This window comes from Bombina bombina, chromosome 6 (genome assembly GCF_027579735.1).
Source record: "Bombina bombina isolate aBomBom1 chromosome 6, aBomBom1.pri, whole genome shotgun sequence".
Classification (NCBI taxonomy): Eukaryota; Metazoa; Chordata; class Amphibia; order Anura; family Bombinatoridae; genus Bombina; species Bombina bombina.
The window spans coordinates 61,538,934-61,611,022 of record NC_069504.1 but is presented as its reverse complement, the minus strand read 5'-3'; the positions used below and the strand labels follow the sequence as shown (position 1 = coordinate 61,611,022).

General features: G+C 37.2%; 2 protein-coding genes across 4 annotated transcripts; one reads left to right on the top strand and one right to left on the bottom strand.

Annotated features, from left to right (window-relative positions):
* Positions 1 to 35,015: 35,015 nt before the first annotated feature.
* Positions 35,016 to 49,683, bottom strand: ATP5F1C (ATP synthase F1 subunit gamma). Of its 3 annotated transcripts, XM_053716432.1 has the most exons (10): positions 49,562 to 49,683; positions 46,586 to 46,620; positions 46,334 to 46,465; positions 45,230 to 45,434; positions 41,924 to 42,067; positions 41,788 to 41,852; positions 39,604 to 39,759; positions 39,177 to 39,273; positions 35,923 to 35,958; positions 35,016 to 35,130 (listed from the first exon to the last, which is right to left on the bottom strand). In XM_053716432.1, the coding sequence occupies exons 1-9, from the start codon at positions 49,639 to 49,641 to the stop codon at positions 35,952 to 35,954; spliced, it is 921 nt and encodes a 306-aa protein (XP_053572407.1). In that variant the 5' UTR covers positions 49,642 to 49,683; the 3' UTR covers positions 35,016 to 35,130; positions 35,923 to 35,951. The 3 variants fall into 3 exon arrangements, with proteins under 3 accessions (XP_053572407.1, XP_053572408.1, XP_053572409.1); XM_053716433.1 differs by lacking the exon at positions 35,923 to 35,958; XM_053716434.1 differs by lacking the exons at positions 35,016 to 35,130; positions 35,923 to 35,958 and having other exon boundaries at positions 39,173 to 39,273.
* A 36-nt stretch (positions 49,684 to 49,719) lies between these two features.
* Positions 49,720 to 54,455, top strand: LOC128662608 (ADP-ribosylation factor 1-like 2). The gene is made up of 2 exons (XM_053716435.1): positions 49,720 to 49,794; positions 53,368 to 54,455. The coding sequence occupies exon 2, from the start codon at positions 53,425 to 53,427 to the stop codon at positions 53,989 to 53,991; it is 567 nt and encodes a 188-aa protein (XP_053572410.1). The 5' UTR covers positions 49,720 to 49,794; positions 53,368 to 53,424; the 3' UTR covers positions 53,992 to 54,455.
* Positions 54,456 to 72,089: the final 17,634 nt, after the last annotated feature.

Sequence of the window (72,089 nt, the reverse complement as noted above, 5' to 3'; positions counted from 1 at the left end):
AAAAACTGAGCTAAATTTAAAATAACTTTAACAGGCAAAGTAAATCTGATAAAGATGTTAATATTCCCAAAACTCCTTTATTTAATGCAGAACATACCGATCTTGATAAAACATGAAGATTTAAAATTATTTAAACAGGGATGCCTTCAGTTCTTCTGGTTAGATAAGCAAAGAGCTATTGCCTTTAAAACGTTATCATTATTTAGGACCGAGGGCGGTCTGGCTTTGCCAGATATAGCGATATATAACTTAACAGTGATTTCAAAGATAGCATTAGACTGGATAACCGGAGCTGACTATTATACAATACAAGCGTTGGAAGAAAACCTGGTTCATCCATACTCACTTACAGCTCTCCTTTATTGTCCATACGGAAAATGCCCCCCCTAAAATTAGGCAAATACCGGCCATTTACAATGTCATTATCGCCTGGCAAAAAATATTGAAAATAATAGACGTTAAATTTGGCTTTTCGGAATACCTAACTATTGTGGGTAACCCTAGTTTTATCCCGGCATTAAATTCCAAAATTTTTAGAGAATGGGCAATAAAGGGTTTAAGGTAATATGGCAACTTAAAGAATCAAATACAGGGAGAAGTAAGCCATTTTCGGAACTGAAAAATGAATTTGGGCTCACAAATAGAGAATTGTACGCATTTCTACAAGCTCGGCATTATACTCAGACACTTGTTTCTGACGGGCATGAAGAAGACACATGGGTATTCTGAAGCCAGTACTTAATCTATTTAAAATAGTCAAATACTCTATTTCATTATTATATAAAACAATTTTGTCTTTACTTGGCCAACAAAAGTACTAAAGATTGCTCAGGCCTGGCAAGTTACAACATAGACGGTGCAGAAAAGTTAGTAGATTCTGCAATTATCTCGTCTTCATGGAGAGAATCACATACTAAGTTGATAAATAGAATTGATATCACCTCCAAGATTAAAGCCCGCTGGGATGAGGCAGGTTCATACTGCCATAAATATAAGGTAATAGAGGCAGATATACGTCACTGTTTTTGGAGTTGCCCTAAAATAAAGAAATTCTGGTTCAAAATACATTACTGGATAAATAAAGCAAATCGTAATCAACTTAAAATACTAGAGAATCATATTTTCTTCTTGATAGATGGTCAAAAAGAAACTCACTACCGAAATACTCGTCAGTTTAATGCCATTATAATGGTAGGTAGATTATTGATTTTGAAATACTGGAAATCAAAGAAAGTCCCAAACTTGACAGAATTTTTACAAAAACTTAAAAATCAGATAATGATGTAACAAATGGACACCTCCATCAATTCAGAAACTCAAATTAAGCGGTTCTTCTATAAATGGAAGAGCATTATTTTAGGTTACCCTATAGAGCAGAGCTTTCCAAACTTTTCATGTTGGTGACACACTTTTTAGACCTACATCATTTTGCGACACAGTAATTCAGTTGTACTAGCAAACAGGAGGTTAAACTAACTTGTTTTAAGAGATACGGACACATACATAAAGTATATAATAACAAAATGTATTTACAAGTAACAGTATGTATGTGCAAGAATAACACCAATAACTACTTACTATTTTAATGGGATGTATGAGGTTGATGGGATGAACACGGTTTCTGAATATTTAGAGGAATATTAGATAAAGACATTTCTCATTTCATCATCAAGCATTTTTAAGCTTCCACTTCCTATCCATATATCATGAGCAGGAGCAGCAATGCACTTCTGGGACCTAGCTACAAAAAAACCCCACTGACTGCTGTCTTCAGCTCAGCATTTAAGCTGCTGCCCTCAGAGATCTGCGAGTCCGACTGACTACTACCTGTGCTGCAAACATACTGGTGTCCCACTCACTGACTACACATGCAGTCACAAGCTGATTGAGGAGTTTACTCGTGCAGTCAGGAGCCAATGTGCCGCCAATGGGAATAGTTTCAGTTCCTGCTAAGCTGCACCAATAGGTTAAGATGATCTGTGACCCCCCTAGTTATCAATCACATGCCAACAACGTGATATGCATAGCAGGCAGGCGGAAAGTCGGGAACCAAAAAAAATAAAAATAAATTTTAAATAAAAAAAAAAAGTTGTGCTGAAGCAGGGACACACCTACACACTGCTGCTGACACACTAATGTATCACAACACACAGTTTGGAAAGCACTGCTATAGAGATTCAAAAACAACTTATTGCTCCTTTTAGGGGCACCTTATATTTGGAATTAGCTATAGCCGATAAAGAATTTCCGGACATATAGACGAGAGGTGGGGAAGTGACGAGAGAGGTGGGGGGGAGAACCATTAACACTTAAATACATTTTGTTTTTGTTTTTTTGTGTGGAAATTGAAAATGTAATCTTGTTTTTATTTTTATTGGTCCTATTTTTATGCATAGGATATGATAATTAAAAAGTTAAAAGACTTACGGCTAGATTTAGAGTTTTGTCGGTAACGACCTGCGTAGCTAACGCTGGCTTTTTTCTGGCCGCACCTTTAAAATAACTCTGGTATTGAGAGTCCACAGAATGGCTGCGTTAGGCTCCAAAAAAGGACCGTAGAGCATATTTACCAGAGTTGCTTACGGACGCGGCCAGCCTCAAAAACGTTCTCGTGCACGATTCCCCCATAGGAAACAATGGGGCTGTTTGAGCTGAAAAAAAACCTAACACCTGCAAAAAAGCCGCGTTCAGCTCCTAACGCAGCCCCATTGTTTCCTATGGGGAAACACTTCCTACGTCTGCACCTAACACCCTAACATGTACCCCGAGTCTAAACACCCCTAACCTTACACTTATTAACCCCTATTCTGCCGCCCCCGCTATCGCTGACCCCTGCATATTATTTTTAACCCCTAATCTGCCGCTCCGTAAACCGCCGCTACTTACATTATCCCTATGTACCCCTAATCTGCTGCCCCTAACACCGCCGACCCCTATATTATATTTATTAACCCCTAATCTGCTCCCCACAACGTCGCCTCCACCTGCCTACACTTATTAACCCCTAATCTGCCGACCGGACCGCTATTATAATAAAGTTATTAACCCCTAATCCGCCTCACTAACCCTATAATAAATAGTATTAACCCCTAATCTGCCCTCCCTAACATCGCCGACACCTAACTTCAAACATTAACCCCTAATCTGCCGACTGGAGCTCACCGCTATTCTAATAAATGTATTAACCCCTAAAGCTAAGTCTAACACTAACACCCCCCTAAGTTAAATATAATTTTAATCTAACGAAATTAATTAAGTCTACTTAAATAAATTATTCATATTTAAAGCTAAATACTTACCTGTAAAATAAATCCTAATATAGCTACAATATAAATTATATTTATATTATAGCTATTTTAGGATTAATATTTATTTTACAGGTAACTTTGTATTTATTTTAACCAGGTACAATAGCTATTAAATAGTTAAAAACTATTTAATAGCTAAAATAGTTAAAATAATTACTAATTTACCTGTAAAATAAATCCTAACCTAAGTTACAATTAAACCTAACACTACACTATCAATAAATAAATTAAATAAACTACCTATAATTATCTACAATTAAACCTAACACTACACTATCAATAAATAAATTAAATACAATTCCTACAAATAAATACAATGAAATAAACTAACTAAAGTACAAAAAATAAAAAAGAACTAAGTTACAAAAAATAAAAAAATATTTACAAACATTAGAAAAATATTACAACAATTTTAAACTAATTACACCTACTCTAAGCCCCCTAATAAAATAACAGACCCCCAAAATAAAAAAATGCCCTACCCTATTCTAAATTACTAAAGTTCAAAGCTCTTTTACCTTACCAGCCCTGAACAGGGCCCTTTGCGGGGCATGCCCCAAGAAATTCATCTCTTTTGCCTGTAAAAAAAAACATACAATACCCCCCCCAACATTACAAACCACCCACATACCCCTAATCTAACCCAAACCCCCCTTAAATAAACCTAACACTAAGCCCCTGAAGATCTCCCTACCTTGAGTCGTCTTCATCCAGCCGAGCCAAATTCTTCATCCAAGCTGAGCAAGAAGAGGTCCTCCATCCGGTAGAAGTCTTCATCCAAGCGGGGCAGAAGAGGTCTTCCATCCGATTGAAGTCTTCATCCAAGCGGCATCTTCTATCGTCATCCATCCGGAGCGGAGCGGCAGCATCCTGAAGACCTCCGACGCGGAACATCCATCCTGGCCGACGACTGAACGACGAATGACGGTTCCTTTAAATGACGTCATCGAAGGTAGGAAAATTCTGATTGGCTGATGGAATCAGCCAATCAGAATCAAGTTCAATCCGATTGGCTGATCCGATCAGCCAATCAGATTGAGCTCGCATTCTATTGGCTGATCGGAACAGCCAATAGAATGCAAGCTCAATCTGATTGGCTGATTGGATCAGCCAATCGGATTGAACTTGATTCTGATTGGCTGATGCCATCAGCCAATCAGAATATTCCTACCTTAATTCCGATTGGCTGATACAATCCTATCAGCCAATCGGAATTCGAGGGACGCCATCTTGGATGACGTCATTTAAAGGAACCGTCATTCGTCGTTCAGTCGTCGGCCAGGATGGATGTTCCGCGTCGGAGGTCTTCAGGATGCTGCCGCTCCGCTCCGGATGGATGACGATAGAAGATGCCGCTTGGATGAAGACTTCAATCGGATGGAAGACCTCTTCTGCCCCGCTTGGATGAAGACTTCTACCGGATGGAGGACCTCTTCTTGCTCCGCTTGGATGAAGAATTTGGCTCGGCTGGGTGAAGACGACTCAAGGTAGGGAGATCTTCAGGGGCTTAGTGTTAGGTTTATTTAAGGGGGGTTTGGGTTAGATTAGGGGTATGTGGGTGGTGGGTTGTAATGTTGGGGGGGGGTATTGTATGTTTTTTTTTACAGGCAAAAGAGCTGAATTTCTTGGGGCATGCCCCGCAAATACAAAGTTACCTGTAAAATAAATATTAATCCTAAAATAGCTATAATATAAATATAATTTATATTGTAGCTATATTAGGATTTATTTTACAGGTAAGTATTTAGCTTTAAATAGGAATAATTTATTTAAGAAGAGTTAATTAATTTTGTTAGATTAAAATTATATTTAATTTAGGGGGGTGTTAGTGTTAGACTTAGCTTTAGGGGTTAATACATTTATTAGAATAGCGGTGAGCTCCAGTCGGCAGATTAAGGGTTAATAATTGAAGTTAGGTGTCGGCGATGTTAGGGAGGGCAGATTAGGGGTTAATACTATTTATTATAGGGTTAGTGAGGCGGTTTAGGGGTTAATAACTTTATTATAGTAACGGTGCGGTCGGCAGATTAGGGGTTAATAAGTGTAGGCAGGTGGAGGCGACGTTGAGGGGGGCAGATTAGGGGTTAATAAATATAATATAGGGGTCGGCGGTGTTAGGGGCAGCAGATTAGGGGTACATAAGTATAACGTAGGTGACGGTCGGCAGATTAGGGGTTAATTATTGTAGGTAGCTGGCGGCGACGTTGTGGGGGGCAGGTTAGGGGTTAATAAATATAATATAGGGGCCGGCGGTGTTAGGGGCAGCAGATTAGGGGTACATAAGTATAACGTAGGTGGGGGTCGGCAGATTAGGGGTTAAAAAAATGTCATCGAGTGTCAGCGATGTGGGGGGGCCTCGGTTTAGGGGTACATAGGTAGTTTATGGGTGTTAGTGTACTTTAGAGCACAGTAGTTAAGAGCTTTATGAACCGGCGTTAGCCCAGAAAGCTCTTAACTACTGACTTTTTTCTGCGGCTGGAGTTTTGTCGTTAGAATTCTAACGCTCACTTCAGCCACGACTCTAAATACCGGAGTTAGAAAGATCCCATTGAAAAGATAGGATACGCAATTGACGTAAGGGGATCTGCGGTATGGAAAAGTCGCGGCTGAAAAGTGAGCGTTAGACCCTTTTTTGAATGACTCCAAATACCGGCGGTAGCCTAAAACCAGCGTTAGGAGCCTCTAACGCTGGTTTTCACGGCTACCGCCAAACTCCAAATCTAGGCCTTAGAGAGTTAAGCCAGGTATATCATGTTTACACACATTGTAAAGGGAAAGTACTATGATTATATCTTTTTAATTTTGGAATCTTTTGTGGAAATTAAAATGTAATATATATATATATTGTTTGTGTTGTTAGGTGTTCAATAATTTAAAAATCCCAGTGATGTGTACAACACAATGTCAATAAGGATCTAATTGTGTATGATAGATATTTGTAAGCACGTTATAAGATATTGGGCCCTGCGTGGTTACAAAAGGTAAATGTTTTGTACAAATGTTTACATTGCTGGATATAAATAAAAAAAAAAAAAAACACAGAATTATTGGCCTCCCAGAAACTCCCTAACCTTCTAGATCTACCTGTATCAAACTTATCAATTGTGGAGAGAGCCAATAGAATAGGCATTTTAGAACAAATAAAAAACAAACTAATATTTGTATAACATGGTTATGTATCTATATTACTTGCCACACTCACCATTTTTATTTAAAGCTTCTACTAAGATTTTATAACTAGCTCAATTTTTTTTAGCCTTATTTCTAGTCACCATAATAAGTGAATTGCTTTTATAATTAGTGACAAATGTATCTATTCAAACACCCAAGAGTGAATTATTAAGATATATTCAAAGGATAAAATATACAAATACTGTGACGTAATCTTGAATTGCAAACCTAATGTAGCATTATACTTACCTCTAGCACGTTGGAGAGCCACACTAACCCGGTCCTTCTTCTCAGAGCCCTGGGCCGTGTTAATAGGAGGCTTAGGGTGGCGGAATCCCAGGGCCTGTGTTTAAGGACCTTCTCCTTTAAAGGGACATTGAACACTTTGAGATGGTTATATAAAATGATAAATCGTATATATAAAAAAAACTCTGCAATATACTTTCATTATTTATTTTGTCCCCTTTTCCTGTAATTATATTCTGAAATTGTGAGCTTTTAAGTTCCTGATAGAAATGGAAGTGCAGAACACTGTTATATTCCACACAGCCATTGGCTGCACACTCTAGTGACCTATTTATAACTGTCCCTGATTGGCCACAACAGAGAAGGTAACCTTAGTTACAACATGGCAGCTCCCATTGTTTTATAGACACTGAAACTTTACACTTATTTTGTTAATATTTAAAAAGCTAATGAAACTTTAAAACATACATCTACATTTTATTCTCAGACTAATCTTTCTAATGACACGATGAGTCCATGGATCATCTAATTACTATTGGGAATATCACTCCTGACCAGCAGGAGGCGGCAAAGAGCACCACAGCAAAGCTGTTAAATATCACCTCCCTTCTATCCAACCCCCAGTCATTCTCTTTGCCTATGTTAGAGTAAGGAAGTGGTAAAGTTAGGTGTCTGAAAAGATTCTTCAATCAAGAGTTTATTATTATTATTTTTTTGCAGTACTAGTATGAGCTGTTTTTCCTCCAGGGTGTAGCTGTAGTCCATTTCAGTCTCTTCAGTAGAGCATTGGTGGCGTTTAAGCAAAGGGAACTTGTGGGACATAATTCTCACTGCGCCTCCCTTATATTTAAATAAAAGTTGCTGCCCTTATTATTATTTTCCACAGGTCAATGTGAAGGGAAGGAAATCTCCAAACCTAATGAGCTGCCTTGCTGCCAGGCAAATTTTATTGAGGTAAGTGCTAATTTATTTTCTTAAGCAGCTTTAAGGAAAAGACATGGCACTTTACTATTTCCTTAACAGGCATATTTAATACATTACTCCTAGTGTTGTAAGGGGATTATGTATGGCAGTATTGCAGGCACTGGGGACTTGAGGAGAACTTGGCTCATTTTGGTGGTTTTGTTAATGTTTTTTGCATTAAGATGTCTGCTGAGACGTTATTTTTGACACGCCCACAATGGGCGCGGCTTGTGCGAGGTAAAAATGTATCTATTGCGTATTTGTTATTCTCTCACTTCCTGTATATGGAGGAGAAATATCTGCATCTTAACGTTTTTCAAGTTTAACTGTCATTTATTAGCCTGTCATTACTGAAACAGCTCCAGTTTGGATTCTGGTTTAAAAAAAATAAAGCAGTTTCTTTTTAAATAGGCACCTCAGCAAAGCTATTGCTGAGGTGTAGAGGCTGTTTGAGGTGTTATTAAGACATCTTTATTACTCAATATCTTGTAAAATAAAGCATTTTTGTTTTTGTATTTGTTAAAAAAAGTAAAGCAGTTTTGTTTTTGCATTGCATCAAAAATAAAGCAGTTTCATTTTAAAATTTAAAGAAACAGTGAAGTTTTTTTCTTTATTTAAATTGTTCATATTTTAATAATTTAATTATTTATATTTATTCTGTTAAAATGGACCAAGACTCTGTTACAGATTACAGATGTCCTTTATGTTTGAATGCTTATATTGAACCACCAATTCCTTTTTGTCCTCATGTGTTGAGGATAGATTTTTTGAGCCTATATTGTCTAAGACGGATGCTGTCCAGGAGTCTTCTGACAATGTCCAAGATATGCCGCATTTTTCTCCTCAGGTGTCCCAAATTTTAGTACCCATTAATTCCAGTGCCCTGCACTTCCTCTCAAGCTCCGGCTGGGGTCTCCTTGCAAGACATTGCTTCACTCATGTCTTCTGCAGTTTCTGATGCGTTGTCTGCTTTTCCCATGCTACAGGGAAAGCACAAGAGGAAGTCTAAAGAATCAGTGCGTAAGGTATCTGACTCGGTCGTGGCTATTCCGAATGTTTCCTCTCATAAATCTAATTAGGAGGATTTTTCGGTAGCATCTGAGGTTCAAATCTCAGATTCTGACCGTACCAGATCGGTCTTCAGAAATTATTGTTAAAGAATGGGAGAAGCCGGGTATTCATTCATTTCTCCTTCTCCTATTTTTAAGAAGATGTTTCCCATTGATGACTCTATCATAGAGTCTTGGCAAACGGTCCCCAAGGTGGAAGGGGCAATTTCCACTTTAGCTAAGAGAACTTCTATTCCCATAGAGGATAGCTGTTCTTTTAAGGACCCTATGGATAAGAAACTGGAGGGTTTTCTTAAGAAAACGTATGTTCACCAGGGTTTACAATGGCAACCTGCGGTGTGTATTGCTACCGTTTCTAGCACGGCGGCATACTGGTTTGATGCATTGTCTGATCCAGGACAGGATCATGGCTCTTAAATTGTCCATTTTTTTCATTTCTGATGCTTCCCTTCAAGTTATCAAGTTGGGAGCAAAGATTTCTAGTTTTGCCATTCTGGCTCGAAGAGCTTTATGGCTGAAATCTTGGTCTGCAGATGTGTCGTCTAAGTCTAAGCTTTTGCCTTTTCCTTACAAGGGTAAGACCTTGTTTGGCCCAGCTTTGGCTGAGATTATTTCTGAGATTACAGGAGGAAAGGGTCATTTCCTTCCTCAGGATAAGAAATCTAAGCAGAAGGGACGTCAGAGTAATTTTCGTTCCTTTCAAAACTTCAAGGATAAACCTTCCTCTCTACAAAACAGGATCAGTCCAAACCTGCCTGGAGACCCAGCCAATCTTGGAATAAGGGAAAACAATACAAGAAGCCTGCTAATGATTCAAAGTCAGCATGAAGGGTCTGCCCCCGATCTGGGACCGGATCTTGTGGGGTCAGACTTTCCTTTCTTGCTCAGGCTTGGGTTCGGGATGTTCAGGATCCTTTGGCGATAGACATCGTGTTCCAGGAATACAAACTAGAATTCAAGACCTTTCCCCCCAGGGGCAGATTTCTTCTCTCAAGATTATCTGTAGACCAGATAAAAAGAGCTTACATTGTGTTCAGGATCTATCCGAAATGGGAGTGATAGTTCCTGTTCCAGTACAGGAGCAGGGTCTGGGATTTTACTCCAATCTGTTTGTGGTTCCCAAGAAACCTTCAGACCAATCTTGGATCTCAAGAGTCTAAACAAATTCCTCAGAGTACCGTCCTTCAAAATGGAAACTATTTGTTCCATTCTTCTGTTAGTTCAAGAGGGTCAATTTATGACAACAGTAGATTTAAAGGATGCGCACCTTCATGTTCCCATCCACAGGGATCATCACAAGTTTCTGAGATTTGCTTTTCTCCACAAACACTTCCAGTTTGTGGCTCTTCCTTTCGGACTAGCTACAGCTCCCAGATTTTTTTCAAAGGTTCTGGGATCTCTGTTGGCAGTGTTCCGGTTACAGGGTATTGCAGTGGCGCCTTATCTGGACGACATTCTGGTTCAGGCCCAGTCTTTTCATCTAGCAAGCTCCCACACAGAGATACTTGTCTCCTTCCTGCGCTCTCACGGTTGGAAGGTGAATCTGGAAAAGAGTTCCATAATTCCATCTACAAGGGTAGTCTTTTGGGGAACCATAATAGATTCCGTTTTGGTGAAAATATTTGTGACAGAGGTCATAAAATCCAAGATTTTCTAAACTTGTCTGTCTCTTCAGTCCTCTCCTCAGCCATCAGTGGCTCAATGTATGGAGGTAATCGGTCTCATGGTAGCCGCCATGGATATTATTCCTTTTGCTCGTTTCCATCTCAGACCTCTGCAGTTATGCATGCTCAGACAGTGGAACGGGGATTACACAGACCTGTCTCTGCAAATTCATTTGTATCAGATGACAAGAGATTCTCTTCCTTGGTGGTAGTCTCAGGAACATCTCTCCCAGGGAACCTGTTTTTACAGACCTACCTGGGTGATAGTGACTACGGACATCAGCCTGACAGGTTGAGGAGCAGTCTGGGCCTCTTAAGGGCTCAGGGGACATGGACTCGGGAGGAATCTGTTTTCCCCATAAACATTCTAGAGCTAAGAGCAATCTTCAATGCTGTTCTGGCCTGGCCTCAGTTAGCTTCTGCCTGGTTTATCAGCTTTCAGTTGGACAACATAACCTCAGTGGCTTACATGAACCATCAGGGTGGAACTCAGAGTTCTTTGGCCATAAAAGAGGTGTCCAAGATTATTCAGTGGGCGGAGACCCACAACTGTTGTCTATCTGCGATCCACATTCCAGGAGTGGACAATTGGGAAGCGGATTTTCTGAGCAGACAGACCTTTCACCCGGGGGAATGGGAATTGCATCCGGAAGTATTTTCCAACTTGATTCTCAAATGGGGACAGCCGGATCTAGATCTCATCAGAATGCCAAGCTACCGAGGTATGGGTCGAGGTCCAGGGACCCTCAGGCGGTTCTGATAGATGCTCTGGCAGTTCCTTGGAATTTCAATTTTTGCATACCTATTTCCTCCATTCGCTCTCCTTCCTCGGGTCATTGCTCGGATTAAGCAAGAGAGCTCGTCGGTGATTCTCATTGCTCCGGGGTCGCCTCGCAGGATTTGGTATGCAGACCTAGTGGAGATGTCATCTCTCCCTCCTTGGAAACTTCCTCTAAGAAAGGACCTTCTACTTCAGGGGCTCTTCCTTCATCCAAATCTAGTTTCTGTGAAGCAGACTGCTTGGAGATTGAACGCTTAATTTTATCTAAGCGTGGTTTTTCAGCTCCTTGAAAGGTCAAATTTCTGCCTTATCTATTTTGTTACATAAACGTCTGGCAGAGGTACCAGATGTTCAATCGTTCTGTCAGACCTTGGTCAGAATCAGGCCTGTGTTCAAACCTGTTACTCCTCCATGTAATCTTAATCTTGTTCTTAAGGTTCTTCAGCAGGCTCCTTTTGAACCTATGCATTCCTTAGATATTAAGTTGTTATCTTGGAAGGTTTTGTTTCTTGTTCCTAATTCTTCTGCTCATAGGCTTTACAGCATGAGTCTCCCTATCTTATCTTTCACTCGGATAAGGTTGTTTTACGTACTAAATTGGGTTTTCTTCCTAAAGTAGTTTCAGATCGGAACATTAATCAGGAGATTGTTGTTCCTTCTTTATGTCCTAATCCTTCTTCTCATAAGGAACGTCTTCTGCACAACCTAGATGTGGTTCGTGCTCTAAAATTCTATTTACAGGCGACTAAGGATTTTCGTCAGTCTTCTACTCTATTTGTAGTTTTCTCTGGGAAACGTAAGGGGCAGAAAGCTACGGCTACTTCTCTTTCTTTGTGGCTGAAGAGTATAATTCACTTCACCTATGAGACTGCTGGACAGCAGTCTCCTGAGAAGGTTAAGTCTCATTCTACGAGGGCTGTTTCCTCTTCCTGGGCATTCAAAAATGAAGCTTCTGTAGAACAGATTTGCAAGGCTGCAACTTGGTCCTCTCTACATACTTTTTCAAAATTCTATAAGTTTAATACTTTTGCCTCAGTTGAGGCTTCCTTTGGGAGAAAGGTTCTTCAAGCAGTGGTGCCTTCTGTTTAGATTCCCTGTCTTGTCCCTCCCTTATCATCTGTGTCCCCTAGCTTGGGTATTGATTTCCAATAGTAATTAGATGATCCGTAGACTCATAGTGTCATTAGAAAGAAAACAAAATGTATGCTTGCCTGATAAATTTCTTTCTTTCTTGACACGATGAGTCCACGGTCCACCCTGTTTTTGATGACAGGATATTTTTTGTTATGTTATAAACCTCAGGCACCTCTGCACCTTGTTGCTTCCTTTCTCTCCTTTACTTCGGTCGAATGACTGGGGGTTGGATAGAAGGGAGGTGATATTTAACAGCTTTGCTGTGGTGCTTTTTGCCGCCTCCTGTTGGGCAGGAGTGATATTCCCAATAGTAATTAGATGATCCGTGGACTCATCATGTCAAGCAATAAATAAATTTATCAGGTAAATGTATGAAATGAGATTGCCATTTTGTATTTGTTATATGGCGTTATGGGGGGGGGGGTTCATTTTTTAACTATTTCCATTGGTGGTAAGTGGCTTTTTAAGGGAGCAGTTTTTAGTATTCTATCAGCCAGATGAAATGGCTGATAGTGCCAAGAAACGCGTAGCTGATTTTTTTAATTTGAAATAAATGTTTTTAACTTTTACTTGCAACCAGTAGTTCTTAAGCTTATTGTTGCTTGCTTTGAAGTATTTTTTCAGCAGTGTGTAGCTTGCTTTCCCACAATTGTTCCACACGGTTTGCAGACTTTGCTGTCTCCTGTGATACAGATCAGGTTGGTTGGAGGTGCTCCCATCTGATTCAAGTGTCATTGGATTGAAGTCCCACCCTTTCCAGTCGAGCTGAGGAGACCTGTTGGTGTGTATCAGGTGGTGAGGCTGCTGAGCAGCTTGGACGTTTCGGTCTGTCTATTGTGCACTATATGGTGCCAATCCTGCAAGTGAGTGGCTTTTCCCCCCTAACCCTTGTGTTGTTTTGTTGACGAACTTGCACCATGAGGCGCCTCGTTATCTCTTCCAGAGTGAATTATTACGGATTGTCTTCGGACTTGGAGTGCTGCTGCCATTGTTCCCTATATATCAACTGTACTTTTTTATATTGAGACTTTTATATTATGTGTATTGTTGTTTTTTATTTTTGAATTTTTTAGTAAAACCCTAGATAAATGGAAGACAAAATCATGCATTCAAAGTAGACGTTACAATGCTCAAGAATGTAAGTCTTAGAATAATGCATATATTAGGATTATTTCAACAGTATATAGCCTATTTTTCATACTGTAGAAATTATTATTATCGGTTATTTGTAGAGCGCCAACAGATTCCGCAGTGCTAGAAATTAACATACTAATTGATCATTCTTGTAGGCTGATGCCAATAAACGGTTATTCTAACATAATATATCAAACAATATAATGTAAGCTATTTCTGCAAATGAAAAAGTAGCCAAATGTAAAATAACAATGAACTCTGGCTAGTGGCTAAGAATATTATGTTATATTCTTAGCCACTACCCAGAGATTCTTTGATGTTTTACATTTGGCTACTTTTTCATTTGCAGAAATAGCTTTCATTATACTGGTCCAAAGCAAAAAAATATGTTTCTTATTTATGTACGGGTACAAATCCATAATTGTAAAATCCAAAATTATTCAGAAATCCATATTTTTTCATTATTATTTAAAAAAAAAAAAAATTATTAAAAATTACAATTTTCTAGGGGGCATTTATGGGCGGCGGCCATGAGAAGCCGCATTTCTAGGAGCTCCTGGGGTATCATAGATAATCCACCAATTAGCCTCATCCTGAAACAGCATCTAACATCTTTTAAACTTGATAATGCTACAGAAAAAGTTGCTGATCAAGAACATATACTGAATACATTATTTACACCACTAGATCTTCTAGACCGGATCATGGAGGCTGACGCTGGTGGCTGAGCTTGGTCCAATACCCTCCGGGGTAACACAGCAAGCTTTGTGCTGCTGCCTATGTTTCTGAGCCCTGCACTAAACTTAATTACTTGCTATGATGACTGCTCTTTTATCGTTAGACGAGTTGAAAAACTTGTTGCAAGAATGCACAGCCACTTTCAGAGAAGAGATACGGGAGGCATGTGCTCCTCTTGTTCCAGCCTCATCTTTTATAGCTTTCTGCTTAACTTCTACCTCCCCATCTCTCAAGGATGTTGATGTCCTGGGGCCCAGGCGGTCATCTCCTCCCCTAAACTATATGTGCCTACACCATAAGCAGTACCACAATTGCAGAGGAACCATCACTGCAATTTAACCTTTTCTCAGCCACAACTGGCGGTGACTAATGACATTGCCCAGGATAGTGACACTGCAAACACCCCTCCTTTAACTGACAGTGACATGAGCAGAAACTACGAGTCTCCTGTAAGACTTCTAATTATCAATTTCTCAGGTCATTCTTCTTCTTGGATAATGTGTCACCAGCGCCAATAGACAACGTTGATCAGTCAGAGGATCTGCCACAATATCATCTCTTAAAGGGAAATGAAACACAATTTTTTTTCTTTTATGATTCAGAGATTACTATTTTAAACTTCTCAACAAAGGATACCAATTATAATAGTAGTGTATTATAAAGTAGAGTGAAAAGTTTAAAATTGCATGCTCTACCTCAATTATGAAAGAAAAAAAATGTGTGTAGAGTTCAGTTTACAATTCTTATCATAGTGCAGATTACCTTTTCAGCATGTTTATCGGTTTTGAAGGGTCCAAAAGTGACACCCAATCTGCACCCATCCCTCCCCCACTTTTGATTAACACACGATTGCTGGTCCAAAAGTGACCATATCTTCCATTGGAGAACTATAAAATACTATAAATGCTTTACCTTAACCAAGCATTCCTGGTTTCTGAGCTCTGCTTAAGAGAAGGCATGATATAACTCCTTATAATTCTTCTAACAAGAAACCTTTAGCACGCTATAAAATGAGGTAGAACCCATAATGCACTATAATATGTTTTCTTTTGAATACCATCCTTTCTGTATGCTTTACTTGTTACTTGATTGTTGTACAAAAAGGAATGGACCTACTGCAAAAGTATGCCAGGATTACCAAGATACTCTATGCTTAGTAGTCATATATATTGTATGTCAAAATTGTACTTTTAAATTTCTTATTTGGTAACTCCTAAGACTTGTGGTTAATGGTTACTTTTATGTTTGCATTTTTGATTGTTTGACCTTAATATAAATATTATAAATAGAAGTTCTACAATTTTCCCTGACAGTAAGCCACAATCTTCTCTACTTGTGAACTTAGTTTGTTTTTTTGCGTTCTAACATGCAAATGCTAGTCTAAATTTATTTAAATAAATAAAAAAAATCATTACCTTTTTTATTACAGTATTGTTCTGATGGTACTATGTATACAAAAGTATTAAAAATGATAAAGTACCTTTAGGTTGCATGTATAAGGATTTGTAAATATTACATAAACGATATGCTGTCTACACATTGTCCCATCTGCTCTCCAAGCTGTCCCATTTTACTGCTGCAAATATACAACTATTCCGAACTAAAAACATTTTCCAGTGCCAAGCAGTTTGGATAAAGGGTTTGTACCTGTATTATAAAGAAACAAAATATCTTCTATCTTTTGAAAATAAAAATTATTACTACTGACACAAAAGGCAAACACTATGTACTGAAAAGCAAATAGTAACAAAAATTAATCTTCTGCCCCTGCAGACATCTTCACCATTTTAGCTTTAACACTAATGCTTTTATGAGGTGTTGTATGGCCATATTGTTTAAAGGTTAGATACTTTACAGGAGAGAATCAGACCCCACCTTCTCCTCAAAACAATAACATTTAGAAAAAGTATGTAAGGAGAACCATGTGGCAGCTTTGCAAATCTACTCCAAAGATGCATCATTCTTAAAGGCCCACACTGTGTTGCCAATGCTCTGGTAGAGTGAGCTGTAATAGGTTTAGGAGGCAACTTACCCGCCACCAAGTGAATCTTGTGAATTATCCGTTTAAGCCAAGATGCCAACTCTACCTTAATAGCTTTTCTATTCTTTACGATTTCCAGCGTAATGCGTAAACAAACTAGAAGTTGTTCTAAATTCTGTAGTAGCTTAGAGATAGAACTTTAAAGCTCTGACTACGTCCAGTTTATGTAACAATCTTTCCTTAAAGTGAGCAGGGTCTGGACAAAGAAGGAACAACAATTTCTTGATTGATGTTCTCAGTAGAAACCACTTTTGGTAGGAAATCATATTTGGTATGCAGTACAGCCTTATCCTTGTAAAAAATAACAAAAATGGAAGATCACAAGATAATGCAGACAACTCAAAAACTCTTATAACAGGAGAGCTCACTAACAAAAAAAGCACCTTCAAAGACAACAGTTTTATGTTAAGGGAGTGCATTGATTAAAAGGGAGGACGCTAAAGAACTGAAATAACTAGGTTCAAATTCCAGGGAGGAGAAATAGGACTTACAACTGGCTTGATCAAGCTAACAAAGGACTAACCAACTCAACTTCCTATGAAAAAGAACAGAATAAAGCAGATAAATCAGAAATTTAACCTTTCAGGGAACTAGCTGGTCGAGGCCATCTGATAAGAACCGAAGAATTCTCGGGATCCAAAAGGAACACCAAGAAAATCCCTTAGAGGAGCACCACAGGACAGAATGCTTTCCAAATCTTGTGGTAAATCCTTTGAGTCACAGATTTCCTAGCCTAAGAACAAACCAATGTGTAAAAACACATAAGAGGGCGCTAGTATGTCTGGTGACACCGTGAAAAAACAAAAAACAACAAATATAATATACCTAGGTGTGGATGAATACTACAAACTGAATGCAATCAAAATATAATTATATAAGAATTGCTAATAATAATGATAATAATAGAAAGTGACACCTCATTAAATTTGCATAGTGAAATAGTCCAAATTTTATCATAAATAGTCTAATGGATCACCAGAAGTCCACAACAAATTCCAACAAGTGGATTCGGTTTCCAAATGGCTGTAAGAATGATCCTCTCCTCCGATGTGAAATCAGTGATACTTTGGCTGAGCACACCAGTGTGCTTGTGGATACGATCTGGTTATCTGAGCCAACCAGCTTGCTCTTTCACAGGCAGCGTTCTCCTCGCAGCAGCTGTACACCAGCTGTACACCAGCAGACTTTTTGTAACTTCACGGCAGTATGGTAATGAGCACCTTGCTTGATAAGGAATGGCGGACAATGATTTAAAAACACAAAACTTCTTTAATCATTGGTATTAGAAAAATCCTTCATATACAAGCAGGTGGAAAGTGTACACAGATTAAAAATTGCTACGCGTTTCTCAGCACTATCGGCTGTTTCCTCAGGCATAAAACAATACACATTTAAACCGGCTTTATAGTGCCGCTCATTACCATACCTCTAATCACTTTAAGGTGTGTGTATAAACGGACCAATGAGATCCTGTCTCAGGGAGTATTATAGAAAACTCGATACTGACCCTACAATTACTTTTTTAAAAAAACTCATACAGATTTTGGAATTTGGTAGTAAAGAGGGAATATTAAATTCTAAGGAGAGGAGATATCTGACTCCTATTCATCCATCTATCCCTTTTTACTACCATCTTCCGAAAATTCATAAGGACCCCATAAGACCACCTGGTAGGCCGATTATAGCGGGAACTAATGGTCTGACCGACAAACTGTCAGAATATATAGATAATTTTTTGCAGAAATATGTTCAAAATCTTCCGTCTTTTATACGAGATACTACAGATTTGTTGCAAAAATTGGAAAAAGTAAAATGTGATCAGGATGTTATTTGGATAACTGCAGATGTTAGTGCCCTTTATTCTAATATATCTCACGAATTAGGATTACATGCGGTGAGATATTATTTAGAGGAAGATATGTTTATGCCTGCTATACAGAAAGAATATCTGTTGGAATTAATTGATTTTATTTTGAAACATAATTATTTTAAATTTTTAGATGAATTTTATTTGCAAATTAAAGGTACGGCCATGGGCACCAGGTTTGCCCCAAGTTTTGCAAATTTATTTATGGGTTATTTTGAAGGAAAATATATTTATAACTCTAACTGGAGGGGCAACCTGGTGTTCTATGGCCGGTACATCGATGACCTTATATTTGTTTTTAAGGGGGGAAAGGAAAAAGCACATTTATTTTGTAGTTATTTGAATGATAATGAAATGGGCATACAGTTCACCTCCAATGTGCAATCGAAATCAATTGAATTTTTGGATCTAATTTTAACTCTGGACAAGGATTTTAATATATGCACTAGCACTTATTTCAAAACAGTTGATTGCAACAATTTTTTACATTATAAGAGCAATCACTACCAGCAATGGAAGAATAATATTCCATTTAGTCAATTTTGCCGTATGAAAAGAAATTGTAGTTCTGAAGACCAATTTTATGAACAATCTCAGATTTTAATAGATAGATTTAGAGAAAAAGGATACCCGGCCAGAATTATAGACAATGGGTATTCGAAAGCCTGTAGGATTGATAGGTCGACTATATTAGAGTCTAAAAAGAAGGATCTACATAAAGAGAATAAGAAAAAATTAACCAATGGCACTGAACAACCGTTGTTTATTACCCAATATAATTCTAATCACAACGCTATCAAAAAAACTTTACATAAACATTGGCCAATTCTTCTTAGAGATCCTATACTGAAGAAGAATCTAGGCACACATCCTAATATAGTTTTTAGGAGAGCACCTAATTTGAAACAAACTTTGGCCCCCAGTAAGGTAGTGATTTCAAAAAAAGCCATTAGACATACACACAAAAATAGAACTGATCTTAGAGGCACTTTTAGATGTGGAAAATCAAGGTGCCATATGTGTCAGTATATTACTCATGGAGCAAAAAACATCAAAGCACATACAACTGGAGTAATATATCAAATTAAAAATTTTCTAAACTGTAGTTCAACCTTCGTGATCTATGTTTTATCTTGTAAATGTGGGGTACAGTATTTGGGGCGCACCACTCGTAACATACGCACTAGATGGAGCGAACATCTTAGAAATATAAAGAAAAAATCAGATAAACACAGCGTCTCAAGACATTATATCCAAGAACATAATGGGGATCCTTGTAGCTTCAGTATTACACCATTAGAAAGCATTCCTTGCTCCAACAGATATAATAGATTTAGTAAATTGCGCCAAAGGGAAACTTATTGGATCCATAGGTTTGGATCTTTGTTTCCAGATGGACTCAATGAGGTCATAGACTCAGCAGCATTTGGGTAAATCATGTAATAGATTCACATATATTTGTTTATTTAAGAATCACTGAAATAGTTAAAAATGTCACTTTTGTATGACACTGAATAGGTCACATATTTATCATTATTTTTTAAGTCACATTGGTCATCTTATTTTAATCACTAAAAAGGTGATCAAAAATACTAAATATTTATCAGTATTAATAGCAGGATAATTCTGCATATAGGAAATATTTCATTAGTTATCTTATGTATGTCACTTAATAGGTCACATAATCATTATTATTGTTTAAGTCACTTTGGTCATCTTATTTCAATTACCAAAAAGGTGATCAAAAATACTATATATATATATTAGTATTAAGGGCAGGATAATCCTGTTTTAGTACACTTGGTATAGTATAAGATGGTATTTTTAATACCTAATGAATAGACAGCTATCTGTCCCTACAATATTATTATGAAGGAACATATTATTAGGTAGGTACACTTCACACTAAATTTAAAATACTTTTGAACTGTCACATTTTATATTCAAATAATTGTTCAACATACTTTTAAATAATCATTAGTGACACTATAACACCTTTTCATTATAGTCACAAGTTTAAAATATAATTTATTAGACCATATTGGAAACGTTTTTGTAAATATGTCTCATTGGATCATAGACGCAATTTGAAAAATCTAAGATATCATGTATTTATCCATCATGCATAGGTTAACAGATAATAGTGGCTTAGAACAAATAATCTAATAATTTGGTAGTCATTTAAATAATGCCGTTTGGTTTTGTTTGTTTTATATTAGGTATACATCTAAGATCTAATAGGTCATCAACTGCTTCTTTATTGTATATATTACTATATTAGAACACCCTCTAATGGTCTATAAAAGCAAGTACATATGGGTTAGATATAGAGGTTTGTGCACCTTCTAAGTAAATATGCCCCTTTAACATATTAGTCAGTGAATATGCGAATATGTTCCCACAAAAAGGCTAGTAGGAGCAAATTTTCTCTGTAGGTAGTAATATAATGACGGTAATTTTTAGTATATATATACAATTGTTTTTTGACACATTGGAGAACTGTATGCAATTTAAAGGAAGACCGCGAAGTCTCCATTGGATTTATCAGACTGCATTAACCATTCATGTCATTCTAAAATACTACATAGTCAGTTATAATATAACTAAATAAATCTATGGGTTAGAAAAACTATTAAATAACAACGATCCCAATAGATATATAAATAAGGGGTTCTATATGTGATTTTTTAGCATTTATGAGATATTTTATTTTTGATATTTATATGCACTAATATATTAAGGTTAACGAACAGGTAGAATGATCGCTGGGTGTGGACACATATGAGACAGGATCTCATTGGTCCGTTTATACACACACCTTAAAGTGATTAGAGGTATGGTAATGAGCGGCACTATAAAGCCGGTTTAAATGTGTATTGTTTTATGCCTGAGGAAACAGCCGATAGTGCTGAGAAACGCGTAGCAATTTTTAATCTGTGTACACTTTCCACCTGCTTGTATATGAAGGATTTTTCTAATACCAATGATTAAAGAAGTTTTGTGTTTTTAAATCATTGTCCGCCATTCCTTATCAAGCAAGGTGCTCATTACCATACTGCCGTGAAGTTACAAAAAGTCTGCTGGTGTACAGCTGGTGTACAGCTGCTGCGAGGAGAACGCTGCCTGTGAAAGAGCAAGCTGGTTGGCTCAGATAACCAGATCGTATCCACAAGCACACTGGTGTGCTCAGCCAAAGTATCACTGATTTCACATCGGAGGAGAGGATCATTCTTACAGCCATTTGGAAACCGAATCCACTTGTTGGAATTTGTTGTGGACTTCTGGTGATCCATTAGACTATTTATGATAAAATTTGGACTATTTCACTATGCAAATTTAATGAGGTGTCACTTTCTATTATTATCATTATTATTAGCAATTCTTATATAATTATATTTTGATTGCATTCAGTTTGTAGTATTCATCCACACCTAGGTATATTATATTTGTTGTTTTTTGTTTTTTCACGGTGTCACCAGACATACTAGCGCCCTCTTATGTGTTTTTACACATTGGTTTGTTCTTAGTTTGATACACATTTGCGCTTATGATATTTGTGTTAAGAGGTGCTGCTTTAATATTTTTAGGGATATTTTACTTGTTTATATACACATGTAATATCTAGGAAGGATCTAACAAATCATTGTTAAAAGGAGCAAATAACCATATATTGTCCCCACAAGGATACATACCATATCATATGGTGCTTGTATATTACTAATTTTTGTAATAGGTGTTTTAAGTATTAATCATGTATTTTATTTAACAGCGCCCTCTAGTGATTGTTTCACAAAACTTTCTGAGATTTCCTAGCCTGTATCAGAGTATCAAATCACATAGTCTGATAAAACTATGCGTTCAACCTCCACGCCATCAAATTTAAAGAGATTTGAGATCCTGATGGTCCTGTACCTTGTGACAACAGGTCTTATCTTAGCGGAAGACGCCATGAATCTGTACCAGGTCCGCATACCATGTCCTGCAGGGCCAGGCTGGAGAAATTAATCTTACCAGTGGTGACTTCCGTTTAATCTGAGCAAGGATTCACGGTAGAAGAGCAAACGGAGGAAACAGGTATGCTAGATGGAATTTTCGTAGACATACCAAGGTGTCTACCATGTGAGCCCTTGGATCTTGATTTTGCACAGTACTTTGGAAGTTTGTAATTTATGTGTGAAGCCATCAGATCTATGTCTGGTAGGCCCTATTTGAACACTAGCTGATGGAATACATCCTGATGGAGAGACCATTCTCCTGGATGGACTGATTGATGACTGAGGTAGCCTGCTTCCAAGTTGTTCACACCTAAAATGTGATCCACTGACAGGAAGCATTGATTCCTCTCCGACCCAGGACAGAATCTGAGATACTTCCTGCATGTCCAGTAGACTGCAGGTACTACCTTAATGATTGATATAGGCCCCAGCTGTGATATTGTTCAACTGAAAAGCGGGTACATTTTTCATCCTTTTAACAGAGGCCATATCTGAAGAGCTTGAAGAATCGCTTAAAATTCCAAAATGTTTATTGGTAACCTTACCTCTAAAGGAGGCCAAACTCCTTGCTCCCTTAGAGAATTACAGACTGCCCCCCAACCTAATAGACTGGCATGCGTTGTGACAATGGCTCATGAATGAATAAAAGATCCATTGAGGGTCAAAGAAGGACTTTGTGTCCACCATGACAAAGATTGTCTAAAAGATGTATCCAGAGTAATGTGTTGCTCCAAATGAAGATAATTTTTTGACCACCGACTGAGCATGAATAGGTGAATGGGATGTAAGTGAAAGCAGGCAAAAGGAACCTCGTCTGAAGCGGCTACCATAAGAACCACTACCTCAATGCACTGAGCTACAGATGGCAATGCAGTACTTTGGCAGGGAGAGATATGCTCTCGGGATTTTTAGCTTGCACGGTTCCGTGAGGAACAGACGCATATGGACTGAATCTATTAAGACTCCTAAAAATTTTACCCTTGTAGCAGGATATAATGAACTTTTGCGACATTGATTTTCCAACCATGGTCTTGGAGAAACAATAGAAGCTTGAGAGTACGAGTGATCGCGCATGACAGAGAAGCTTGCACTAGTATGTTGTCCAGATATGATGCAACAAACCCCCTGAGCTCTGATCACTGCTAACAGAGCATCTAGCACCTTTGTGAAGATGCGTGGAGCTGCAGCCTGACAAAACTGTTAAGCGATAAACTGGTAGTGACTGTCCATATAAGCAAACCTCAGGAATTGATAGTGATCCCTGCGGATGGAAATGTGCAGGTATGCATCCTTGAGGTCCATTGTAGTTCCTTCATTGGGACAATAAACACATTTGAGTAGTAAACAGATTGGAGTAAAACCCTTGACCCTGTTGAGAAACAGGTACTGGGATGATTACCCCTATATAATTCCCGAACAAACTGTAGAAAGGCAGCCACATTTAACTGAAGTTTGGGAACATCTGACAGAAGGAATCGCCCTCGAGGAAGTCTGGACTAGAAGCCTATCAGTTAACCCTGAGAAATGATATTTTGAAACCAGGGGTCCTGGACTGACTTGCACCAGGCTTCCTGAAAGAGACTCAGTCTTCCCCCTACCAGAATAGATTCTGGTTCAGGGGCAGCACCTTCATGCTGATTAAGTGGAGTTGTTGGACTTTTTGGATTGCTTGTTCTTTGACCATGAAGAACCAGGATTCCAGGCTGAATTGGCGGGCTCAGGTTTCAGAGAAGAGGAGGACTTCTGATCTGAGGAGCGAAAGGAACAAAACAGATTTCTTTCTTTTGGATTTTTTTTTATCCTAAGGAAGAAAGGCTCCTTTTTCCCAGCAGTGACTGTCTTAATAATAGAGTCCATGTCTGAACCAAAAGAATCTTCCCTTGGAAGGAAAGAATCATCAGTCTATTTTTAGAGCTGACAAAGGATCTCCTCACCAGCACTGCCATAAACATATTTTTGACATTGATCTTAATAATGTCCATTACCGTAGAAGACAAATACTTGAGCGATTTCAAGTGCTTTAAATGCAGTTTTGGCTAGAGAGTCACACCATAATTTTCCTACTGCCGCCACACAGGTGAGAGAAACAGCCAGTCTAAGCAAAAGACCTGTTTAAAGAAATAGTTTCAGATAGAGCATGCAATTTTAAGCAACTTTCTAATTTACTCCTATTATCAATTTTTCTTCATTCTCTTGGTATCTATTTGAAAAAGCAAGAATAAAAGTTTAGGAGATGGCCCATTTTTGGTTCAGAACCCTGGATAGCGCTTGCTGATTGGTGGCTACATTTAGCAGGATATAACAGCTCTTGTATAAGTCCTTGACCTCCTCCTAGTGGCGGGATATACATCCCATTTGTTATGGAGGAATGTGGACCATCATTTTACAAAATAAATATTAATACAACAGTGTTGGTTATGCAAAACTGGGGAATGGGCAATAAAGGGAGTATCAACCTTTTTAAAAACTATAAAAATTCAGAAGTAGACTGTCCCTTTAAGTTCTAGAACCACCAATGGGTAGAACCATCCTGCTATCTTGTGCTTCAGCCTTGCCCACAGTCTGCCTCCGCAGAGGGATATTATCTCCCAAGCTCACCACCTTTGTGATGACTCAGAGCCCCAAGCTCTAAACATCAACACCAAGGGGAATGTGCTAGCTTCTACCCGCCTTACTCAAGCTTCCTCAAGCCTGGAACCTTGATGTTTGTTAAATATCTGCCTCCGGATACACTTGTCTAGGCTATCTTAAAATATAGATGCTTGCAACTTAATTTTCCTAGAGAAATATTATATAGTCAGAGTTCTGATTATTTTAATGTTAATGAATATATTTATGTTAAGGGTATAGTACTGAGGTTATTCCCCACCTCCCGCTTGTCATGGGCACCACCATATTGAACTTTAGCCATCTATACAAAATTAACTTACAGAATACGATGCAATTTATAGTCTAAAACAGGCAATAATAATATAGCCAGAAATATGAAAATATACTTTGAATACATGTTAAAGGGACACTGAACCCATCTTTTTTCTTTCGCGATTCAGATAGATCATGCAATTTTAAGCAACTTTCTAATTTACTCCCATTATCAAATTTTCTTCATTCTCTTGGTATCTTTATTTGAAATGCAAGAATGTAAGTTTAGATGCCGGCCCATTTTTGGTGAACAACCTGGGTTGTCCTTGCCGATTGGTGGATACATTCATCCACCAAGAAAACAGTGCTGTCCAGAGTTCTGAACCCAAAAGCTTAGATGCCTTCTTTTTCAAATAAAGATAGCAAGAGAACAAAGAAAATTTGATAATAGGAGTAAATTAGAAAGTTGCTTAAAATTGCATGCTCTATCTAAATCACGAAAGAAAAATTTTAGGTTCAGTGTCCCTTTAACAAAATAGGTGATCCATGCCTGAAGGACATGGAATGCCTAAACATCAGTGTGAGGAAAGATAGATAAAGAGATAGAGGTATAGGAAAACCAACATCCAAATATTAAAGTGACAGTCAAGTTCAAAATAAATTTTCATGATTCAAATAGGGCATGCAATTTTAAACAACTTTCCAATTTACGTTTATCACTAATTTTGCTTTGTTCTCTTGGTATTCTTAGTTGAATGCTAAACCTAGGTAGGCTCATATGCTAATTTCTTAGACCTTGAAGGCTGCCTCTAAACTGAATGCATTTTGACAGTTTTTCACCACTTGAGGGCTTTAGTTCATGTGTGTCATATAGATAACATTGAGCTCACGTACATGAAATTACCTAGAAGCCAGCACTGATTGGTTAAAATGCAAGTCTATCGAAACAACTGAAATAAGGGGGCAGTTTGCATAGGCTTAGATACAAGGTAATCACAGAGGTAAAACATGTATTAAAACTGTGTTGGTTATGCAAAACTGGGGAATGGGTAATAAAGGGATTATCTATCTTTTTAAAAAACACAAATTCTGGCGTTGACCGTCCCTTTAAAGACCTTACAAGAAGAGACATTTCAGAACTCTAAAACAAGTTTTCGATATCTGATTGCATCCATATGTCCCCTATTTCTCAGTAATCTTCAAGATGATCGTGTGTTTGATAAGGTAATTTCTCCATTTGGCCCAAATAATTATTTTTTTAACGTGTCCCAATGGTGGCAGAGCTGACTTCTTCCATTCACAAGGTATACAAAGCTTAGTAGCCAAAAAGATCTGTATCACCAGCCATTTCAGTCTCTTAAGTATCCTGCAGTCCATGATATGAAGTAGCCCTCTAGCTCAAGAGCACATCACTGAAAGTCCTAAATTATTACAGAGGGAATTATCCTGGTTCTATAGCTCTCCCCCTTCAATCATGAATGCTTTAGCTAGACGTTTCTACCCAAGTCACGTTATGCATCAACAGATAACCCCCCCCCCCCCCCCCCCCATACACTTTAATATACAAAGTATTAACCCTAACCTATAAAGCATTTAACAGTCTTACTCCCAACTAGATTAGAACTAGATCCCAACTCCTCTTCAAATAATCCCTGACCCGCACTCTTCCACCGCCCCCTCATAGATCAGTGTTTAGCGATAGTGTGACATAGCAAGTGGCCCACCCGCTCTCCAACTATGGAGGGATGGAGTTTTACAAGTGGCATTATGTAGTTAGCAATGGGCACCAGCTGGCCTGGTTTCTCATTGGATAACGAAGAAAACGCCAGGAGAAAAAAAAAAAAAGTGTTTCAGCTTGAGGCAGAGGATGGGGGCAATGGATAGACGCTGCAAAGTAGTGTGAAATCATTAATAAGGCAAGTAATAAAAAAATAATAAAAAAAAGATTACTTAAATAGGCTAAATTTTGTGGATGTTTATGATGCTTGATTGTGAGTGACTAACGTTTACCATCACTTTAAGTACCCATCAATCCTGCAACCAGTGTACCTTTAATGTATACTAAGCAGCCATGATGGACACCAATCAGTATTGTATTAGCACATTCCATTTACAGATAATTTGACAGTAACAGATAAACTGTTTGTTTAGTGACTGGCTTTTTTATTTTTCACATAAGACAGTGCTCTTTATATGCCCCTCATCTATGGGATGCTGATGCTTCAAATTAGTTTTACAGTCCCCCATGCTTATCCAAGAATAAAATTCTGCAAAACACAAAACCAAAATTAGGACAGGACAACAAAACTCCATCTCAGGACAACTGCTCTCTAAGCTTTTTTACCAAGTCAGGACATTTACTGGGAGCACCATTAAAAAAAAAACAAAAAAACAGAACATTCCTCTTTTTCAGAAGTGTTTTTTTAAAATAAAATTATAAATCATAAATCTCTAACCCCCATACAATTATTCTCCACCGGTGAAAAGTATCTGTCTGTTTTGAAGTACTTGGAACAGGTCTTCACTCAGTCCATCATGATATACACAATATGGTCACCAAATTTAGAGGCACAAAAACAGAATTTATGCTTACCTGATAAATTACTTTCTCCAACGGTGTGTCCGGTCCACGGCGTCATCCTTACTTGTGGGATACTCTCTTCCCCAACAGGAAATGGCAAAGAGTCCCAGCAAAGCTGGTCACATGATCCCTCCTAGGCTCCGCCCACCCCAGTCATTCGACTGACGGACAGGAGGAAATATATATAGGAGAAGCCATATGATACCGTGGTGACTGTAGTTAGAGAAAATAATTCATCAGACCTGATTAAAAAACCAGGGCGGGCCGTGGACCGGACACACCGTTGGAGAAAGTAATTTATCAGGTAAGCATAAATTCTGTTTTCTCCAACATTGGTGTGTCCGGTCCACGGCGTCATCCTTACTTGTGGGAACCAATACCAAAGCTTTAGGACACGGATGAAGGGAGGGAGCAAATCAGGTCACCTAAACGGAAGGAACCACAGCTTGCAAAACCTTTCTCCCAAAAATAGCCTCCGAAGAAGCAAAAGTATCAAATTTGTAAAATTTGGCAAAAGTGTGCAGTGAAGACCAAGTCGCTGCCTTACATATCTGGTCAACAGAAGCCTCGTTCTTGAAGGCCCATGTGGAAGCCACAGCCCTAGTGGAGTGAGCTGTGATTCTTTCGGGAGGCTGCCGTCCGGCAGTCTCATAAGCCAATCGGATAATGCTTTTAAGCCAAAAGGAAAGAGGTAGAAGTCGCTTTTTGACCTCTCCTTTTACCAGAATAAACAACAAACAAGGAAGATGTTTGTCTGAAATCTTTAGTAGCCTCTAAATAGAATTTTAGAGCACGGAATACGTCCAAATTGTGTAACAAACGTTCCTTCTTTGAAACTGGATTCGGACACAAAGAAGGTACAACTATCTCCTGGTTAATATTTTTGTTAGAAACAACTTTCGGAAGAAAACCAGGCTTAGTACGCAAAACCACCTTATCTGCATGGAACACCAGATAGGGCGGAGAACACTGCAGAGCAGATAACTCAGAAACTCTTCTAGCAGAAGAAATTGCAACTAAAAACAAAACTTTCCAAGATAGTAACTTAATATCTATGGAATGTAAAGGTTCAAACGGAACCCCTTGAAGAACTGAAAGAACTAGATTTAGACTCCAGGGAGGAGTCAAAGGTCTGTAAACAGGCTTGATCCTAACCAGAGCCTGAACAAATGCTTGAACATCTGGCACGGCTGCCAGTCTTTTGTGAAGTAAAACAGATAAAGCAGAGATCTGTCCCTTTAGAGAACTTGCAGATAATCCTTTCTCCAAACCTTCTTGTAGAAAGGATAGAATCTTAGGAATTTTTATCTTGTTCCATGGGAATCCTTTAGATTCACACCAACAGATATATTTTTTCCATATTTTATGGTAAATTTTTCTAGTTACAGGCTTTCTAGCCTGAATCAGAGTATCTATTACAGAATCTGAAAACCCACGCTTTGATAAAATCAAGCGTTCAATCTCCAAGCCGTCAGTTGGAGGGAAACCAGATTCGGATGTTCGAATGGACCCTGAACAAGAAGGTCCTGTCTCAAAGGTAGCTTCCATGGTGGAGCCGATGACATATTCACCAGGTCTGCATACCAAGTCCTGAGTGGCCACGCAGGAGCTATCAAGATCACTGAGGCCCTCTCCTGATTGATCCTGGCTACCAGCCTGGGAATGAGAGGAAACGGTGGGAATACATAAGCTAGGTTGAAGGTCCAAGGTGCTACTAGTGCATCTACTAGAGTCGCCTTGGGATCCCTGGATCTGGACCCGTAGCAAGGAACCTTGAAGTTCTGACGAGACGCCATCAGATCCATGTCTGGAATGCCCCATAATTGAGTTAGTTGGGCAAAGATTTCCGGATGGAGTTCCCACTCCCCCGGATGGAATGTCTGATGACTCAGAAAATCCGCTTCCCAATTTTCCACTCCTGGGATGTGGATCGCAGACAAGTGGCAGGAGTGATCCTCCGCCCATTGAATTATCTTGGTCACTTCTTTCATCGCCAGGGAACTCCTTGTTCCCCCCGATGATTGATATATGCAACGGTCGTCATGTTGTCTGATTGAAACCTTATGAATTTGGCCTTTGCTAGTTGAGGCCAAGCTCTGAGAGCATTGAATATCGCTCTCAGTTCCAGAATGTTTATCGGGAGAAGAGACTCTTCCCGAGACCATAGACCCTGAGCTTTCAGGGATTCCCAGACCGCGCCCCAACCCACTAGACTGGCGTCGGTCGTGACAATGACCCACTCTGGTCTGCGGAAGCTCATTCCCTGTGACAGATTGTCCAGGGTCAGCCACCAACGGAGTGAATCTCTGGTCTTTTGATCTACTTGAATCATCGGAGACAAGTCTGTATAATCCCCATTCCACTGTGTGAGCATGCACAGTTGTAATGGTCTTAGATGAATTCGTGCAAAAGGAACTATGTCCATTGTTGCAACCATCAATCCTATTACTTCCATGCACTGCGCTATGGAAGGACGAGGAACAGAATGAAGTACTTGACAAGAGCTTAGAAGTTTTGATTTTCTGACCTCTGTCAGAAAAATCCTCATTTCTAAGGAATCTATTATTGTTCCCAAGAAGGGAACTCTTGTTGACGGGGACAGAGAACTTTTTTCTTTGTTCACCTTCCATCCGTGAGATCTGAGAAAGGCTAGGACGATGTCCGTATGAGCCTTTGCTTTTGACAGGGACGACGCTTGAATTAGGATGTCGTCCAAGTATGGTACTACTGCAATGCCCCTTGGTCTTAGAACCGCTAGAAGGGACCCTAGTACCTTTGTGAAAATCCTTGGAGCAGTGGCTAATCCGAATGGAAGTGCCACAAACTGGTAATGCTTGTCCAGAAAAGCGAACCTTAGGAACTGATGATGTTCCTTGTGGATAGGAATATGAAGGTACGCATCCTTTAAATCCACGGTAGTCATAAATTGACTTTCCTGGATGGTGGGTAGGATCGTTCGAAAAGTTTCCATTTTGAACGATGGTACCCTGAGAAATTTGTTTAGGATCTTCAGATCCAAAATTGGTCTGAATGTTCCCTCTTTTTTGGGAACTATGAACAGATTGGAATAAAATCCCATTCCTTGTTCTCTTATTGGAACTGGATGTATCACTCCCATCTTTAACAGGTCTTCTACACAATGTAAGAATGCCTGTCTCTTTATTTGGTTTGAAGATAAGTGAGACCTGTGGAACCTTCCCCTTGGGGGTAGTTCCTTGAATTCCAGGAGATAACCTTGAGAAACTATTTCTAGCGCCCAAGGATCCTGAACATCTCTTGCCCAAGCCTGAGCAAAGAGAGAGAGTCTGCCCCCCACTAGATCCGGTCCCGGATCGGGGGCTATCCCTTCATGCTGTTTTGGTAGCAGTGGTAGGCTTCTTGGCCTGCTTACCCTTGTTCCAGCCTTGCATTGGTTTCCAGGCTGGTTTGGGTTGTGAAGTATTACCCTCTTGCTTAGAGGATGCAGAATTAGAGGCTGGTCCGTTTCTGCGAAAGGGACGAAAATTAGGCTTATTTTTAGCCTTAAAAGACCTATCCTGTGGGAGGGCGTGGCCCTTTCCCCCAGTGATGTCTGAAATAATCTCTTTCAAATCTGGTCCAAATAATGTTTTACCTTTGAAAGGAATGTTAAGCAATTTTGTCTTGGAAGACACATCCGCTGACCAAGACTTTAGCCAAAGCGCTCTGCGCGCCAAGATAGCAAACCCTGAATTTTTCGCCGCTAATCTAGCTAATTGCAAAGCGGCATCTAAAACAAAAGAGTTAGCCAATTTAAGTGCTTGAACTCTATCCATAACCTCCTCATACGAAGATTCTTTACTGAGCGACTTTTCTAGTTCCTCGAACCAGAAACACGCTGCCGTAGTGACAGGAACAATGCATGAAATTGGTTGTAGAAGGTAACCTTGCTGTACAAAAATCTTTTTAAGCAAACCCTCTAATTTTTTATCCATAGGATCTTTGAAAGCACAACTATCTTCGATAGGAATAGTAGTGCGTTTGTTTAGAGTAGAAACCGCCCCCTCGACCTTGGGGACTGTCTGCCATAAGTCCTTTCTGGGGTCGACTATAGGAAATAATTTCTTAAATATAGGAGGGGGAACAAAAGGTATGCCGGGCTTTTCCCACTCTTTATTTACTATGTCCGCCACCCGCTTGGGTATAGGAAAAGCGTCGGGGGGCACCGGAACCTCTAGGAACTTGTCCATCTTACATAATTTCTCTGGAATGACCAAATTGTCACAATCATCCAGAGTAGATAACACCTCCTTAAGCAGTGCGCGGAGATGTTCTAATTTAAATTTCACAACATCAGGTTCAGCTTGATGAGAAATTTTTTCTGAATCTGAGATTTCTCCATCAGACAAAACCTCCCTCATGGCCCCTTGAGATTGGTGTGAGGGTATGTCAGAACAGTTATCATCAGCGCTCTCTTGCTCTTCAGTGTTTAAAACAGAGCAATCGCGCTTTCTCTGATAAGTAGGCATTTTGGATAAAAGATTTGCTATGGAGTTATCCATTACAGCCGTTAATTGTTGCATGGTAATAAGTATTGGCGCACTAGATGTACTAGGGGCCTCCAGTGTGGGCAAAACTGGTGTAGACACAGTAGGGGATGATGTAGTATCATGTTTACTCCCCTCATTTGAGGAATCATCTTGGGCAATATCATTATCTGTGGCATTACTGTCCTTACTTTGTTTGGACACTGGCACAATTATCACATAAATTTAAATGGGGAGACACATTGGCTTTCATACATATAGAACATAGCTTATCTGATGGTACAGACATGTTAAACAGGCTTAAACTTGTCAACAAAGCACAAAAAACGTTTTAAAATAAAACCGTTACTGTCTCTTTAAATTTCAAACTGAAAACACTTTATTACTGAATATGTGAAAAAGTATGAAGGAATTGTTCAAAAATTACCAAAATTTCACCACAGTGTCTTAAAGCATTAAAAGTATTGCACACCAAATTTCAGAGCTTTAACCCTTAAAATAACGGAACCGGAGCAGTTTTTAAATTTAACCCCTATACAGTCCCAGCTATATGCTTTGCTGAGACCCAACCAAGCCCAGAGGGGAATACGATACCAAATGACGCCTTCTAGAAGCTTTTTTAGTGATTCTTAGATCCTCACACATGCATCTGCATGCCTTGCTCTCCAAAAACAACTGCGCAGTAATGGTGCGAAAATGAGGCTCAGTCTATAACTAGAAAGGCCCCCAGACTAAAAAAGGTGTCCAACACAGTGCCTGCCGTTTTTTAAACGTTCCCCAAGATTATAATGCCAATTATTAGCTAGAATCTGCATAATATGCCCCAATAAAGCAATCGTTTTAGCCCATAAAAATGTCTACCAGTTTTTAAGCCCTTTTTTAAGCCCTTTATTCTTTTATGTTTGACTAAGAAAATGGCTTACCGGTCCCCATGAGGGGAAATGACAGCCTTCCAGCATTACATGGTCTTGTTAGAAATATGGCTAGTCATACCTTAAGCAGAAAAGTCTGCTAACTGTTTCCCCCAACTGAAGTTACTTCATCTCAACAGTCCTATGTGGAAACAGCAATCGATTTTAGTTACTGTCTGCTAAAATCATCTTCCTCTTACAAACAGAAATCTTCATCCTTTTCTGTTTGAGTAAATAGTACATACCAGCACTATTTTAAAATAACAAACACTTGATAGAAGAATAAAAACTACATTTAAACACCAAAAAAACTCTTAACCATCTCCTGTGCAACGGCAAAGAGAATTACTGGGGTGGGCGGAGCCTAGGAGGGATCATGTGACCAGCTTTGCTGGGACTCTTTGCCATTTCCTGTTGGGGAAGAGAATATCCCACAAGTAAGGATGACGCCGTGGACCGGACACACCAATGTTGGAGAAATAATTCAACATTGTTTTTCTGTGTAGCAGAGATTAAAATATAAAATAAGTTTGTGCTCCATAGAAGTATAAACAGGAGATTCAAATGTAGTAGACAGTGAGGCTGTATAGCGTAGACCCTGGTTTCAGCAATTAGTCTCAGTAGCAGGTCAGGGCCAATTGACTTGCTCTACTGAAAAATAAAAAAACACAATTTTCCCCCTTAACCCTTTCGCTGCTACGCCTCTTTTTCACCCCAGTGCTGAGCCAATTTTATTTTTTTTCCCCAACTACACATTTAAACCCCTATTTAAGTCTAATTTTAGTGAGTGACCCAAAAAAGCAGATTCACAATAAGTAATTAGTATATTCATAATTCAAGGCATATGATGTATAATTTCTGATAGAGATTTTAGTAAATACTGAAAATGGCCAGGTGACCACTGTTACTAAATTGTCATCAAGGGTAGCCACATGCTTTTGGGGTTTTACAGTATATAAGAGAGGCCCCTATGTACAATTTTTTTCCTGCAAGGTGTTCACGGTTACCACCTGACTATTCAGACAAAATTCATATCTTTGTTTAAGAGGGGGACTTGACTACTAGAAAATAATAACTTTATTATTAGGGGTCTCTAGACATACGAAATATATTGCACATACGACCCATTCCCAAGCAAATCCCCATGTGTTTTTTAACGTTATTTTTGAAACATCTGCTGTGTGGTACTGCACCAACCACCATTTGACAGAACATGTGATTCTCTTTCAAAAGAGGGAAGGTTTGTAGCAGCTAACAGAGCTGAGATTGAGGGGTTTGAAGAACCTTCCCCATCCAGCTCCCTTGCAGCTGCATTGAGCTTCCTGGTTCTGCTTCCTTTGTGACATCACCACGTGCATATGTGGTCTAATTAAAGTGAATGTAAAGTTTGCGGAATGAGAGCCCGGTTTTTAAAAATCCTATTAAAAATAGAGGCACTTTCATTCATCAAACTTTACATTTCACTGGTTTTGTTAAAATACTTACCCTTTTCTTCTTGAAAGCCACTCCAGCTCTTCTCCAGCCCGTCGGAAGCCTCTTCCTACACCAGCAATGACGATTCCGACATCGTCCAATCATAGCTTCCCCCCGGGGGAATCATAGACTAAAGCAACGCTGTGCTTGGAGGAAGGCCGGGATAGTCATTTCTGACGTAGGAAGAGGCTTGCAACAGGCGGGGGAAGCGCTGAGGCGGCTTTCACGAAGAAAAGGTAAGTATTTTAAACAAAACCAGAGAAATGTAAAGTTTGATGAATGAAAGTGCCCCTGTTTTTAATAGGATTATTAAAAACCGGGCACTGGTTCATCAAAATTTACATTCACTTTAAGATAATATGAAAATCTGCCCAGTTAAGGGTTCCAAAAGATAGGAGATGAGAAACAGCTTTAGCAGATTGACGGATTACTCTGCATAAGTGAAAACAACCAAGGGGTTTAACGTGGTGGGTCATACTGAAGAAATCATTCTGCCACCTGTACATTATCATAATACAGCATTTCTGCATAAAAGGATGAATGCATCAGCTATAAAAAACACCCCAGACCATTTCCCATGTAAGAGATTTATTGTAAGATAATTTACAAATGTTCAGATAATGAATGAAAACTCTACTGGATCGAGAGATGTGACTTCTTGTAAGTTCAGCAATGGTTCTTGTTACCTGGAAGAAAATACACAAAATGATTATTGTTGTTCCAATGAACTGCTCAGCTGGTGTGATGTAACTGACAGCGTGAACTGCATCATTTCCAATTATAATTAACTTCACAGCAGTTATTGCTGTTGAGGGCCATTAACTTTACAAATCGCAGCTATACATATTTAGCACAAACCTTGCAAGTACTTAAAATATATTCTGGAATACAAGATTACACACGTTTAAAGAATCACTGCAAACTAAGCATGTGCAATTCCCATGCTAAATCACATACAGGACTATAGTTCCATTCCCATTAAACCCCACAATACATATTCTGCACAAACATTTTTGCTGTATTGTTCCACAGTTCCTATAAAGAGTTGCGATTAAGAATAAATATGAATGATAATATATATGCAGACTCTTAGCAAATATAGATAAGCTCCTGTTCATATCAAACTGTAGCATTTTACCTCTGTGGGGGGGAGGGGGTAAATACACAAATACACAGCATTACAGGGCTGCTAGTGCTAAAATTACACACTAATGAATCAGTCATTTTTAATTATATTGTGCCCTTTAAATTTGGAGATAGTCAACCAAAATGTCATGAAGTGACAAAGGAATGGAGTTGAGAAACGGTTTAGAATGCACACTACGTATTCAAAATATTACTAAAAAGCAGGAAGAAAAAAACATCAGAAAACTAACAGACTGGTAACTGGCTTTATTGGCCTCTACTATTCTATGGACAATGCTATTTTTCAGCAATCTGTAAAGTTAAGAAATAAATGCATCGCATGACGTTTTTACCTTGTGACAAAGGGTCCTGCTGGATTTCTTCATCCCCTAATAGCAGTGTCAGAAACAGAACAAGCGTGTTAAAGCAGCACACACACCATGCTAATTAATAAACACGTCAAAACTGACAATATTAGATGCTCTGTAGCAGGTCACAAATACATTACAATGCATGGAAGTTGTGTCATCCTAAAAGGGTCATGCAAACAAACACTGCCTAAAGCAATACCTGTATTTCAAATTATCATTAAGGAATTATGATTTCCCTCAATCACTTTTCTGGAGTAGATCCTGTTTAGCAAGATTGTAAATAATGGCATTTCCTATATAACAGGAGATTACTACAGAAAATCAATGTGTGGATCCCAAACAATTTTACTCCTGCTGATTAACAAAAAAAATGTTTTACACTATGCGATATGTTCCAGCGGCTTTGGCCTTATTAAGAATTGATTCAATAATGAGAGAGTTAATCAGTGGATCGTAGTGATCGTATTTGCAGTTATAGCTTAGTCGCTTAACTATGTGTTTAACGCAAGCAACACAGTAGTTTGCAATCTTCTGGCAGACACAGGGTTAAGGCTAGTTGCAGTATCAGTAAAAAAAAAAAAAATAGCTATGTAAAAAATGTTTCAAATGTGGCATTTGAAATGCACAGCAGCTCTTTTAAAAAGGTAATTTATGTACCACACTGCAAGTACATTACACAGATGCTTCTCTTAAAGGGACAGTTAAACACGGCAATGCTTTAAAATATCATTGAAATGTGCATTTTTATATCCATTGCATTTTTTCATTAAAATCAGCATCACAGAAGGCAAATGCCTGACATAAAAAAATCGTTCTCTGCACATTCACAAAGATCTGAAAATAACCCTATTGTAATAAATAAAATGTTATAATGACCAATACTGTGTTTATATTTAAGGGGTTAATGAAATTCTCGCTTGAAGAGTGCTCATATACTGCCAGCAATGAAAACAGTGAATCGATATGCTATACACACACACATCAACCGCTCACACTCCCATGCCTGTAACAGGCTGACTGAAGTTGCTGCACACGCGTGTCAGCTGTGTGTGGGCGAGGGCGTTGCTACAGGAAGCTTAGGGGAAGTGATAGACTATAGATAGGCAGAATTGTTAATACCACTGATAAAGCCAGTAGGTACAGAGCAATTGTGAAGGAAATTTTCCAAATAAAAATGCACATTTCATTCATAATTAAAGAACTTTTTGAATGCTGCAAACTTTAAATAAACGTTGACAGTTCTTTTAGAATACTGCTAGAAGTAATAACGCTCACATGAACTGCTGCCAATAAGGGGTTAGGCCACATGCGTTTACAGACTTGTACATGCTCAAAATGCCGTCAGTGATTACAGAATACAAACTGAGCACACGCTCCGCTTGTTAAATGCATGTCTTCTTGCACTATAATAGCATTATAGCATTCACATGTATATTGCAAAAATGCCTTTAACGATATTTTGGAAAACACAAAATATGCCACTGTGCTTTTTAAGAGGTGTGTTAAACAGTAAATACAGGCTAGACATAGTGACGTATTCAAAGCAAAGATAAGCCTTAGAACATGAAGCTGTATTTACTTATAATTATATTAGCTGTTTAATGAAAATATAAAGTACTTTAGTTTCTATAAAGTAATGGGGGCAAACATGTTTGAACTAGTTTTTTTATTGATCTCTGTGCAAACAAGACAGCATTGGAACCCTTTTGGATGATACTATGTTCTACACAGACTTATTGCCTGCTTTACATCTGTCACTAATTGTCGTTAGCAGGAAGGATAGATAAGAGGAGATTTAAGTTAAAAATGGTGGCACCCATTACTTTTTAGAAAGTTAGTGGAATTTAAAAAGGCCAACCATTTTAAATTACAAGAAACAGGGACAAAATAAAGTATACTGCAAAGTTTAACTACATAATTAAAAATTTATATTACAAACTCATACTCTAATATTGCTTTTAAATACCAATTTTAGTTCCCTTTATTTAAGAGCTTTTTTTGCTTTGAAAACGTTTTTTCCTCAAAAAAAATAAATCTTATTTCAAAGAATTAGCTCATAAAAAGCCGTCAGACAAGAAATATAATGCTGCATGCAAATTACAGGCTTAGCAATGATCAACAGCTATTTATTTGCATTATATGTTAATATGTTTAAAAGCTGCAGTTCCAGCATTAACAAAACATCTTCCCCAAAACAGAAAATAAAAGCAAACTACAGAAATTGGATAGGTGGGTTCCTCTTTATGGAAATGGACATACAATTTAACAACTTTCCAATTAATTTCTATTAACAAAATTTGCTTCATTATCTTGGTATCCTTTGTATAAGAAGCAGAAATGCACTACTGGGAGCTAGCTAAACAATCAGATAAGCCAATGCCAAAAAGTCAGCCACCAATCACATCCTAGCACTCAATCCTGCATTGCTGCTCCTGCATCTACACAGATCTGCTTTACAACAAAGGAATGAGATTATGAAGTACAATGGAAAGTTGTTTAAAATTGTGTGCTTTATCTTAATCAAAGAACATTTTCAAATGTTATGTCCCTTTAGGACAATTATTAACAAGCTAAGGTGTACACCATACACAAGATATTCCAGGGTTAAAGGGACAGTCAACACCCATGAAAACGTTATCCCATACCTTAAAAGAGCCTGCACCGGCATCCCATCTTCAATAAAACTAACATTAGGTGGCTAATCTTCAATGAACATTTAGTTAACAACAGCAGATATGGCCGCCAAACTCCTCCCCGTTACGTAGGAGGCTTCTTCTCTAAGTCTTCAGCCAATGCGAATCAAATCCTCGGCTAGATTCTTTAGCCGCGTTCATGGAGACACTGCTCTATTTCGAATAGCGAGCGTGCGCATTAGAAATTGAACAGTGTCCCTGTGAACGAGTATGCATTTAAAACAAGAAGCCTCCTACGTAACAGGGGGAGGAGTTTGGCAGCTATATCTGCCGCTGTTAACTAAATGTTCATTGAAGATTAGCCACCTAACGTTATTGAAGATGGGATGCAGTGCAGGCTCTTTTTTTGCTTGATCTAAGGTAAAGTTTTCATTGGTGTTGACTGTCCCTTTAAGTTAAAAAATGACCTGCTCTAATTCGTTAGAGAATGTCATGTTTTGACTATTATGTACCTTATCATAACCCAATACTAAAATATTAACAAAATGTGCTTAAAGTCCCTAACAAACACATTTAACAGATATACGAGTCTACTTAACTTACAGAGCAGCAGCACCAGAGATGATCTCAATCAGTTCCTTGGTGATCACAGCTTGACGGGTACGGTTGAATGTCAACGTCAGTTTGTCAATAATTTCAGCTGCAAATAAACAATAAACAATATTCTGTTATGTATATGTCCTAACTACAGTTTAAATAAACTGTTGGTTTTATCATATTGCTCTGCATTTTAAATCCCTTTTCTCACATTGACATATTACATTACAAACAATGCATGAAGAATAAATGATCTTGCAATTTGGTTAATAGCAATTCACGATACAGACCTTTGTTAAACCAGAATATTAAAACTATACTCTCAATCGTAAGTGAAATTATGTCACATTTGTTTTACCAAGCTGTATATATTTCTCTTTAAACCCCCCCCCCCAAAAAAAAACAATAAAATGTAAATAAAATATGAGCTCACAAGCATTCTTGCTGGCGTTGTCCATAGCTGTCATCCTGGCGCTCTGCTCGCTGGTGGTGGACTCTTTCAGAGAGTAATAAATGACATTCACCAGAGCAAATTCCTGATAGTTTCGCAGCACATCAGCATCAATATCATCATAGATACTCATATTTTCTAAAAGGGAATAATAATTAAAAAAAAAAAAAAATTATATATATGCCAGGGGAAGTTATAGACCATAAAATGTGGTGGTGCAAAAGGTTTATCACAAAATATAAAAATAAATATCCCAGATGCAAGGAGGAGTTTAAATGAGGGATCTCATCAACTAGTATATTAAGTCCTTTTAAAATCCCCCTCTCCATTGCTCTTCAAAGGGCACTGGACATGTAACTAATTCACTTCCTTGTACATACTGAAGGAGACCAGATATGTAAATGTTCTCCCAAGACTGCAAAGTAACAATTTCATATATAGGTATACCTCACTCATACAGTGTGTTAGGGACCGGAACCCCACTGTTAAGTGAAAACCGCCTTAAAGGGAGAGTAAACTTAAAAAAATAATGTTATATAATTCTGCACATAGTGCAGAATTATATAACATTATCTTAGCGGCAGCTTTCTAAATCAAAAGCATTCTGAGATTTTTGCTAGCAAAGTTGGACTTACCTGGTCTCCGCTCCAGGCTCTTAACGGGTCTTGATTTTCAAAAGTGCTTCACGGACGCACTGTCTAATCACAGCGTGCCTGATCGCACCATTGAACTGAATGTAGCGCACTCCCGCTACCAGACATAAAATCTCGGAATGCTTTGATTTAGAAACCTGCCTCTAAGATAATGTTATATAAATCTGCACTATGTGCAGAATTATGTAACTTTTTTTTTTTTTTTTCATTTAACAATTTTATTTAGTTTTCAAACAGGTGTACAGAAATAAAGTTTGTACATACACTTTTCAAGATTATATAACATTTTTTTAAGTTTAATGTTTCTTTAAAGTGAAACAACGTGGTTTTAGCTTTCTTTTCAGTTGCCAGTGGGTTTAAAAATATGTTTGAACTAACATATATTAGCGGTACAATAGTTCTAAGTTTAGATTAACACTAGCACAGCACTTAATAAAAATTGTACCTTTAAAATAGTGACAATTACTGTAGTAAAATTTGACAGACTGCAACACAGGCTGCACTGTAATGCTTTAAACACAGTGAACTGCACATAACAAAATGATGCCAGTGACTTTTCTTGCAATCTCACAATGAGTACAGCACCGTTTCAAAATCCTTGTTTTAATTGCTGCTCTTCCATATGTATAATGATATATATATATATATATATACATACATATACACCACACACACTGTATATCCCCAATTCTATCAGTCATCAAGTTTTTGGATTCCATTGAGGCAGACGGACTAATAGAAATAGTTCTTTTGGGCATTTACCAGGAGGATAGACTAATAGTAATGGCTTTTTAAACTACAATTCCCAGTTCAAATGTCACTTAAACAATCTGTGCGTGCACACGTTTAAGGCCTTAAGTCCCCATACTTTGAAAGGAGGTGTTGGCAGAGTATTGCGAATGATGTAACAGCACCTATAAAAGGTAAGTGCACACCACACCGCTATTCACCAAATGACACCAATGAATTTGCCATATATGCCTTTAAATAAGAAAAATTCTAATTTAGCCTAAACCAAAATAAGCTCAAATTGAGAAGGTAAAAAATTAATAAATATGGTCTCAGTGGATCTAACCAGCAATTGCACGGACTTAAAACATCTGCTGTTAAAAATGTCAACATTGCATAAATGTGCACCCCAATTTTTTTTTTAGCCATGCCTTTCCATCATATGCAAGTGAGGTAGCTCAGTTGGTAAAATGCTCTGACTACAAAAAAAGCCTGTTTAAAAGATCCAAGGTCACAGGTTCAAATCCCGGCAGGGCCAACTCAGCCCTTTATCCTTACGAAGTCGATAAAATGAGTACCATTAAAGTGTGTAATAGTAACAACTATTACTATTCAGCTGCCAATTCGGTTAATTCCAAGAGCGAGCGCTGAAAAAGCGCTTTGAGTCCCACTGGGAGAAAGGCGCTATATAAATACTAGTAGTTATTATTTTAAACATATATAATTCCCCCTCCCTACATGTAGCATATTTCCTTAAAAAAAAAAAAAAAAAAAAAAAACTTACCAGAGTTTGCGATGGTGTCAAGAGAGAAAATAGGTTTTTCATCTGTCCGGTAAGAGATGACAGACCTGAACAGTAAATAACAATTAGTTTTATAGAACATAAGAAATGATAAAGGTCATCCCGAGACTAAACTCACCTGAATCGGTTAAACACAACTGTTCCTTGGTCAAACTCATAGCCTGAATTCAGCAGCTCAGATGCGATTACTGATGCATCATTAAATGTTGGTGGTTTCCTACCCACTTCCTTAAAGGTCAAAAGAAAGTGTCCTCCATGAGTCCTTTGAGGATATATATATAAAAAAAGTCAGTATTTGTTCTACTTTGTAGCCATACTATGAATAACATAGAAATATGACAATTAAACCTACATTGCCAATATATGTAAAGTTAATTTTCATAAAAAGGGACATAAAACGCCTTGAGACTAATATATATATATATATATATAAATATTTGCATAGGAAATTAGCACATCTAGGCAAGTATCCCCGCTTGCTTTTCATGCATACTTGCCTAGATGTGCTAATTTCCTATGCAAATATTTACATTGATTTAATTTTGAGACATGGAGGATTTTAATTTCAGTTTTTTTTTTTTTATCTCCCCCCATAATAAATTTTTTATATATATATATATATATATATATATATATATATATATATTTTTTTTTTTTATTTGTAACCATGGATGTGGACAGCCTGTACACCGTGATTCCTCATGTAGGAGGATGGCAGGCTGTCAGGTCCATGTTAAGTTTATCGTTGGCATATGCGGGACCCCCATAGAGTTCCTGCTTGAACTGTTAACTTGTTTGAAAAAGAATTATTTCAAATTTGAGAAGGAATTCTTTCTACAAATAGCAGGGACTACTATGGGTTTGAATATGGCTCCCGCATATGCCAACCTATACATGCTTTGGTATGAAACCTTCATAATGAAGACCTTGTCTGTTTCGAACATAAAATTTTATGTTAGGTATATAGACGATGGTGTTTCTGGTCTGGAGGGGTACAGTGGATTCATTAGTGAATTTGATAGATACTCTTAACAACTTGGAGTCATCGATACAGTTTAAATATGGAGTACAGTACGGATACATTATCTTTTTTGGACCTTAGTATCACGAAATATGCATGTGAGGGAGGCTTTAGATTTGCCACTTCATTATTTTCCAAATCAAAGGATAAAAATTCTTTACTTTTATCAACTAGTTTTCATCCTGAACATCAGAAGAGGAGTGTTATCTCCTCACAATTCATGCGAGTGGCACGTAATAATACACTCATTAACACTAGATCAACACAAGAAGACATGAAGATGAAACTTAAGGAGAGGGGCTACAGATCACAAGACATCAATAAAGCACAGGAGAAAGTGCCACATTATGATCAAAGAGCCCTTTTAAACAAGAGGAATATTGAGAAAGATACCACCAACAAAATCAATTTCATCACGACATTTACCCCCCTACACAAAGTGTTGAAGTCTGTCCGAACAAATTGGGACATTGTGAAATCCAACGGATTACTTCCATTTTCACAATCTGAGGCACCCCGAATTGTATACTGAAAGGCTCCAAACATTCTAGTACACAATGACCCGCTAAGGTGCTATCAAAAAGGCACTTGGATGGATGGCAAAAAGAAGTTGGGTTGCTATACATGTGGGGACTGTACCACATGCAATAGCATGATTACGGGATCTCAGTTTCATCATCCCCATACAGGAAGAAGCTACAAGATTTATCACATGTACCAACAGTTTTGTGATTTATATTTTGACATGTCCGTGTTCTCTTGTTTATGTTGGCAAGACCTACCACATTTAGGGAGAGGATGGCCAATCACTGTCACGCCATAAGAGTTGCAATTGAGAAACAAACATCGGATCAGTCTGTGGCCAGACATTTTATGCAAGCAGGGCACACTGCTGCCAGTCTTAGAACTATGCTAATTGACTATGTGCCACCACTAGAGGTGGAGACAGACATAGAAAGCTCTTCCAGTTTGAGGCGTCATGAATTTATCGTTTGGACACTGTAGCCCCCAGAGGTTTAAATACAATGTGTTTTTGTAGCTGGATTTTTATATGACTGTTCGGTCTAGGTCTCATCTGGCACAGAGATAATAACAGAGCATTACCTCCTAAGTGAACATCTACTGTCTGGCTCAAGTTATGCTATATAAATTTGGGCTATATAATATTAAAGTGTATAATCCGCCTATGTGAAGTTTATACCATGGTATGATGGGCACGAAGGGGTATCAGGTATCACTGTAAAGTTGTATATTTTAAGTAGCCTAATCCTGATCTTTGGATGGGCTATACAGTTTTGTATATAATTAATGAATAGTGATTTTAATATTGTTGGGGTAAGTTTCCGTGATCGGTTGTGCCGTTGCGATTCTCTGATACAGTGGATTGTCTGTACTGCGACGTAATTGCACAAGGGGGAGCGGTCATGCTAATTAGCCATGTGCTCCTGTATTACTAGTGAATTTAGCTAGTTGTGATGTGGCGATATTGCATTGGCCCAACCGAACCGGAAATGAGTAGCACATTTGTGTTAAATAGGGGTAGCGTTTGTGTTGTGTAGAGAACACTTGGATACAGATAGGATCACCCATTGAGAAAGGTACCAGTCCGGTACAGAAACGTTTGGGGGTATTTGCTCATGAAATTGTGATGTAATTAAACTGGAATTTACTTTCCAAGACCGGTGAGTGCAGCGTTTTATTCTACTGAAGGATAAAAGGAGTGTGTATGTATATACATACATACATACTACTCCAAATAAGGTAAGTGGTGAGGGGAGTTTGGCCATTGGAAAACAATTGCAGGTGTTAATGTATTGGTCAAGTCTCCACATTCAGATGGTATGTTAATTTAAAGGGATTGTAAAGTTTAATGAATAGGTGCCCGGTAACTAAAAGTAATCTTAAAACAGGGGCACTTTCATTCATTAAACTTTACAATGACGCTTATTTTTTTTAAATACTTACCTTTGTGTTATGGTAAACATAACCGATCCTCGGCCCGCAGCTCAGCTTTCTTTAGCAGATCGATGACTAATCCGCCTTCCTCCAATCGGTGTGTGCCCCCTTTGGCGTCTAGTTCGTGAGGCACACAACGATTGGAGGAAGACGTCATCGATATACTAATGAGAGCAGGAGCTGTGAGCAGAGGATTGGCCTTATGTTTACCATAACACAAAGGTAAGTATTTTAAAAATCATTGTAAAAAAATAACGAATGAAAGCGCCCCGATTTTTAAGATTGCTTTTAGTTACCGGGCACTTATTCATTAAAGTTTACAATCACTTTAACGACTATGGTAAGAGCATTTTAATTACAAGGTGTTTTATGTCACTTTATAATGTCCTTTTCTTAAAATTAAATATCACTACCTTCTTGTTACAGAGAAACAAACATAACAGTCACCTTTGAAGAAGACCTCTCAGTTTGTCACCGATTCCAACCACCATAACTTCCTTGCCCGAGCCGGAAAGGCTATTAATTTCATTCTTAATAACCTTTGCTACAGACGAGTGAATAGCACCGCAGAGACCTCGATCAGAGGAGACACCAATTATCAGGTGCTTCTTCTGCTCTTCTGGAGCCTTAATCTCAGCTTTCTCGTACAAAGCTAAAAAAGAAAATACTCTTTAATTTTACTTGTACTCCTTAAAAGGGACATGAAACACAACATCTCTCTTTCATGGGTTAGATAGAGGATACAATTTTAAAATAAAAAGTTTCCAATTTACTTCATTCCCTTGCAAACCTTGTTGAAAAGCAGTTAGGTAGGCTCAAGAGAGTGCATGTCTACAGCACTATATGGCAGCAGTTCTTCAATAATACCTTTAACAATCTCATTTGAAAGAGCACTAGATGGCAGCAGTGTTTACTACCATGTAGTGTTCCATCACACAGGCAGGCTACATACCTAGGTATGCTCTAGAAAACAAAAACATGAGAGCTAAGCAAATATAATAAAAGTTGGAAACGGTTAAAAACTTATGAATCACAAAAGAAAAATAATCTTAAAAAAAGGGGGCGACAAATCTAGCTTCCTCCAAACGTATGCCCCATCTGGCATCCAGCTTGAGGGGCACGCAATGATTGGAGGAAGAAGGATTAGTCATCGATCTGCTAAATACAGTAGGAGATGCAGGCAGAGGATCGGCACTACGTTTACCATAATACAATGTTAAATATTTTTAAAAAGAAGAGTCTTAATGAATTAAAGTGCCCCTGTTTTTTTAAGATTATTTTTAGACACTGGTCAGTAAATTATACATTTTTACAATCATTTTGACAGTGCCTATGTTGGCCAGCACTAATCACCATACTTATTAACCATTAAAATATATAACATAAAACACTGTGCACTAAAAGGTAGATAGATATGCAACAATAATCAAATATTGCTCCATATCCATCTACCTTTTAGAGCTCGGTGTTGTATGTTATTTTCTTTTTGTCGTATGTTTTGGTTAAATTACACACACACTATATATCATTTTTTTTTAACTATTAAATTACCCAAAGAACCAGTTCCATAAACCCGAGCCGGCTTCAGCTCCCTCTCAGCTTTGGCATACTTCGACGCTGCCACCATTTTCATGGACTGGGTAATCTTTTGAATGTTCTTGATGGACTTCAACCGTCTTGTAACTAGCAAAAAAGGGGAGAATTAGCTATTTACATGATCCTCATTATAAATACTAGCACACAAGGAACGCCTCAATAGATTACGTATACAAATGAATCATGGCAAAAAAAGGTTATACTTACTGTCTTTTAAAGTTGCCATGTTCCTGACTTGGACCCTAAGGAAGAACAAAAGTTAAACTCATTAAACCAGGGCTCGACAAACCCAGGAGCCTAGTAGCCACTGGCTCCTAGAATTTTACCCCTGGCTCCTAACTTTTTGGGTTATTCTCCATATTTCTATTTACAAATACCACTGCCTGGCTCCTAAATATTCCTACTGGCTCCTAAATTTTTAACAAAATTTGTCAACCCCTGCAACATACAATACAACACACAATAGATATGTATTACACACACACATTGTATTATTAAACTGTTCCACCAATATTGTAAGTTAAAGGGACAGAAAACCCCCAAATTTTCTTTCATGATTCAGATAGAACATACAATTTTAAACAACTTTTCAATTTACTTCTATTATAAAATGTGCTTTATTCTCTTGTTATCCTTTGCTGAAGGAACAGAATTGCACTACTGGCAGCTAGCTGAACACATCCAGTTAGCCAATCACAAGAGACAAATGTGTGCACGCACCAATCAGCAGCAAGCTCCTACAAGTGTAGGATATGTACGTATTCTTTTTCAACAAGAGATACCAAGAGAATGAAGCCTATTTGAAAATAGAAGTGCATTTAAAAGGGTCTTAAAATGACATGCTCTATCTGAATCATGCAAGTTTAAATTTAGACTTTCCTATCCCTTTAATGGGTATGATAAAATGCCGCAAATTAAACATGATCAGTGATTTCTCTTTTTACAAGGTGACAAGCTTCACTTTGCTTACACAATTCCTGCAACTGAAGGGCAATCTGTATGGGAAAAATAACTGTACTGTGCAGAATAAAGTTATTGAAGTTTAGAAACTTTCATGATTTAGATAAAGCATACTTAAAAAAAATACAATTTGCTTTACCACTCTTGATAACCTTTGTGGGTAGGCTCAGAAGCGTGCATGTGCCTTGGGCACTATGGAAGTAGAGTTTGTTGTTCTTACCATCTCTAATGGAAGTGTATTAACATTTTCAAAGAAACCAAGGTGAAAGTCAAAGGCACTTTACATTTGTCTTAAAGGGTTACTAAACCCAAATTTTAGAAGTCACCAATCAGCAAACGCTACCCAGGTGCTGAACCAAAAATGGGCTGGCTCCTAACCTTACTTTTGTGCTTTTTTAAATAAAGCTAGCAAGAGAACAGAGAAAAATAAAATAGGAGTAAATTAGAAAGTTGCATGCGCTATCTGAATTATGAAAGAAGACATTTGGGTTTGGAGTCCCTTTAAGCATTCAGATATTAGAAAAACATTCTCTAACACTAATTTACCAAATAAAATGTTACAAAAATTAGTCCAACGTAAAATAGCTTTATCATCAAGGCAGGATGTGTTAAATGTCCCTTTACGACGGTCTAACATCTTGTTTTTTTTTGCAAAACTTGTGCTTTGTCCCACACTCCCTAGAGAGGCTAAAAAGTAACTTAGGTTTTCAAAATGCTACAAATAGCATAAACCACCTATTTGATTAGCGGAATTTCAGTTTAAAGAATAAGCTTTTTGGCCTCTCTAGGGAGTGCGAGACAAAACACTTTTTACACAAAAGCAAAAAAAAAGGTATTTAATGGTCTTTTAATTTGACTATTTTCTATTATTGTTTTTAAAGTCTTAGTGCAATTTAAAATGACCTAGGACAGTAAGAGGAGCAAAACCTTATAGACCTATAGTACCCTAACAGGTAAATTTTAATGACTAATACCACAGTGAAGCATCCGTTTTATAATATATGACCAGTCATTAAGATTTTTGATGTTTAAAAATAACAATAAATCAAGAAGTTGAATTAGGAAAAAACACAAAGCTATTTAAAGTCACTGGGTGAAGGACATGTATAGGTGACCTTTAACATGTTCCAGCTATCACATTGAAAACTAATTGACTTACATGGTACTAGCAAAACTATAGCTCATTAACAGTTCACCATATCAAAATGTTTTATACTCAACAGGTAGTTACAGCAAGTGGTCTAAAGGTTTAGAGAACCAGGTGCCATACACGACAAAGCCCTGATTACATCCTATTAGTTTTCAGAAGACCACAGGATATATATATATATATATATATATATATATATATATATATACATACACACACACATATATATATACATACACACACACATATATATATACATACATTTATACACATATATATATATATATATATATACACACACACAGACATATACTTAAGTCACGAATACATTTCTTCAATAAGATTGCTAGTATCCAATATATAGACTATAGGAGATTACAAATTACTTTCCCCACTGTAGTTTGTAGGAAAATATTAAGCATTAAAAAAAATACCTAAGTGTCTGCAATATATTATATATGGACAAAACTGAACGTGTATATATATATATATATATATATATATATATAAATAAATCTGAAATGAGGTAGTTTTAAACTTCAGTACAAAGGTTTGGTCCCGAATGATATCACCTGGCATCAAAACTAAGTACTATGAGGAGTTACTGATTCCTTTCAAACGTATTACACCCAATGGGTTGAGTTTCAGCCAATGTCAGGTTTGACACATTCATAAGAACTTGAAAAGATTTGTGGTTTAGGATCCAGGTCACCTCATTCCAATTAAAGCAGCAGTGTTATTATTATACTGCAATAAATAAAGCATTGCTATGTGCTGTGTTTTATTATTATACTGCAATAAATAAAGCATTGCTATGTGCTGTGTTTTATTATTATACTGCAATAAATAAAGCATTGCTATGTGCTGTAAATGTTATTTATACCACCGGTGACATTAGCTATTATATGCACAAGGGCTGACTACATGAGCAGCGCGCAGGCCGAGCCCCTGTGACTACCCTCACTGCTAGCACCGTGCACATCACAAGCTGCGTGAGTCCTAGCCCCACCAAACCTCCGTATGACACAGCTTGTGACAGCCCCTTCCTGGCCCACACCGGACCCCGCTCTTACCATTGTGGCTGGAAAACGAAGGCGCTGCTGCGGGACAACATGGTGACTACCGGCAAGGTCAGACAGCGCAGGACGCGCATGCGCACTAGGAAGCAATGGAAGAGCTAGCGGGATGAGAAGATCTCACGAGAGTTAGTTTAATGTCACTGGTGCGCAGTCGCCATGTTGGATGTGGGCAATATCATAATATCTATACAGGAAGGAAACAGCATGTCGCTCTTGTTTTGTTCCAGGTAGTATGCTATGTATGTTCTTTTTCTATTATTATTATTAAAATACACAGTTCTTGTTTATGTTAATATTATTATAGTTACAAATATTATTATACATAGCTCCCTCTAGCAATCCCTCCTAGCAACATAAATATAACTTTCAGCCTTTTATTTATGGCAACTGAATATTCCTAAATCAATCTCAACAAGAAGTGCATTAGCAATACTGAACATTATGTATATTTATATTTTTGCTTTTGAATCATGTCTATATTAAAGGTAATGAACAGTTTGAATTTGTAGTTAAAAAAACAAAAAAAAACTTTCCAATATACTTTATTTTATTATTGTTATTATCATCACTTACTAGTAAAGCGCCAACAGATTCTGCAGCTCTATAAACATAGGAATAATAAGCAAACATAGCACTTATAGGAGACAAATGCATAGAGGGCCCTGACAAGAGTTGCACTGTTCTAAATCAGCTCTGATGAAGGTGATCTACAAACAACTGGGCTTGTAGGCTAAGGGGGGGTCAAGGGGATAAAAAAGGAGGAGGAGAGGAACCGCGGTAAGAAAGGTTAGTGCATATTGTGTGCATCCCTGAACAGTAGAGTCTTTAACACTTTCCTGTCTGGACTTATTTGTCTACATCGGAATAAAGTTCCGATGTAAATAAATAAGTAAAAATTGAAATTACGCGATCGTTCATGGGATCGTGTGATTTCAATGATGGGATGGGGTCAGGGGGGAGTGCCTACAACACTAGGCATGCTTCCAAAAGCTTGCAATCCCATTTAGGAAGGGGCTATGGCTTCAATACAGCCAAACGGTTAGGACGCTCTATGCTGTCCTAATGGCACTAAAGCCCAGCGCAGTTAGGACAGCATGGATCGTCCTAATGGCGGGAAGGGGTTAGGGAACGTTTTAAACTATTAAAACTAGGCTAGAGTCTTGTGAAGTGAGGCAGAAAGTTCCACATAATAGTGGCCATTCTGGAGACATCCTTTAGACGAGAATGTGAGGCAGTAACAAAAGAGGAGGAAAGGAGGTTGTGAGCAGATCGAAGGGGACAGGACAGTATCTGGAGACGAGGTCTGAGATATAGGGGGCGCAGTGTTATTGAATGCCTTGAATGTCAGAGTCAGGATTTTGTGTTTTATTCTGTTGGCTAGAGGAAGGGTATTATTAAGGGACTAGTAGAGAGGTGCAGCAGTTGAAGAGCGACGTGTATGGAAGATTAGCCTGGCAGATGCATTCAATATGGATTGTAAAGGAGATAAATGGCAGCAAGAGAGACCAGAGAGGATGGAGTTGCAATAGTCAAGGCGGAAAACAATGAGATTATTAATTAAAATCTTTTTGTGTCTTGTGTGAGAACGTGGCACATTTTGGAGATGTGTTTAAGGTGGAAACAGTAGGAACTTGCTAAAGACCAGATGTGAGGAATAAAAGAAAGATCTGAGTCAAGCATGACCACAAGACATCGGGCTGTGGGGTTGGGCTAATTATGTTATTATCAACAGTTATGGAAAGATGGGGATAAAAGTTTAGGAAGAACGGGGGAAAATAAGGAACTCAGTTTTGGAGAGCATGAGGTAGTGAGAGGACATCCAGAATGAAATGTTAGAAATCTCAAATCAAAAAATGTAAAACAGCACAAACTCAGGTATGGGGCACGGAAAAAGACTTGTCAGATCTCAAATTTAGTACGCAATTAATATAATTTCCAGCTGGAAATTATATGAATTTTGAAATGTTAGAAAGACAGTTATTGACAGGGGTTAGCAAGGAAGGGGATAGGTCTGGTGCAGAGAGGTAGATTTGGGTATCATTAGTATACAAATTAAATTGAAACCCTTTATTAAGGAACCTAATGATGACATATAGATTGAGACGAGAAGGGGGCCAAAGACAGAGCCCTATGGTTCCCCAACAGAAAGTTGGGACTGCCCCAAAAATTCTGGTACCATATGATTTTTCGGTTAAAGGACCAGTCAACACATTAGATTTGCATAATCAACAAATGCAAGATAACAAGACAATGCAATATCACTTAGTCTGAACTTCAAATGAGTAGTAGATTTTTTTATAACAAATTTCAAAGTTATGTATATTTCCACTCCCCTTGTACCATGTGATAGCAATCAGCCAATCACAAATGCATATACGTATAGTCTGTGAATTCTTGCACATGCTCAGTAGGATCTGGTGACTCAAAAATTGTAAATATAAAAGACTGTGCACATTTTTTTTAATGGAAGTAAATTGGAAAGTTGTTTAAAATGACATGCTGTATCTGAATCATGAAAATTTTATTTAACCTGAGTGTCCCTTTAAGCAAAATTTTGTTAGGTAAAACTGTATTAGATAATTGGAATATTTTTCTTTTATATGAGAAAAGGAATAGATGAGATAACGTATTTTTTATTAATACAGTAATCTTAGGCGGCAGATACTTTATACTAAAAGACTGGAAAAATAGGAAAGAAACACCCATTAGTAAACTTATTAATTTAATACAAAAACAAGCTATAATTGAACAAGTTGATACAGTTATGCTTTAAGAATAACATTGTTTTGAGTATGTGTAATGTTTAAATTACAGAGTTGAAGAGAAAGCAGAGGAATTATCTTATAAATGGGCCGTAATTTCTGTTATATTCATATACTCTTCTCTCCTCTCTCTTCTCTCTCTTTCTCTCGTTAACAAAGTTTGTTCCTCACCCATTTTTATTTTCCTTCTACACAGCTGTTTCTGTTTCAGTTCATGACAACTAAGCATGTGAATTTGGCTACAAATGAATAGCGAATACCAGCGGATTTCTTCTTGTGAAAGTGCAACACACTAAAATCTGTGCAAACCATGATCTTAGTGTGTTGCTCTATCACAAGAAGAAATCCAGCTCAGAAAAGAGCCGAATGCTGCTGGCGCCCGCATCTATACAATTCGTTTGCTGTCAAATGAGCTGAATGAACATCAATAGTTTCAACTTACTTATTAAACTGATGATAATTAGCACCTGTTTAGTATATTTGTTTAATCATGCACCTTACTATATGCCTACAAAATCCCTCACTTTGCACAAGTGCATCTAGAGGAATTGGAGAACCTCTGAGGAAGGGGAGATGTTCCCTTAAATGTCACCGTAAATGTCAGAATTGTTTTATTGAAACTCAAATGAGTGTAGATTATATATTATTTAATGATAATTTGTGCAACAAACATTGAAAACATTTAATATAATAAAGTTGTTATTTTACTTTACATATTGTCTTGGTCAGTAAATGATGTACCCATTAATTAGGTCTTTTAAAAAACACACACACATATTTCTTCTATGTGGCACAGACACTATTAAAAGTTAAGGAAAAATTGTCCAATAACTTTATTTTCAACGTTAGACAGCCAATGAAAAAAGTATTAGCATGTCATAAAACATTTATTGTATGTTGTTAATAGGGACAAGGTTCATAGCTCAGCTAGCAATGAGGAAAGAAGCCGTAATAATACAATGTACTGCTGTATTTGTTACCAAGACAGAAAAGTATATATATCTATTATTTTATTTTATTTGTTTTTTTAATTTCCAGAAATATTTCTAATCCACTTTAAATCCGCACCCAGACTTTCTTCTATCCATCTGAGTCATGGGAAGTGTGCTAAGCAGAACACAAATGTTTCTTTCAGGACTGTGCGGTATAAAGGCAAGAATTTTGGTGCTTGGTTTGGATGGTGCTGGCAAAACCACAATACTGTACTGGTTAAAGGTAAAGGAGAGAGTAACCACCATTCCAACTGTTGGTTTTAATGTGGAGACTCTGGATCCCATAGGTGGTGTGGCTTTCACAGTTTGGGACATCAACAAAAGGTCCAATGCCTGGCCTTTATGGAGACATTACTTGGCCTGCACACATGGTTTGGTGTTTGTGGTGGACAGCAAGAACATTGAAAGTCATGGTGATGCCAAAGATATGCTGTATGAGATTCTAGGTGAGGAGGAGTTGAAAGGCGTTCCACTTATTGTTCTAGCAAACAAGCAAGACTTGACAGGAGCAAAGAGTGCTTCAGAGCTTGCTCAGCAATTTGAACTCGAGAAGTGGAGTGGCAGTAAATGGGGGGTGTATGGGTGCTCTGCCATTTCAGGAGAGGGTCTACAGGATGTGCTGAAGAAGCTCTCCGAAATGGTCAAGGACAAAGGAATCATAATGTCCTGACTTTTTTTTTTTTTACTTTTTCCAAAGAGAATGAAAGAGCAAAGAACCGGCAGAAAGAGTGTGGAATTACAAAAAAATAATTGGCAGAAGAAAATCTTAGTAGAAATTGAACATTTGAAAAAAAAAAGGAGAATTAAAAATAAATAGTCTGATAAAAGTGAAATATGTAGGATATGAAACTAGAAAAATGAGAATATAAAATTGTAGAACCAACCTTAAAGAGACATTCAACTCAACATGTAACTGCTGATTTAAATATTTGATTATGTGTTGTAAAAAAATGGTACTATGTTTATATAATGAATTGTTACACTTTTCCTGTGATTTTTCTGTTGTGTGCCTGATTCCCCCTAATCCTGCAACATGCAGTGATTGCTCCTCAAATACATTAGCTTGTTTTTATATGTCCCTAACTGGCAGCAGCAAAGGATCTATCTTTTAATAAAACTACAGGTTTAAAGGTTTTTAGTACATTTATTTTGTATACAGATATTTTGCAACGCGGTTATAAAATGCAGTGACAATTAAATTTTGTGAGCTCCAAATCTTCCCCAAATATCTTTTGGGATAGTTTTAGGAGAGTTAAATGGATATGAAACCCAAAAGTTTTCTTTCATGATTCAGGTAGAGCATAAATTTGATCAACTTTCTATTTTACTTTTTATAAAATATGCTTAATTCTTTTGGTATCATTTGTTGAAAGAGCAGCATTGCACTACTGGGAGCTAGCTGAGCTCATAAGGTGAGCCAGTGACAAGAAGAGTATGTGAATAACTACCAATCACCAGCTAGCTCTCAGTAGTACATAGCTGCTCCTGAGGCTACCCAGATATGCGTTTCAACTAAGGATACCAAGAGAATGAAGCAAATATATATAAGTAAATTAGAAACTTGTTTAAAATTGCCTGCTGAAATCTTATTCATGAAAGTTTAAAGGGACAGTCTACACCAGAATTGTTATTGTTAAAGAAGATAGATAAGATAGCCTTTACTACCCATTCCCCAGCTTTGCACAACCAACATTGTTATATTAATATACTTTATAACCTTTAAACCTCTACATGCTGGTTTTTAAGCCACTAAAGACAGCCTCTTATCACATGCTTTTTTATTTGCTTTTCACAACAGGAAACTGCTAGTTCATGTGAGCCTTATAGATAGCATGGTGCTAACGCCTGTGGCTTGTGGCAGACACTGCACTAATTGGCTAAAATGCAAGTCAGTAGATAATAAATAAATAAAAAGTCATGTGATCAGGGGGCTGTCAGAAGAGGCTTAGATAAAGGTAATCACAGAGGTAAAAAGTATATTAATATAACTGTGTTGGTTGTGCAAAACTGGGGAATGGGTAATAAAGGGATTATCTATCTTTTTAAACAATAACATTTTTGGAGTAGACTGACCCATTTATTTTGATTTTGTTGCCCGTTTAAGACAGCAACATTATTGTCTAACTTTTGCAAGATTCATACCAAACTTTTTCATTAAGCATATATCACCCCTGAAATGAGGACCATATGGTTCAGTGGTGCAAAAAGATGTTTGTGTTACATGCTCCCAAGATTCCCAGCATGTGATCCGCTACATCTTGGGTATAGGGTTGCCCAAGTGTCCAGTATTCAACTGTCCAGTATTTTTAAAGACCCCTGTCAGCTAAATGTAAAGGGCCTTCTAGGCCTTTATGCATTAGAAATATGGCTCAAAAAAAAGTTACACTGTGCATTTTCTATTATATGTGTTACAGGCAACCATGAGGGTGGTCAATCATTGCTGGGTTGGTTACCTATAGCAGCCAAGGGGGTTACATCACTGCTCTGTACATGTGTTACTGGCAACCAAGGGGATAAAATGACTGCTTAATTATTTTTTGCTCTCAGAGTTTCATGCTCATTTTACGAGTTGAAAGTAAAAAGTTTGCTCTCTCATGTTCATAACGTCACAGTAAAAAATAGACTTTGAGAAGTTGCGAATACAAAATCGCATTCCCCCATAGACTTCAATGTAGCTGAAAAATACCTAGCACCCACAAGTCACACAAACACGATGGCGGTTATTTAAAAGCATAACATAAGAAGATAATATTGCATCTTTCATAATCTAATGTTCTGCAGATAGCAGAATATGTTCTATGTATTCTTAAAGAGATATTTAAATGTATATCTGATGGATATTTGCACAAATATATATTTATACATATATATATATATATATATTTATATATATATATATATATGTATATAAACTTGATTATATATAGGTCAAGATATATACAGATATATAGGAATATCTATTTAAAAATACATAGAACATATTCCCCATTGTGCAAAAACATTGGAATGTGAGATTTATATAGTAAATACACAGTTAAACACTTATGAATATTGCATAAATATGTTTTTCATGTTTTCATCTACTTAACTGCAAAGGGCTCCAATGCACTTATATATATGTCTATAAATGTATGCATATGTATTTAAGGCCTAGATTTAGAGTTCGGCGTTATCCGTAAAAACCAGCGTTAGAGGCTCCTAACGCGGGTTTCTTACGCACTCCGGTATTTAGAGTTTATTTACCGCCACTCAAAATACACCTAACGCTCACCTTTCTACCGCCACCTCAGACCCAGTAGTAAACATATACCGCAAAAAAAAACATCCACGAATCACAAAACAAATATTACACAAAGTACACTTACACTCATACAAACACAACACTATCTTTATTTTTCTTATTTTTTTTTTTTTTCATTAAAATACAAAGGATTAAAGTTGCGAGATCTCGGGTGTTTGAAAAAAATCCACACAAATCCATTTTCCCATTGACTTACATAGACACACGGGAAAAGACCCTCATATACCTACATCTAACTAATAACATTATCACAAACATACACTCATCGATGCATACAAACAATATACACCACATGACATACACAAAATATTTATTTATTACAAAAAGAACACGATTTAGCGACTTTTTCACACAAGATCATGACGTCACTCACTTTACGAGGAAAACCAGTCTTAGAAAAAAAAATGAGAAATATTTGGAGCCTCCATTGACTTCTATTGGGAAGACGTGCTCGTGCACGCGAAACCCTCATTTCCCTAACGCACGCAAATAGCGTAGACTGAAAAACTCCAAATACCAGCGCTAGAAAATACATGATTTCATGCGTTAGACCTAGCGATGATAAATAGATCAAGAAATGACTATTTCCCTATGGTGGACTTATGGTTTTTAATATTAAATATTCACCACACCATAAATATTTTTAACACTTTTAGATTACATCAACTACAAATCCCCATCACTAGTAACACATTATTATTTCAATAAAATTACATTTACAATTAAAATAAAATTCAATACACATTTCTGGATTCACAAACACTACACAATGGGAAACATCTCTCATTTACCTTTATTATTGCATTTCAGTTATTCAACTCATATGCTTGCAGCAACTGCATATCTACATAGGCTTAACACATAATCACTCATGGATGCACATACATTACGTTTAACATTCACTCATACATGTGCATTCAAATGATGGGGGACAAACACATTACATTCTCTACAGGAATCACAAAACACAACATATGGATTTGACTGTACTTGTAACATCATGATTCCATCACCAGAAACCATTAGGAATTACGTACAAGAAGAACATCATTACACCAGATTACAGATGTCACTTTATGGGAAGGAACAACAATGCCAGACCGCTATATACAAGTCAGCATATGTGGGACACAATCACAATATATACGTACTACATGTACATAACACGTATCCCCCATCACGCAACCACAAAGCACACATTTATATTTTATTCAGCACACAATAACAATGTAGCACAATACAACAACACAATGAGGATTTCACAACTACATAGGCAGGTTAATAATATCATGACGTCATTACAAGATTCAACCATACACATCACAGATTCACCACTGTACCGCCCCTTTAGGAACTTTAACACTCAATACTACAATACAACATATACGTAAACCACACTTTTGAACAGCATTATTATGGAGATTTCAATGGGACAATTAAGAAATATTGTCAGATCGCAAATCAATTATATATACAATACTACAGATGGCAGCCGGAAGTTATTCAGTATTCGTGCAATTTTTATGGGACGCATACAATATTGTCAGATATAAAATCACTTATATATATAATACTACAGATGACATCCGGAAGTTATTCAGTATTAGTGCCATTTGAAAGGGACGCATACAATATTGACAGCTCAGCAATCACTTATATATACAATACTACAGATGACAGCCGGAAGTTATTCAGTATTAGTGCGATTTGAATGGGACGCATACAATATTGACATCTCGGCAATCACTTATATATATAATACTACAGATGATAGCCGGAAGTTATTCAGTATTAGTGCGATTTGAAAGGGACGCATACAATATTGACATCTCGGCAATCACTTATATACACAATACTACAGATGACAGCCGGAAGTTATTCAGTATTAGTGCCATTTGAAAGGGACGCATACAATATTGACAGCTCGGCAATCACTTATATATTCAATACTACAGATGGCAGACGGGAAGTTCGGAATTATTATTGCGATTTAAAAGGGACGCATACAATATTGACAGCTCGGAAATCACTTATATATACAATACTACAGATGGCAGCCGGAAGTTATTCAGCATTAGTGCAATTTTAAAGGGACGCATACAATATTGACAGATCGACAATCACTTATATACAATACTACAGATGGCAGATGTTACTTTATCGTTTACAAACAATATTGCATCAACATTGATCGATCACATTCGATGCACATTATACACAACTATGCACTTTCATTCATGTTAGCCTGGACGTGTGCTTGTTACTATAAGATCGCGTTTAAGAAATATTGATTACGCATATGATCAAACATTACAAACATGCACTGTATGTGTGATATTGGACACTTTCACATTGAGAATCATTGTTTGAAACTAACATTTCAGCAAACAACCAAAAAACGCCCACTGTGAAAGCATTCGCGCCGCTCACATACAAACAAGTGAATACAATTAGCAATCATTACAAACTCACTACCATTGGACTAATTGTACTATAAATCCCCCAAACAACATGGCCAATGCATCACTTGTGATCCACATCAGATCAAGTGCTTACCTTGTTACGCTGTTTTGAAAGATGGATGACGATGACATGGTAGACGCTGCTGGTGGTGCTATTGGCGAACTAGCTGTTGGTCGAATCAGGCAGCCTCGGCGGCTCAGACTGAGACGAAGGGGTCGTCTGGTTCGAGGTCCTCGTGTCTACAGGGTGAGACCCACCTTGGAAAACATGAGTGACTTTGAGGTTTTTGATAAGTATCGGCTCGATCGCGAACAGCTCATTGGCCTTTACGAGCTTCTTAAACCTCATTTGGAGCCACGTATACAAATAAGGACTGCTGTTCCCCCCATGAGTAAGATGCTAAGCTGTCTATACGTCCTGGCCTCAGGGAGTTTTCAATCCGGAGAACTGTACATGCATGGCCTGGCTCAAGGTACATTCTCTGGGGTGTTTGATAACTTTCTGAACGCCATGGTACATATCAGTAAGCAATACATAGGATTCCCACAGAATGATGGTGATTGGAGGCGCCTGAAGCGGGAATTCTTTGATATTGCTCAATTGCCCAATGTCTTGGGAGCCATTGATTGTACCCACATTGCGCTGCGTGCTCCAATTGATGACTTGCCCTTCAGAAATCGCAAACATTTTCATAGCCTCAACGTGCAGTATGTTTGTGACGCACGGATGAGGATTATGCATGTGTATGCGAATTTTGGAGGGGCTTGTCATGATGCCCGCATCCTCTCTCTGTCGTCCCTGTGGAGACAGTTTGAGGAAAGACAAATGCCCCCTGGTTATCTCGTTGGTGAGTATTTGTGCTCAACATGGTTAATTATTTTGACAATTGCCCCTGTATTTTTTAACTGTTAGCGTCATGTTCAGCTATAGGATTAAATTTAACCATTAGTTATTTACCGACGCTAATGTCTAGTTTTATTGAAAAGCAGATATGTAGCATGTCTTACCTTAAGTGTTCAGATAGAGAATGCAATGTAACCATGTAGTTAGCATTTTACACAAGGTTTGGTTTAGGAGAAATACGCATATGTAGCATGTCTTAGATGAAATGGCAAGATATTATCTCATGCAATTTAACCCTGTCATTGTCTTTTTCCGCTAATGTCTAGTTTTATTGAAATGCAGATATGTAGCATGTCTTACCTTAAGTGTTCAGATAGAGAATGCAATGTAACCATGTAGTTAGCATTTTACACAAGGTTTGGTTTTGGAGAAATACGCATATGTAGCATGTCTTAGATGAAAAGGCAAGATATTATCTCATGCAATTTAACCCTGTCATTGTCTATTTCTGCTAATGTCTATTTGTATTGAAATGCAGATATGTAGCATGTCTTACCTTAAGTGTTCAGATAGAGAATGCAATGTAACCATGTAGTTAGCATTTTACACAAGGTTTGGTTTAGGAGAAATACGCATATGTAGCATGTCTTAGATGAAAAGGCAAGATATTATCTCATGCAATTTAACCCTGTCATTGTCTATTTCTGCTAATGTCTATTTTTATTGAAATGCAGATATGTAGCATGTCTTACCTTAAGTGTTCAGATAGAGAATGCAATGTAACCATGTAGTTAGCATTTTACACAAGGTTTGGTTTAGGAGAAATACGCATATGTAGCATGTCTTAGATGAAAAGGCAAGATATTATCTCATGCAATTTAACCCTGTCATTGTCTATTTCTGCTAATGTCTATTTTTATTGAAATGCAGATATGTAGCATGTCTTACCTTAAGTGTTCAGATAGAGAATGCAATGTAACCATGTAGTTAGCATTTTACACAAGGTTTGGTTTAGGAGAAATACGCATATGTAGCATGTCTTAGATGAAAAGGCAAGATATTATCTCATGCAATTTAACCCTGTCATTGTCTTTTTCTGCTAATGTCTATTTTTATTGAAATGCAGATATGTAGCATGTCTTACCTTAAGTGTTCAGATAGAGAATGCAATGTAACCATGTAGATAGCATTTTACACAAGGTTTGGTTTAGGAGAAATACGCATATGTAGCATGTCTTAGATGAAATGGCAAGATACAGATTTATATATAAATTTATTTTTTTTATTTTATCTTTCTGACAACTTTTAATATGGATTATGGTTTTTAAAAAATATATTTATACAACAATATACTAGTTTAAGTATTCTGTTTGAATTATGTTCTGTTCTAAATTTATAGGTGATTCTGGGTACATGAGCCGGCCTTGGCTCATTACCCCCTTGCGTAGCCCAACTGATGTGTCTGAGGAGCGCTACAATAGGGCTCATAAGAGAACCAGGGCGGTGGTTGAAAGGATGTTCGGGCTCCTGAAGATGAGATTCAGGTGCCTGGACCGTTCTGGAGGAGCACTCCAGTACAACCCAAAGAAGGTGGCTAAGATCGTTGTAGCCTGTAGCGTCCTGCATAATATTGCACAGCGGGCTGGGATGCTGCAGGCCGTCCCGGTGGACAGAGACCTCCTCAGAGATGAGGAGGATGATCCTGTTCTAGAGGGGGAATTCCAGGACGAGGGACTTGATGTCAGAGCAGACGTCATCAACCGCCACTTTACACTGGAGTATTTTCAATAGATGTGAACTCTAGGGAAATGACAAGTAGAGAATTGTGCAAACATGTTAGTATTGATCAAATGTTAGAATAATCTTTATTTCTCATAATATAGGTGATGCTCTGGGCATTGGGTCCTATAGCGAGTCTTTGCCACCTGGTTTTTAAAGAGGACATCAGATGGTAAGTAGAAATGTATGGACTGTTGCTGGCATGATTTGTACACAAATACATCATATGGCATACATTTTAAAAAATATAACTTTGTTTACACATTACTTAAAATGTACATAATCAGAAAGGGATACTCTAGAATGACTATGGTTCAATGTCACACAGAGGTTTGTTCTGCTCAATATGACTCATCTTCACACTTGATAGAAAATAACACAGGTTCATACACAGGCTTAGTAAGCTAGTGATAGATATTTATTATGAAATGGGGGGTGGGAGAGGGGTACAGAACTGATTCACACACTTGTATGAAATCTTTATATATAATTTCTTACATTAGGGAGATGACTTAATCTAAAGACTGAAAGGGAACAATTTGAAGCCTGACAGTGAAGATTTCCAAGACTGACAGTGGGGAAAAAGCCAAGATTGAAATTGAAGTATACCAATGGGATCATGTCTGGCATTATATTTCAATTCTGCTGACCTTGAAAACCATACAAATACATGTTCACATGGTAAGTGCAAACTATTTGATAGAATAAGGCTGTGGAGACATCCTATTGGAGACACTTAGATGATTTTCTATTTTGTAGATGGTATTTCCCAGTCCTCTATTTAATGAACTGATGAATAAGACACCTATTGAAGATCAACTGTTTACCCCTGAATTGACTTTCAAAGACCATGCATTGTCCAGGTTGGTGTACCAATGCATGCTAGTGAAGACTGTAGAATATTAGTAGCTTACATACATTAGTCATATTTATTTCTTAATTAGATATTTAGGGATCACAATCAGACACTTAGATGATTGTACTTTTTTAGATGGTATTTCCCAGTCCTCTATTTAATGAACTGATTAATAAGACACCTATTGAAGATCAACTGTTTACCCCTGAATTGACTTTCAAAGACCATGCATTGTCCAGGTTGGTGTACCAATGCATGCTAGTGAAGACTGTAGAATATTAGTAGCTTACATACATTAGTCATATTTAGTTCTTAATGAGATATTTAGGGATCACAATCAGAAAAAGGAATACATATTATAGTTGATATAGAGGTATTTGAATGGACATTAAATATTACATTTATGTTCAGCATACATATATTGTTTACATGTGATATACATTATTATGTATAATTTTAATTTTTGATATTTAAATATAATTTTTAATCAACAATATAATGGTGTATGGATTTAATTAATTTAAAATCAATGTAATGATTATCTTTAAAAAATGTTGATCAAAGTTAGAGCATAGACACCATATGATTTTAAATGTATTTTATGAATATTTTACAACGTGTGTATTAACTTTGTTCCATTTTTATTATTTTTCATTTCAGATTGGCATCTGATGACTTCCTGGAATATTTAATTATTTAAAATTAAATATATGTTTATTTTTAACATATTCTAATATATATCAATATAATCTGTAAATAAATAAAACTTAGCCAACTACCAGTCATGGGAGTCCATTTGACAAGCACATGCATAAGAGAAAATAATGCATTAATAGTAGAAAATAAAAATCTTCAGAGAATATTAAAATATATCTTTTAACATTAATTGGGGAGTCTGATTCTTCAATGCTTTTATATTTAAAAAGTATATATTAAAAATATTTAGGATATGTATTAATATTATGATTGTTTTAACATTTAATAAGGTGAAGTGGTTCAATTACATGAAAGTGACAGTGTTGTTGAATGTAAAAAGAATTGTATAAGATCATGTATCTTCCTTAGGTATCTCAAAACATTATTCGAAAATATTTTACAATTATTACATTTATAAATGGTAGGTCATTTAACTTGATATTTTTAAAAAATTAGTTATTGGATGCCAGGTTAATCTATGTAATTTTCTAGTGGAGTCATTTAACTATACTTAGTAATATTATGTATTTATTACAATCTTACCTCTTGGGTTAGACATCAAATATCTATATAGAATGTAATTTCCCCTTTAGTTTATTTTGTCAATGTTAAATCAAAATACAATATGTTTGGGTCCTTAAAGGGGTCATTCAAAATTTATATTTTGTATACATTGTAACAAATATCATACAAGAATTTAAACATATTTAGAATGTACTATAGAATTACATTCAGTCTTTAAATATACTTGTTAAAATACAAATAAATGCACATATCTTAGTCAATGATATAAGGCATCTATATGCAAACAACAATCAGCATCAAAATAGCCTATGTAGAGATGTATTTAATCCACGAATATATATATAATTACAATATAATGATTGAATAACAAAACATATTAAGTTGGTCAAATATAAGATTATTATACAAAATGCATACATAACATATAGCTTAATGTCCCTCTACGCTGAAGGCTAAAAAAGACCTCATTTAATAAATATATTTCAGTCAGTGTGTAAAACAATCTAGAAGTTAATCTAAATTTGCTTTACTCATATGTTAGACTCATTTAGCAAAAGGAAGGTGCCTAGGTTTATGATATATTAAGCATTATTGTGAAATGTTTATTTAAAGGGACATGAACTCAAAATATACTTAAAGGTAGCCATTTAAAAAAACAATGATTTATACATTCTGAATGAGTATTCTATTTTAATCAACTTTAAAACTTGTCTCATATTATGAATGCTCATTGTGATGTTGCTATCATTACTTTAGAAATAAGACAGTAAATAGCTAATTTATTTGCTTCAGTACTCTGGACAGAACTTGATTGTTTGGAATAATTGATGCAACAATCGTCAAGGACAACCCAGGTTTTTATTAAACAATTGTCCGTAATATAAAATATCATTATTGATTTGCAAAGAAACATAACAAGATAACTTAACATTTGATAATCGTATTAAATAATAAAGTTGATTAACATTTCATGCTCAATCACCAATGGTAAATTTGTTTGGACAGTGTCCCTTTAAGAGATTTAAAGAGTGTATTTACTTCTCTTCCTATCTTGACATACTTTGCTTGAAAAGCATATCGAGATAGGCTCAGTAGATGAAGATTGGTGGATGCACAGAGATGCCTTATGTGATTGTCTCAACCATGTGCATTTAAATTTCTTCTGTTGAGGATATATAAATACTAAGAGAAAATGATTTACAGTTTAAAGTCTAAACAATCTTCTATCTCTACAGATCATTTGATACAATTGTTTGTTTGTAATGTCTCTTTAAAACTAAATACGCCATTGCACAATAACATATATGAGCACTTCAGAGAAATACAAGCTCGAGGTTTATTTGCGAATAACAAAGCTGTAGTTTAACATTTATAAACAGATTATCCAAGTTACTGACATTCTAACCGGAATTTTAACATTAATAAATATTGCGTGGGAAACGCATCTTCAAACACCAGATTAGCATATTTAAACATTAGTGTAATGTCACGCAATAGCACACAATCAATGTGCATTATAAATACATTTAATAGAGCAATGTCAATACTTCACAATCAATTTATTTAAAGAACAATAAAGACATACAATATTAAATGTGTATTTGTATTAAAGAAACAGACCGTTATTAAACCGAGAAATGTCTACAACATTAATAATGTGACAGGATTAGATTTTAAAGAGTATTTAATCATTAATATTTCACGGATCCCGGATATTAAATCTGCGTCACACATATCCGCATGACAGGCCCATGAGTTACAAATAAGTCTACATGAAAAATGAATTTACAGCACCACCAAGCGGTATGTGTAAGGAAGTTACTAAGATATGAAACATTAAGGAACGGCCAATCAGAGTTCATCACACAAACACAACTTGAGTCAGGATGGTCTCACAGACATTATAACAATATTTCAAACTTTTATCCAATCAGATGTACAGATAAATTGTCCCATGGTGCATCTCATGTTTACTTCACCATATAAAAGTCCATTACACGTTGCCATCTTTGTCAGTTCTCTAATGCCTGCAGGCAGTTTATATTATTATAATATATTTATTGGACAACCCAGCAGGCATGTCAGTTCCCAGGTTCACCAAGGAGGAGAGCGCTGCACTGGTCCACGCCGTCAAGGACTTTTATCCCCAGCTGTTTGGGAACAAGAGGAGCTCGACAGATGCGCCTGTTAAGAAGGCCCTCTGGGAGTCTATCACCAATGCGGTTAGATTGGTGTGTGACGTCCAGAGGACCCAGGATCAGATCATGAGGAGATTCGGAGATATGAGGTTGCGTTTATCGAAAAAAGTCAACCTCATAAGGGACTGGGTACAAGCCCGTAAAAGAGGGGGCCAAAGAAAGGCCCCGCGGAAACTGTACCTACTCCCTTATGAGGGGACTTTATGCGAGCTCCTCAATCTCCGGGTCCCCAAAAGATTTAGATCCTCGCCATCCTCGGCCTCCTCTTCTTCCCTCCCAGCTGCGGGATCTGAAAGTCCTGACGCGGGGGACAGGGCAGATGCTTCTCCGTCCGGTGGCCTGGGAGGAGCCGATAGAGAATCTGAACCAGGTAATTATCCAACTTCATATAATATTTATAATTTTAAAATTCAAACATGTGTATTTAGTCAGATACTAAACCTATACAGATCTCACAACATACACTACATATGATGTTTAGATATCTGATTTTAGATTATTGACACATGAAATAGGAATGATGTTTCTTGCGCTCTACAGAATATGCGTCACAGAGCGGAAATGTAATTTCGCATCCACGTTAACATGGGTTTGCGGAAAGTGGCATTGCTTTATACATGTTGTTCAAATGACGGATGCGTAATTCCGCTTGGAATCATTGCGCAATGATCGCGAAAATGGCATTTCTCATCCACGTTAACATGGGTTTGCGGAAAGTGGCATTGCTTTATACATGTTGTTCAAATGACGGATGCGTAATTCCGCTTGGAATCATTGCGCAATGATCGCGAAAATGGCATTTCTCATCCACGTTAACATGGGTTTGCGGAAAGTGGCATTGCTTTATACATGTTGTTCAAATGATGGATGCGTAATTCCGCTTGGAATCATTGCGCAATGATCGCGAAAATGGCATTTCTCATCCACGTTAACATGGGTTTGCGGAAAGTGGCATTGCTTTATACATGTTGTTCAAATGACGGATGCGTAATTCCGCTTGGAATCATTGCGCAATGATCGCGAAAATGGCATTTCTCATCCACGTTAACATGGGTTTGCGGAAAGTGGCATTGCTTTATACATGTTGTTCAAATGACGGATGCGTAATTCCGCTTGGAATCATTGCGCAATGATCGCGAAAATGGCATTTCTCATCCACGTTAACATGGGTTTGCGGAAAGTGGCATTGCTTTATACATGTTGTTCAAATGACGGATGCGTAATTCCGCTTGGAATCATTGCGCAATGATCGCGAAAATGGCATTTCTCATCCACGTTAACATGGGTTTGCGGAAAGTGGCATTGCTTTATACATGTTGTTCAAATGACGGATGCGTAATTCCGCTTGGAATCATTGCGCAATGATCGCGAAAATGGCATTTCTCATCCACGTTAACATGGGTTTGCGGAAAGTGGCATTGCTTTATACATGTTGTTCAAATGACGGATGCGTAATTCCGCTTGGAATCATTGCGCAATGATCGCGAAAATGGCATTTCTCATCCACGTTAACATGGGTTTGCGGAAAGTGGCATTGCTTTATACATGTTGTTAAAAATTAAATGGAAATTCTTAGATTAGTGAAGAATACAGTATTCTTATTTTAAATATTATATCTAATAAAAAACGAATAATACTAATAAATTATAACATATGGCCATCAATTGATGATTATGTAATAACAAGCAGATATTCTTAAAGATACAGTAAACAACACAACTGATTGAAAATAAGAGTCCAGGATATATTTATCATTAATTTAATTGCGGAAACTATTAACTCATGGGACTACCAAAGGATTAATATTTTTCTATTGATTTGATATTAATGTAAATATTTTAAACATGGCATGATTAGTATTAATGATATGCAATCCTCATTTAATATATTACAGATATGGATGTGGCTGCTGGATCCTCAAGCCAGGGCTTGTCACAGTATGGTATGTCTCATTTTAATTGACATTTGTCATAGAAACATGGAATGAACATTACATACTAAATACACATTGTTCAATATTTATATGTAATGTCTATTTAATAGATGAAAATTATATAATTATTCGGATATCCTTAAATAACATATTTGATTTTAATTGCATGCTCAATACCATTTATTACATCAACATATGGAGTAGATAATTCATTAACAAACAACAACATTGTGGAATCTATTTAATTTTAGATTAAAGGGATACTGAGCTACAATTATTAATATTGTCTTTCACATACAGTATGCAATATTAATAAACCTAAAATATAATACTATCATCATATGTGACATATTCTATTGCTAAATGTAGTTTAAAATAAAGAAAGTACGTTTATGTGCATCTAAAAATTTGTTGACCAACCTGGGTTTATATTGATGATTGGTGGATACCTTCAACAAACAATATTTATTGAATCCAATATTCCTTATCTGCCTTTAAGATTAATATCGAACAACATTCTAATTATAATAGGAGTCAATGTAAAATCATTTTTTACATTTTGAACATAGAAATCAATTATTTAAATTAATCATGTCAGTGTCCCTTTAAGACAAAATAGATTCATTCATCTTTACATTATTTTTATTAAAAACTATTGATATATAAATCTAATTATCTGTTGGAGTTACTTTATAGATATCTGCATACTCTAACAGCACCATGATTACATATTTGTAATAATCAAGTTTGTTATGTATTGTGATAAATATGTGTTGTGTCCTAAACAAGATTACTGTACATTGAATAAATGGGTCAATGTGACACATGTTTGTTTAGATTTGTCAACAGATGCTCCTCAATATGTGGTTTGTGTGTATTCTTGTAACTTCTTAAGGACATATGACGGAATTATTCCGTCATAAAACAATTGAGCTAAGTGAAAGCTGTGTCCTTAAAGGGTTAAGAACATTGATCATTGGGTATATTTAGATATGCAATAGCAGCATCTGAGATGAATTTGATGTCTAATGTAGTCTGACATTAAACATATGTTCAATACAGATATGTTTACAGAATCCCCTTGATTCAATCAAGCATTTTCTGGTGTAATGACTGCTCTATTCTTCACATTTTAAAGTTGCTTAATGTTAAAATTCTAGACAGATGTGATTTAGTGATATCCAAAATGTGTTTAATAATATATATCTATATCATTCATAGAGAGAGTTGGTGTGGGAAGCCCACAGGAATCCAGCAGTGACATAGAGCCGCCTTTGCGGTCTCCTGGTAAGTCCATGGACTCATTTATATGTAATTGAAGGTGTATTGCTAATCAATATTATGATCATGATTCCGATGAAGCATAACATTATAAAAAAACATAGAATTTATCTTCTGTTTATATATTTATTTTTAATATTGAGCGATTAATAATTTCTACTTTATTAGTCTACACATTTGTTATTCATAAGATGTCTAACATATGTTTTTTTAAATTTGTTTTTTTGACAACAGTCATCAAGTGATACACACATGAGAAATCTTAAATGTTCTATGTACTATGCTTTTATGAATTTAACATTAAGACAAACAATACATTAATATTCTGATTTATTGACAATAACAAATCTATTGTCATTTGTATGCTCCATCAAAATGATGTAAATCATAACTTTGTGTGTGTATATCTTTAATGCAACATTGATGTGCGTATTTGAGCAACAGTAACATATGTTATAATATCTGATCTTAAGGTGTACACAACATGTTATGTTTTACAGAGATTGATGTCACATGTGGGATGGAGGAGGAAGAGGCTGCCTTGGAGTCTGATGGTATGTGAAATATATCTATCATGTTTCCAACATGTTTCTTAGTTTGAAATCATTTTATTGAAGACATTCAAAGTCTACAGCTTTTTCCCTTTAAAAAGGAATATTATTTGTCTGTTCAAATACACTACTGGCCCCTTTCTATATCAGGCAGCATGAAAATCTGCTTGTATATATTTTTTTAAGAATATATAATTCATGCCATCATTATGTCACATGCATATTCCATGCCAAAACACAATAATAAGTTTCACATTGTACAGACAGTCATTGAGATTCATCTGAGTGCCTATATAGATACCATATCCTCATTTCAGAATAGTTTACAGATTCAAACACACTTCGAAGTATATTGAAAACATAATCAATTTGAAATGCGTTGATTTGATGTCAGGATGTATGAGATGTTAATATATTTCTTTTACATTTTCAGATGGATCCACCACTTCTGGTCATCTGGATTCTGCCCCTGCCCAGTCACAGACCCCTCCCCGTGCACACACCCCTGACCATGGCCACACCTCTGCACACACCCAGAGCCCTTCCCATCACCAAACTCATGACCATGCCCCGACCACTGCCAGCCCTTCCCATATTTCATATCCTGTCCCTCCCAAAAAACGCCCATACACCCCCCTTCGCCGCTCTCCCCGTATTCTGGCCCGTACAGCTGTCCAGACCCAAACTCCCCACTCCCCAGCTGTACGGCCTACCCTGGAGCAGCAGCTCACCACTCCCCAAGCCATTCCCATCCCTCCCCAAGCCATTCCCATCCCTCCCCAAGCCAATCCCATCCCTCCCCCCTGTTTAAACCTTCATTGTCCTGGGTGTCAGATTGTCCTTCCCAGGCACAGCTGTAAGTATCATTCTAAATACACTTTATAAGATACTTAAAGGTACAGTGAAGTTAAATTTTTTAAATTGTGATTCAAATCCAGCATGCAATGTTAAGCCAATGTATAATAGAATACTCTTATGAATTATTTGTCATTCTCTTGATATATTTATGGAAAACAACTTATTCCTATAATTAGTTTAAACAATAAAATAAATGTGGCCATCATTTCTTTATTGTTGGATGAATGTATCCATCAACCAGCATGCACAAACAAAGTTCATCAACAAATATTGGCTTCCATAAAAACCAACATTCTTGCATTCAAAATATAGCTTGACAATTAAAACATATAATGAATATGTGTAATTTCTAAAGATTTGTCATGTCATGCTCTATCTGAATCAGTCCATTAAATATTTAGGTTCAGTGTCCCTTTAATTGGATATCACTACATATACCAAACACCACTACTTGGATCCAAAATTTTATGTCCAAATGTGGATACATTATCTCTTGTCTAACCCAGTGGGAATTTAATTTCTTCTGGTTGCTATGTTTACACAGCTTGTCCTCAATGCCAAAATGTTTAAGGATAGGTGTGCCTACCACAGTCTAAATTGAATTTTTAAATAGCTGATGTAAGTACAATGTAAATCCTTTAACAAGATTTGATACACTCAAGCTGTATAAGTGGATCATCTAAAACCAATTAAAGGGGACAACATGTTTGAGTAACATGAGCCTTTAATGATTTCTGTCTGTCTGAATAACCTAATTCATGTGTAAAGAATATATGAAAAATAATTTATGTAAATAATTATTTGTCTTTATGATGACAATGTATGTATTAAAATCTTTTATTCTGTTGTGTAATTATCCTTAATATTTAATTTTATTTTATTTTAGGCTGTGACTCAGCATGGCTCATGCTAGAAGGGATAGCAAGAGTAGAGCAGGCCGTGTTGAGGAACGCAGATGTCCTGAGAGGGATGAACAACACCATGCAGGCCCAGCTCCGGGTTCAGGACTTGACTCTGCGTGAAATTATGCAATTACGTTCAAGGCCTGAATCTGGAGCTGGACATGCACAGGACAATGAAGATGATGACCAGTAAGTGGAGGATCTGGATATGCTCCATGGTGGCAGATAATAATCCTCCGTCCACATGTTGAATTAGTATTTATATTGTTGCCATTTGGCCTTTTTATCAGTTTATTGTTGTGCCTGTTGCACTCTTTTACCTTGTCATGTGTCTCCAATGAGGCTATGCTGGCCCTTGGCAACTCTCTTCATGGACTGTGATGCACTGTGTTACCTTGTCATGTGTCTCCAATGGGGCTATGCTGGCCCTTGGCAACTCTCTTCATGGACTGTGATGCACTGTGTTACCTTGTCATGTGTCTCCAATGGGGCTATGCTGGCCCTTGGCAACTCTCTTCATGGACTGTGATGCACTGTGTTACCTTGTCATGTGTCTCCAATGGGGCTATGCTGGCCCTTGGC

Excerpts from the sequence above, each read along its gene's own strand:
- ATP5F1C (XM_053716432.1), bottom strand. The coding sequence starts at position 49,641 with ATGCGCGTCCTGCGCTGTCTGACCTTGCCGGTAGTCACCATGTTGTCC. Across the intron at positions 45,435-46,333 it reads TTATGGAACTGGTTCTTTGG|CTTTGTACGAGAAAGCTGAG; the intron begins GTAATTTAATAG and ends TTTCTTTTTTAG. Across the intron at positions 41,853-41,923 it reads GTTGTGTTTAACCGATTCAG|GTCTGTCATCTCTTACCGGA; the intron begins GTGAGTTTAGTC and ends TTTACTGTTCAG.
- LOC128662608 (XM_053716435.1), top strand. The coding sequence starts at position 53,425 with ATGGGAAGTGTGCTAAGCAGAACACAAATGTTTCTTTCAGGACTGTGC.